The 56,262-nt window shown below is 36.7% G+C and overlaps 1 protein-coding gene and 1 long non-coding RNA gene across 4 annotated transcripts; one reads left to right on the top strand and one right to left on the bottom strand.

The window, feature by feature from the left end:
- Positions 1 to 1,654: 1,654 nt before the first annotated feature.
- LOC140003080 (noelin-3-like) lies at positions 1,655 to 49,245 on the bottom strand. 3 transcript variants are annotated; one of them, XM_072041850.1, is made up of 4 exons: positions 14,126 to 14,271; positions 9,351 to 9,497; positions 6,375 to 6,530; positions 1,733 to 2,517 (listed from the first exon to the last, which is right to left on the bottom strand). In XM_072041850.1, the coding sequence occupies exons 1-4, from the start codon at positions 14,243 to 14,245 to the stop codon at positions 2,269 to 2,271; spliced, it is 672 nt and encodes a 223-aa protein (XP_071897951.1). In that variant the 5' UTR covers positions 14,246 to 14,271; the 3' UTR covers positions 1,733 to 2,268. The 3 variants fall into 3 exon arrangements, with proteins under 3 accessions (XP_071897953.1, XP_071897951.1, XP_071897952.1); XM_072041851.1 differs by lacking the exon at positions 14,126 to 14,271 and adding an exon at positions 49,014 to 49,245 and having other exon boundaries at positions 1,744 to 2,517; XM_072041852.1 differs by lacking the exon at positions 6,375 to 6,530 and having other exon boundaries at positions 1,655 to 2,517; positions 14,126 to 14,286.
- Positions 49,246 to 49,321: 76 nt separating this feature from the next.
- Positions 49,322 to 54,758, top strand: LOC140003081 (uncharacterized). The gene is made up of 3 exons (XR_011811045.1): positions 49,322 to 49,454; positions 50,328 to 50,425; positions 53,696 to 54,758. It is a non-coding gene; the product is annotated as an uncharacterized lncRNA (long non-coding RNA).
- The last annotated feature ends 1,504 nt before the right edge of the window (positions 54,759 to 56,262 follow it).

Genomic DNA, 56,262 nt, shown 5'->3' with positions numbered 1-56,262 from the left:
GTTATATTAAGGTCTGGTTTTAAGTTTCATCTCCAGTGTTCTGCTACTTCCAAAGTATGTATCAAAATATTACCCACCAGATTGGAAAGGGCAACTTGTCATCTTAGCTACAAAGCTGTATAAAAATTAGGAAGTACGAACATAGCCAACACCATATCTATTTCTCAGCTGCCCTCCTACTTTGACACAATCTGAACAACAGAAAGACTTGTTAAAATTCAGAGGTATACCTTTTCTAAAAATGATGTATGTCTCTGTTGTCTATTACAGTGAAAACTTGGCTGACCTGTCAGTGCCTTGTGGTTGTTGTGAAAACTTATTTATTATTAAACATTCAACATGAAAAAGCCAATGTTAACTCATCAGATACTGCTGTTTTTTTGTTTGTTTGTTGTTTGTTTATCTATCTATCTATATGTATGTAGGTATATCCATTGCTTGTTTTAAAAGTTGCAATCTCAGGTACTGATTCTTCTAATTGTTTCTGTAAATATTAAATTTAAAGCACATTTTACACTGCTTGCAGAGGCCATATTTATGAAACCTCAAAGGCAATTAAACATTCAATTGATATTTATGTCTTTGAAAATATTATCAAAAGCCATTCAATGAACACTTAATTGTAACACTGAAAATTTCCTACTGATTTCACTGAATTGCTATTTCATTCATTATTGGACATGGCATTTTGGGAGTCTTTTCAGTTCCTTTTGGCAAGATGTTGTTGAGGTGCTTGCTATTTTTATATTTCAATATTTAAGTAAAATTGCCATAAACTGTGAGGTAACTTAAATATGTTAGTAGAGTTTTTCAGATTTTCTTGATTTTCTACTCCTTTTGTCAGAAATACCCTTCTTTAAAAATACTATAAAATATATTTTGAACAGCAACGAAATTCATAATTAAGGTAATAAATATTCAAAATAACACATTTTCACTTTTATGAACAAAAATACTTTTCCTTAATGACCAATTTAAGTATTATCACTAGAATTTAATTGAAATAAGTGTAATAGAATTACCATGGAATATTATATATAAGAAAGAAAAAATTACTCCTCGATAGTTCATTATTACCATGAGAACTGCATTACTTGATAAAAGAAATTCCTAATTTCTCAGTGATACTTCATACAATTAGCATTTTGGTCCACATACATAAAAGACAATCAGAATCAGAAAAATAATTCCTCTCTTTAAGCTAATTTATTTTTATCAGGTTTCTCAAAGTCAGTGCGTGCATTCTGAGGGCAGACTTTGCATCATGGCTGCAAAGTGGGTGGGTACCAATTACCCTGCTTGCGTAATGGAAGTTAAGGTTGACACTTAACGATACTTCAGACTTTTAGTTTTGGTAGCTAATACTGAGCTAGTGCTGATTTTTGGAGATGCTGAACATCAACTTTTTCTAACAAAAGCCAGCAACATGAGCAATAAAGATGGAGGCTGCCTGATGTAAATCTAGTGCAGTGCTCATGATGGATTTTTGCTGTGTTTTCAAAAAAAAAATCATGCTTCACTCCACTAAATTAGATATAATGCTAATTTTGTTGTGTTCCAGATGGGAAAGTGGCATATCTGTCTTAATGCTGGTATTACAGGTCTAAAGACAGTGCAGTTGGAGTGGGCTCTCAGGTGTCATAGCAAGATTTGTATCATGGACAGTGCCAAACTGATTCCAGTCTACTTCTGACTATTGTTTTTTTCACACTGATTAACCAAAAATGACTTAAATAGAAAAGCCCGTCTGAACTTTTTAGAAAGAACCTTTGTATCTCCCCAATGAGTTGTAAGTCTCTTAGATTTAAAGTTGCTATCTTTTATAATTTTCCATCTCAGTTCCTTTTGTATAAAGTAGGGTAGGTAATTATCTAAAATACGTTGGCGCAAATTTTGAGGGGTATGACTAACCTTAAGAGGAGTTACTCTTGACATTTTTTAGGGTAGCACAGATCAGAGTATGGAATTAGAGAGTCATTGAGATTGGAAAAGCCCTCTAAGATCATCTAGTCTAACCTTTTACCTAGCACTACCAAGTCCACCGTTAAACCATGCCAGTAAGCACCACATCTACACATTTTTTGAATACCTTCAGGGATGGTGACTCAACTACTACCCTGGCCAGCATGTTCCAATGCTTCACAACCCTTTTGGTGAAGAATTTTTTCCTAAATGTTTTCTTAATTTTCCTGAATATAGCTCAGACTTTCATCAAAAAAGAAAACTTCATCCTGCTATAGAGAAAACCAAAAATGTACAGCTGTGGGATCAAATCTGACAAGAAACAGTAAACTTACTGAGCTTTTTCATGCAGTCTCGAAGCCTGGTTTCTAAACTGAGCACCCGCTGGTGTAGTTCCTCATAGTCATAAGCACCAATCTCTTCTTGAATCCCAGTGAGTACAGTAGACAGATTCCTAATTTCTTCCTTGAACTGGGTGATTAGTTTGGCATCAGTTTTGTATTGTTCCAGAACTGGGATCAGTGGCAGGAGCTCATCCATCTTTTCTTTCAACTCCTGTTAAAGGTAATCAAATGCGTATTAGAGCAGTTTAAAGGAATTAAATCCTCTTATTCCCTGTTATGTAATATTTATGCCTGATTATTAAAATGACTCAAAAATGACTATTGATTTTAGTTAGAGCTATTATTTCAGTGTACTGTGAAAGTCTTAGAAATCTCAGAATTAATGGCAGTAAGCAGTAGACAAAATGTGTGAGATGATAGTTTATTTCTACTGAGGTATATGATTACCTTCCAGTGATCTGAACCAGACCTGTTGAGGGTCTGACTTTCCATCCAGAGGATATAAACCCCCATGGACTGTATCTTCCTGAGAAAAGGCGATTAGACCTGAACACCTGGTGACAGTCAAAAACATCACACCTGATCTATAGTGGGTAAGCTGTTCATTTTTATTTCACTCCTTAGAAATACTGAGTTCATTTTTTCCTAAATATCTGTTGGACCCTGTTTAGTTCTGATCTGGACACAGTGATATATACCTCTTTCTTCTGAAGTGAAAAATCCATGGTTCTTAAACTGTTTTGTACTTGTGGTACTTCTACATCACTAGGTGCCTTTGAACTTCCTCAGGCGTTCTTTGTTCTGGACTGTAGCAAATCATTTTATTGCTATGTGCAATTGGTATTTTGTCACCACTCCTGTTCCTAAATATCAATTAAGGAAAGCAAGGCTCCACTTGGGAATTCTTGGTTGCCCCTTTCTCAGACTTTTGTCATGTACATTGAGAATTTCTCTTTGTAACTTATAAAGACTGCTTATATTTTGTTTTTGTAATAATTCTTTTAAATGCAGTAAACTTAATCTTTACTAAATTAGTCTAGATTGAGGTTATTTTTTTCTTTCTTTTTATTTTTATTTTATTATTATTTTTTTTCTGTAGATAACCTCAATAATCCTTGCAATCAAAAGGTTTTGCTTTATGAAAAGCTTGTAGGTTTGCCCTTGATTTGCATATCTGTTTATATTTTGAGAAAACAGCAGGACTTCTGTGAGCAAATGCCAGAGGCATGAGGAGATGCAAGCCTGGACAAAACAAGAAAAAGGGTGGAAATAGAGACTTGTTAGGCACTAATATTAGGTGATAGTAGAGACTGAGAATGGATGAGGACACACAGGGAGAGGCTATTGAAGAGATTAGAAAATGGAGTCCTGAAGGAATAGATGGAATAGTCAGCAGATTAAAAGGGAAAGCAGAAGAGAACTAAATGGATGCCCAAGCACAAAGAAGAGGTGCAGAAGCAAATGTGGTCATTAGTTAGTATAGTCAATGAGATGCACGGAGATACGTACAGTTTGTTACATCACTCGTATAAATGGATGCAATAAGCATGGTAAAACATTTTCAAAATAAATAACATAATGTCAAACAGAATGCTTTTCTACTGAGGAGATGTGAAAGAAGCTGATAGTCAGGGTTGGCATTAGATTTGCTTGAAGATCTGCCTCTGAGTTTTTACCTCTCAAACGTGTTCTAGAACAGCTTGAGAGTTTTACGTCTCTTCAGTGCTCAGCTCATCCATGCAGTTTTAACAATGGTTTTCATATTGGAATTATTATTTGCTCAAAATAAAGGCCTATATGTGGAGTTGGAAAGAATAGTTTGCATGCAGGTTATCTTAATATCTAGGAAGTGGCATTTTAAATTACAAAGAGATATGTTGTTATAAATGGATTAGAAACCATCAGAAGTTTTCTTTGTATCTTTGGCTCTGTTCTCAAAGGGTCTTCCAATTATAGAATATTAGCAGAATTATTGAGGTGGACAGGAAGAAATGAAGAGTTTTTGTCTACAGTTAAAACTATTTTTTATTTGACTATCCTTATTAAAAATTCATCTTGAGCCTAATATATCTGTAAAAAACAAACAGTTGTGTCTTTCTTGATAACGAGACTAGGTTTTGTGATGTGGAATGCACAAAAAGCCAAAAGTTTATATTTGATTTTGAAATGATGAACTTAGGCTTTGGTTCTAGGGGCAGTAAGCAGTCAAAAATCATGGGTAAATCATGGATGGAAAAACAAAACTCAGCAAGATGATGAGTTTAGGAGAATTAGTGGAGGTAACTTATTCCTGACAGAATTTATGTCAGATGAGGTATCATTTGAGCAAACTGCTGTAACTTTTTTGGGGGGGACCAAATATCTTTTGCCTGGCATGAATGCTGATTTGACAGAAATATGACCATATTCTCAAGTGTGACCTGGATCAAATTTGTTCTATTTGGCTCTCAGAAACATGGAACCATAGCATAAAACATCCCGCTTCAGTAAATGATATAAAGATGTTTTTGGCGTTTTCATGAAAAACAAAACAAAACCAAAACCATAGTGTTTGCTGACGTTCCTAACTTGTTGCTGTGATCCGTGGCACAGGAACTAAATTGTACTGCAAAATGAATGGGTGGTAGGCATATTCTGGTGCTTTGCACCTGCTGGTGTGAGGGGTTTTGTTATATCAAGAAGTTCCTGTGTCTCAGGTAAGATAAAGCACTGGAATTTTAGTAGGCTGAATTTCAGAAAGCCAGCAGCATGTTGTGTGATGTTGACCTTCTAAATTCCTCTATCATTTGATTGGCTGGAAATCTGCTTTATGCTCCTGGCAAACTATCAAACTGAGGTTAAATGTCTGACCAATATAAATGCTGAATATTTAAAAGGTTAGAATACTGCAGGAGTCTGCTACCTTTGACATCACATATCAGACAGTCAAATTTTGATATTTTGTTCAAGAAAAACTATTATGAGGATAAAGAATATATAATGGCATTATAGAAATGTGTTGTAGCAATGAGTGATAAAAGGAAAAATTGCAGAGCTTTACTACCTGAAAATTACTAGAAGAATGTGTTCAGCCTCCTATATGAAGAGTGATGACAAAGAATAATGTTTGGTAGTCAGATCATTAAAGTATTTAATTCCTGATGCTATTAAGTCCAGAATATTCAGTGTCTCTGGAAAATAAATTAGCTATGTAATTGTTTAGGTATGTAACTTTAATGCTGATTAGAAAAGTATGTCCATTTTGTGTTTCATGAAGGGTTTAAATATAAATTTTGTTAATGTAAGCTTTGTAATATATTTTTTAGATTCTACCTTGCTGTCTTGCAACCTGAAATACTGTTTATCAGACTTGATATTTGAAGAACTTAACTATGTTTTTGTAAATTTTTCTCCTTAAAAGTACTTCAAATAGGTGTTTTGTTTTTTTTTTTTTTTCCTCTCAGAATACACAAAGCTGTTTTGTAATCTTTGCAACTCTCCTTCCTCACAAAAAGATTGGCTTGTGTTTTTTTCTTGTCATTAAAATTCCTTAGAAGTCTTTTTTTAATCATACAGATGCGACTGGGAATGATTGCCCTCCTCCCCTATCCCAAACTCAGAATAGCAAACCTTCAGACACGAAATTAGATCTTAATTCTACTGGATAAAAATTACAACAACCTGATTTATTATAGGCTTTCTTCCCTTCAACTGCAGTGAATGTCAGGCAGCAGTAAAAGTGCAGAACTCTCTAGTTACTTGCTATTAATTCCATTGGATCTGCCCATTTATCACTGGAGCTTGAATGAATATAAATTTCTCAGTATGACATGCACAATGATACAGGAAAAACAGGAATCTGTTTCTAGTGACATATCTCCAATATCTTAATAATTAATGGTTACTTCCTAGTACAATTAAATTGAACAGAGCAAAAGATTATTATCATAAAGGAAATCTTATTACGCTTTTCATTTTAATGTTGCTCTTGTATGAACATTTCAAGCTGAGATCTTAGCAGTCCATGCATTGCTGCTTAGTACATCGCTTCCAGCAGGCTTTCAAAGTTATTGTTAAAATAAAACCTACTTGAAAATGCTTTGTCATTAATGTCTTCCGATCATCTTCAATTTGCCGAAACTTGGCCTTCAGCCCTTTCATTTGTGTTTCCATTTTTAAAACATACTGGAAATCCCTCTGAGTCCGTAGATTTAAAACTTCAATAGATTGGGACATATTCTGAACCTGTTAAAGAAGAACACTCTCTAAATGCACTTTTTGTTGCTTTACTTTTTTTTTTTTTTTTTTTCCCTGCTCAGATAGTTAAATGTCAGGCAATAAAATGTACTTATGTCAAGGCTTTAGCTGTGAGCCATTTATACCACAGTATAGGTTTTAAATTCCATAACTGCATGACAGTACAAAAATTGGGGAACAGCGCTAACAGAGGGCTAGCGGGACTGAGATCTTTGAGCCACAGAGTATTTGGATAGTTTCTTTGAGGTAGAGAGGGGGATCCTTTCAGCACCATTTTCAATGGGCTGGAAAAATGCTGTTAATTGTTAGAGGCTACTTTGTCTTTTGTAGTAGATGCTGCCTGTTCTTCAGGATGCTCCATGCACCATGTGTTTCCTCCTCCACTTGAGGAACAGGACTAAGATTAGGAGAAAATTTCTGGGCTGTTACGAAGAGTGTGATTTTCATACCTAGTAGGCATTGGTATAATAATTCACTATAAGGAATACATGAGACTGTCCAGAGATAAGCTGGGATGGGGCCATCATTAAATTGGGATTTGCTTGTGGTTTTACAAGTATAAAATTAGAAACTTCAGCCAATTGTTTTAATAGTAGAAAATCATTTTTTATAGATAAGTGACTGTTCAGGAAACTGTAGTACTGCAAGTGACCTCATTTAGCACTTTCACTAAAATGAGGCAAGGACTTTTCATCTGGAGTTAATTATATATCTATATAATATATATGGATATATATATCTATATATAGATAATTATAATTATCTAGCAGTGCCTATTATAAAAGCAATGTTTTTCCCAGTCATAAACATGACACATTTTGCAAATGCAGTTATTATTTGACAGTAAGTGTTCCGTCCACTAAAACGGGAAAAAAGTGGACTATGAAAAAAAAAAAAAAGAATATTAAGTGCTGTATTGAAGTTTTGTCTCAAAAAAAAAAATTGACCTTCCTAATAAACCACAAAAGTAGCAGTACTCCTGTTGTCTGCAAGAGCATGTAAAATTTAAACTAATATTTGTATTTGAAATTAATATGTTGTAACCTACAGACTGCGGGGATTCAGAAAAATATATACTTAAAATAGTACAAATCAGCTTTTGGACGGTTACCATTGGCAGTTCCTAGAAGTATTTTTAAGTGAAAAAGTAACGTTTTTATTTCTTCTTTGCTTTCCAACTGTTGAGCAAGCAAGTAGTTCTTCGGTTTTGTGGTGACACACATGGTCCACAGGTCTGTAGGTATTTTTGTTGACACACAAAGCCACAGGTTTTTCTCTGTGACTTCATTTTGTACCTGTTCTCAAGCTGCATCTGCTGAGTACCATGAAATCTGTAGGAATGGTGAGTAAGAGGGCAGGCTTGTTGTTAAAGATGAAAAACATTAATTAGGCTTAAAAATTACTGGCTGTTTGGCGGTCATAGCTAACACGTTTACTGAATTAGGTCTTATCCTGAATTTTGATCGTTCCTACCTCCTGTCATAGATGGTAAGTGGAAAGCCAACTAATTGAGTTTGGCTGGGATTTTTATCAGTTTTGGAACAATATGAAGGTGGTGTGAACCCCATTCTAGGAGACTCTACCCTCACCAACGTATTTAGCTTGGAAAAATTCTGATGTTTTATTTCCTTGGGACCCTGAGATGGAAAAATAGCTCATTAAAACCTGTTAATATATTCTGTGGAGGAGAGGGCAAGGAGAAATAACTGAAGATGGGTATCAGGAGCAAACATGACTGCCTGTCCTCCCATCTCCTTTACATTTCTACTTTCTACATTTCTACTTTTCTCCTTTACATTTTACATAAGTTGAAAAACTTTCTTCTGAGAAAGGGATTGTTTTTGGGAAGTTTCTAAAACTACTTAGTTACATGTCATGCTATGGACTCTGTCAAAAACTGAAATTAAGTCCCTCCTGAAGTTCATGGAGGTTTATGAAGGGAACATCTGCTGGATTTAGCATTGGAGTGATTTTTCTATAGCTGAAAAAATACTGAAAATTGTATGCTGAAAAATGCATTTTTTTGGGGGGGGTCTACATTTTATGTTGCTTTCTGCTGTTGCTGTTCAAATGCTCTGTCTCAGTCCCTCAGGGTATGAACTACTAGCTGTTACACAGTAACTATAAACTTGGTTACCTACACAGGGAATGCAGAATAATAGTTTGTGTTTTCATGGTTGCAGTGTTTTTTTCGGTTCATACAAAATAACAGTTTACCAATTTTAATATATAAACAAGAGTGGATAATAGTGGGAATAAGAATTGGGTTGTTTAGACAAAATTTGCACCACCGGAGAATGAAATAAATAGTATTAACTGAGGAAATAAGAAATAAAAATAACTTAGAATTGTTTCTCATCTGTACGGTCTGCTTTGATGGTGCTGTCATGTCTGTATCTCATTATTTGCTGATAAGAGACAAGGAATGACCTTCAAGAGACTTACATGTTTGAAGCAGGAGCTGTAGTTTAAATCCCACAACAACGAGGAAGTTTAAGGTGGGATTTGTAACTGTTTTGACACAGGGAAAGTCAGTCCTGTATGTGTGTAAGAAAGGGTTTGGGGAATGAGCAAGAGAAAACGCAACTTCAGTTTGCTAGATAAGTGGCTTGGGTTGACAGAGGTGTGCTATGAGGGAAACAGACAAATTACGATAAGTGGTGAAAACACAGGTAGGGGATATACCCTGAAGGAATGTTTTTATAGATAACGCTTCAGGGCACCATTATATATTAAACTTAGAGAGGCAGGAGTGGATTTCCAGGGAAGTTCAGTGATCAAAAGGAGAAATTCATTGGGAAGACTTACCTTCTCTAGCAGCTGTCTAAGTTGTCTGCTCTTGGCATCTCTTGAACATAGGTTTTGTTCAGGTGCAACAACAGTACAAATGCAACGGCCATCAGGATCCTGGGCTGAACTATAAACTTGCCACCCTTCCTTGGGGCTAATCTGAGTCTGTAACACAACAACAATAATAAAAATAAAGGGAACAGAATAGATTTAATTGCTGTTTGAAAACACCACCTATTTTTCTTTATTGTTTGCATTATATATTTGCAGTGAGGTTCCTCCTAGTCATCACTCATTATCCTCTTAACTAATTAGGCTGGTGATTTTGCACAGTTTTGCCATGTTGCACATCTGCAGCAGAGTCTCTGAGCATTGTTTCCAGTGTGGGTGAGAGCAGTTTCCTGTTAGTGATTCAGCACAAGTGGTTGATGTAATTCTTTGCAGAGGGACGGTAAGGCTTTTCATTAACAGAGAACAAATATGTCCTTTCAGCTTGAATGACTTTTACTTTAGACTAATGGAAACAACAAAGACAGAAAAGAACAAATACAAAATCCCAAAGAGAAAGCACAGTCTGTGTGACTCACGCAATAGGGAATTGGCTGGGAAGCGGTTCTGGAGGTGTGTTAGCAGGTTTGCAGCACAGAAAACTCTTCTTGGTTGACTTCAGCTACACGTACACCAAAGGGAAGACAGGGGCAGTACTGAAAAGTACTAGGTTAGTTTAGATGATCGGGGGTGATGGCAGGCATGGCACAGGGCAGGAAAGGCATCACACTGTCCTTTACTGGCACAGAATTTTAGGAATTCCGAACCTGTTCTTTTTCAGCAACCACCACCACAAACAAGAGCAAAGTAAAAAACTGTATTTCAGAGCAGGCCAACACTACACTGCCTTTAAAACTCATGTGATACCTTGCAAGAGTAGGTAACTGTCTGCTTAATGGGATTTATAGAAATGCACAAGATCAGAACGAGACAAAGCACCATAATCAGATGATCGAACAAATTCAGGTGAGGGAATGAAAACTAATTGGCACCAGAAATATTTTGACTGTTTTCAGGCTGTAATTTCAAGCTAATATTCTGCATTATTCTTTTCTAATAATACTATATTGGCTGCTGAATTTTACAGTGCAGTTGCTAATGGATGACACTGAAATATTTTTGGTCTGGATAAAGTTGGAATAAATTAATTTTATTCTGAAATTCTACTCGGTGTCAGCACAAAGAGTGATTGTTAAAATTGGCAAGCTTTGATATTGATGCTTAGTGAGGAGTAAGTTGCATAGTTCCGTGCCTCAGAAAAGGTGCAGTATCTCTGTAGACTGAGGTCAGACGGGAAGGTAGCAATATTTTTCTGAGTATCAGCGCAATGTTAGAGAAGAGCATAGACTTTTTGTCCCCCACAGTGTCTATTTTGAAGAAGTCATTGAAGACAGCAGTGACCTCTTTTACTGTGGAGTTAACTAAAACAATTCAGAACTGTATTGTTCCCTTGTTTTGGAAGGAAGAATAAGGTATCATAGCGTAGATGACTAAACAGAGGACAGTCAAACCTGGGTTTGACAGAAAGGCATATCCAAAGGTCAGTGCTAAATTGTTGTGCTCTTGCAGCCTTAATTTTTAGGGCACAGGTGATCTAGTTTAACACATGGAGAAGAATAAAATCTAACCAAACTTACAACTGGAGAGATAATTTAAATTAGATTTGAGCAGCTACTAAAATGGCAAGCTAGAACAATTGAAACCTTATAGCTGGTGACCCTTTGAAGTGTAAGCTCTGTTCACAAGTTTCCATGCTGCTCTGTAGAAAGGCTTCCCAGTGTGCCCATACAAGAGCAACCTCTTGTTGAAGTTCAGGAGCCTAAAGCTTGCAATTATAATTCCTACAGAACAGAAATACTCCGTATAGTTTATGAATAAACTGTGATATTTGCGATACCTGCTATTTTTGGTTGATAGCAACAGATTTTACTGCATTCAAGTGAATAGAGTTCTCTGCAGTTGAGAATGGATGCGATAGCAGGATTGTGCATGGTCTGTAGTAAAGCAATTACAGTCCACGCTGTGTTGTCAAAGGTATTTGTATATGCTAACAATATGTATTGGTGTGTTTTGTCTGAGAAAATAATGTTTATTGATTAATTTGGCTGATATTTTCTTATGGCACTTAACGTATATCTTGATTTAAAAAAAAATAAAAAATGCAGTAGCTATTTGGGAAAATATTTTTCACAGTGAAAGACCTTCAGGCATAATATGAATGCGTTGTGATGGGCTGCCCATGCAGAAATGAGTGCTGAGACACCAGCTCCAGTGTGGGCTACATTTTTTTTTCTGGTATTCTTTGTTACCTGTGTGCATGCTATTGGGGTACCTTTGTTAACTAGGATGGGTAATACGAATAATTACAGAGAAAAATAAGCATGTGCAGGTAGGTGCACTTAGCTTTTTTTTTCTCTCTCTCTTTTTTTTTTTTTTTTTAATTTTCTTTGTCATTTAATGCCTATCTCAAGCAGAAACTGCTGTGCCACATGGAAAGAGCTAGAATGCATCAAAACCTTTTGAAAGCTGCTGAATCTAGTCTCCAAACGCAGGCTTACTGCTGACAGGCCTTAGTCAACAAACGAGAAAAGAAATAACGAGTGGTGAACAGCAGCAATGAAGACAAATCATTCTAGTTCTTGGAAATCTGGGGAAAACAGAAGAGTCTCTACAAAGAGCCATATTAATCTGCCTTGGCAGGCTGCTGAGTTACAGTCACTTTACTTACCTTACAAAGATTAATTTTTTTCACTTGCACTCACATTCTGATAAAGCTGCTATAGCTGCCTCCATTGTTACTAGTAATTGGGCAAATGGAAACACGTATACTCAGTATCAGTGCTTAAATAGAACAATACTTGTCAGTCGTAGGATTTTGGTCCTGGGAGTGAAACGTTGCTGAAGAGGGGGGTCTTTCCCCTGACCCTACATTTCTTCCAGCAAGGGGAGGAGAAAATGTTAATAAAGATGGGGAGGTTTTGCTCTTTTTTCCTGGTGCAAGATGTGCAATTTTTGAGCTGTGTATAGGAGAGAACTTCTGGAGAACCGCTTGCGCAGCACTGTTCACTAGAGAAGCTGCCAGGGGATGACACTAACTTGACAGCTAACTTTAATTGACTGCTGCCAATTAAAAAACAGGTAGTGATGACCACAGCATCGCTGAGCACCTGGGCCATAAAGTCTCAGCTAGAAGCTGAAGTTTAGAAAAAGGCAGCAGAGTTGTGGTGCTAGTTCTATAACAACACGCCACCTGATTGAAGATGGTATTTTTTCCACTTGGCAGATGTTGCCAAGCTCAGATAATCGGGTTTTTGTGCTTGTGTCCCCAGCTCTCCAGGCACTCCTGCTAGCCCTCTTGAAACCCAAAATGTGCATATAACTCCAATGTTTGAGTTTGAAGAGCATTACTAAAATAATACTCAGGAGGCATTTGTAACATCAGTGTTCCGATGAAGCCAAGGGAGGCATGGCAGTTTACACTACCTGGAATTTGAAAATGACAATATATATAATCATATATTAGTGTGTAAATATACATATGCCTACATGTTGCAACAACAAGTGTGCACCTCTTTGCCACTCAATTGCAACCTTAAACTTGGATTTAAATTAGATAGGGAACCTTATTTCTTATAATATCACATTGCCACAAGAACTAGCAAACTGTATTGTAGGTCAGTGGGCATAAACTCCATTTATAGAAAACAAACTGGAGCTTTTCCTTGTCTTTTCACCTTGATGCTCTAAAACTTATAAGAATTGTTTCTTACAATATAATTAAATTTAAAGTAGTGGTATTTAAAGTCTAAACGAAGTGACTTTCTGCAGTAATGCTTTTCCTGTGTGCATATATTCAATTAATTAAATGTTGATTAGTTAATGCATTTTTATTTACAACTGAAAAATTAAGTTCTGTATATTGTGCTCTACTGTACAAACAGTTAACTATATCTTTTACATAACACACTATCATACAAACATCTGACTGCAGTTATAATAAAATTGTTTTACTAACCATCTAGAAAAAATGTGTTCTAGTTTAACTTACAGATAACTTATAACTAGGATAGTGTTCCTAGCTAAACTATTACTTTAATTTTTACACTTTTCATTAATAGCTAATCACAGCTTTTCTGTAGGTCTTAATTAACAGAGGCTGTTGGATATGAGCATCAAACATACAAGCTGATATTTGTTATTTGTACAATTACCTTTCTAAAGTTCTGATACCCAGCTTCCTAGTACCAATTTTATTTTATCAGCTATTTATTTGCTTAACCATGCTCCAATAAAGGAAAAAATAAGAAAGGATCAGGCTCCTTGAATATTGTAGTCAATAGCTTATGTATAGCACTAATCAGACAAAAATTAAAAAGAAATCTTCTGATACCTGTTTTCCTTAATAATGCAGTACATTTTTTTTTTTTCTGGAGCAGTAAACAGGCAAAATATCGAAGCAAAAGAAATGGCATTGCTGTGCTATTTTTAGCATTTCACCCTCAAGATGAAGGCATTTGTTCTTAAATATTTAAGGATGCTATTTTAAAATCTTTTCTTTCATAGTAAGACCACAACATGCTCACCAATGTGCAGATTTATGATGCCCAAAAAGAAGCATGCATTAAGTGATGATAGGAAGATTAGTACTCTAAAAAGATTCACAGAGAGGCAACAGAGTAAAGCTTTTGCTGGCACTTATATTTGCTCAGCATTCAGATGGATTGCAACACATCACAGCTACTTACTGAAGTGGGTAGTCTGGTGGTATTTAGTCCTACCAGAGATGGGAGAGTTTGGGACATCCAGTTAGAGATCATTGCCACGGTACTAAGAACAGCACCAAGCTTCAGCAGTGGAGGGCTCATTGCTGTGGAGCTAATGAGTTTTCATAGTGACTGATTATCATCCCAGTGCAGGCTGGCGCTGAGAGGAGCACACGACAGCCTCAGCGGGGAAGGAGAGCAAGGTACCCAGATTGAATCATCTGTTAAGAACACTCTTATCTTTATTTGGTCTCTTTCTTTGCTCTTACTAACAATGCTTATCAGTATTTATTTGCTATTTATGACTGTAACACTTATTATAGGACTTGGCAGTCCTTTACATGCTAATAGCCATTGCAGTTTACAGTGGGAGATGGGATGAGTGAATTACCTCTTTATAGGTGCTGGAAAGTTAATTAGCACTTCATTAGTTTAGTCCTTGCAGAATGGACTAAAACAGTACATTTAGTCATCCTGTCTGAAATTCAAAAGCACAATCACAAAACTGAAACAAAGAAAACAAAACAACAAACAAAAAACTCCCTACTCCCCATCGCTGTTTTGGTAGAAATATGCTCAGGTATACTTCAAAAGATGATACAGGAACTATACTTGTCCCGGGGGACAGGGGAAGGGTGAGAGCTGTAAGCATGCCCATGAAAAGACAAAGGCAGGCATTCCCAGAAACCTCCCCAAATACCCCTTGATTTGTTGATCTCACATAAACTACAAACATCGGCAACTTTATAATTTGCAAGGCATGTTAAGATACATGTTAAGATAGTATTTAGTGTTTTGTTTTTATTTTTTTTTACTGTGCATGTTTTACACTGAAAATTTTTGCATTACAGGGCTGGCAGACTCAGTGTGTATTCACTGTTGTTAGGAATAGAAAATAAGTTGTGGGTTGCTCATATAGCATTTGGAGGCTTCTCTTGGCTCTATCTGCTGTTAAATCTGATGTTCTCTAGTGCTGTAGACTGATCTCCAGGTTCAGTAGCAATTAATCTTTTTCAGAAACTTAGTAACTGTGGGGGAAAAAAGTATATAAATCATTGTGTTGAGGTAGCTTTCCTTTTCTTTCTTTTTTTTTTTTTTTTTAAAGAGTTATTTTAAAAAGAAGAAATGCTGAGCAGGGATTTCTAATGGCAATTATTTTAGAAAGAACTTGCTTAAAAATTTGCAGAGATGGACTACTGTGTGTGCTTCCTGAGGCAATTATGGATTTAGTTTGTTTCTGAAGTTGTGTCCAAAGGAGTATATTTTTCTTAAAGAACTTTTAAAGTTTGTATGAAGGAAACCTGTAATAAAATGGAAAGGGTTGCATTTTAGAGCAGTGTGCCATCACAAATGCAAACTTCCTATACTTACTGTAAGTATAAACTTATAGTTTACGTGTAAACTTAAACTTGTAGTATCAGTCCTGCAAACAATATTTCAGATTCTTAGGTCTTGTACACCGAAGTCAGGCTAAATTTTCTCTTCCAACATTCATTTGGGATGATTTCAATCTCTTGTTTAACAAAGACACACGGAAAACTAGTTTTTAAAAAAGAAACAGAAAACCACGTGGAGGGCTATTATCTAATCTTACAAGGGGTCTTCAGGCACAAGGATTCAGCAATGGAATGAATTCACAGAGAAATTTCTCGCATCCCAACGTTATATATTTTCTGGGAGTCACACAGTAAGGTGAGCTGCAAAATGTTTCAGGTACTCAAAACAAAAACACGCTGAATTCACTGAAGAGGTGCACTTGAAAACTGAAAGAATGAGTTTATTTGTTTATATGCAGATTCTACACAGAAAAATAAGCTCTTTGCTAATTTCCATATACATATATAGACATGAAAGTAAAAGATCTATCTGAAAAGGATAAGTTAAAGTGTTAAACCTGTTGTAGTTTTAATTATCTGATGCATGTTGAATGCACACACTTGTGTGCATTTTGACTTATTTCACATATTTTGGCAAAACTTTTGGGACAAAATAATGTACAAGGGCCATTTTCTCCAAAGAATTCAAATTGCTTTCAGATTATGAGTCAATAGCAAATAATTCTGATGTTTGAATAAGAAAGCGTTGTGATTCTTTTGTTCAGTTTGAAATAAACAAAATCCCAGGGAAAAAAAAAAAAAGAAAAGAGTTGCACTGGATCAGTCTCCTTGATTCATTTAGTTCCTTTTTTTAGCAACAGCCAGCAGCAGATGCTTAATAGAGGAGCGTAAGAGAGCAAACATACTGCAATACTTTTCTTGCTGTAGCCTTCCAGCAAAGTGTGGTGCTTACAAGGCCTGAGGTTGTAACTGTGTTCAGTGGCCTTTCCAGGAAGCTTTCCTCCGTGAATTTCTCATCACTTTTTAACTCATCGGTAACTTGGGGTGGCACATCATCTACTGATATGGAGTTCTGCGGTTTAATTATGTCCTTTGTGAAAAGTATACTTACCAAAAGTTGTGATTAGACTGCAATTTTAAGAAATGCTGTGTTTAATTCCAGTCTGCTATTTTCCAATGAAAAATGCATTTTTGGTAAGCATAACCTTGATCTAATAGCCAGAACATCTTTTGGTTACTTAGTAGAAACGAAAAAAAAATCATCAATGAGACTGAAAGGCTGGTCAGGCGTTACCTCAGCAGAAGGGCAGAGTGAGTGGAGGTGTTTGAGTGTCCAAAATAGAGTTCCTGTACCTATGGAGATACTTTGTGGCTCAAAGTTGGGTTTTGTCCTGTGGAGCAGATGGGCTTGTGTTCAGGCTCCGTTTTTCCCCTCTGAGCATGAGGTTGCTGTGCAAAGTAGTATGGCAGAAGTACAAATAAGATCTTTTTAACATGACTTGAAGGATCAAGCATAACATTTTCTTAGAGCAGCAAGAGACAGAAAATGTAATGGAACATCACTGAATTCAACCTTCAGCATTGACTTTTTTTTTTTCTCTTTCCCATTTTAGGGTGTAGTTACATAAAATGTAAATCACAAATACAGAAAACTAAGGCTATAGAGCAGATATGTGAGTGCCATGTCATCAGAATGTTGAAGACCAGAACAGCAGCGATGTTGGACCTTTAACACCTCTAAAGTTCTACGTAAGATTAGAAGGGAGTGAATTTCAGTCAAGTGCAATTGCCCAGGGCCATGATTTCAGTCAGCCTACAACATAGCATACAATGTAGTATCATGAAGAAATGTAGACAGAAACATAATAATCATTTTTTCTCTAATATGATTATAGGTGCAGAATTCAGATTACAATATCCAGGCCCTAAAAACGGAGAGAAAACATCTGAGACAGTTTTCTTCAACAAGAAAACTTAATGGTCCATGAGAAATCATTAAGACTACTGGATGAAGGAACAAGAAAGATCTGCTCTCAAGAGGCCCCTGCATTGTGTAAAGGTATTTACAAACTTTGCAGTGTTAAAACTGTTAGAGCAGCTTGTCAGAGGCTGGGCATTGAGCAGACGGTAGGACACACATTCTAAATGCCTGATAATCCAAGATATGTGTACCAAGTGCATAAGAGAAAAGTAGAGTAAAGCCCTTATGGTATATTAACATGTGCACACCATAGTTATGTAGACATATTATCATGTCCCTATACTTATACATACAATTTATATTTATTCAATAATTTCAATGGTTACTTTTATCTCTGAAATAATGAATGTCCTATAAATTTCTTCCCCTTTCCTGTATCCCCATTTGTTCTGAATGACATCGAGAGTCAGTCTCTTTGCTGAATTCTTGCAATTACTTGCCAGCCTGACAATTTCACAAGTAATTATTTTATTTTATTATTATTTTTTTAATTCAGAGCTGAATTATCATTTCTCCATGTTGTATAATTTTCTCATATAGGTTCTTCTGAAGCACTTCAGCATTCTCTCTAGATCTGACTAACCGCAAAAGATTCTGCTGTTCACCAGTTTTATCACCTTTTTTGTTCCCGTGTTCTTTAGAGGTTTAATATGCACACGAATACCCCCAGTTCCAACACATTTCCTAGAACAGTCATGCTACATTTATACCACATTGAGCTGCAGCTGTTTATAGTTTTGTTTTTCTTTTAAACATTTTCTGATCCACAAAAGACCATAGTCTGTCCCTTCCTGACTTAAACCTTTGACGAACTACATTGCAAAGACAGTAACTTTTCTGAAGTTCAGATGAGTAATTACTGCTAATTATCCTTAATCCCATGTATTGTCAGCTCCCACAAAGAATGCTGTTTGTTTGGGGGCACATGATTTTTTCTACAGATGATATGCTGCTTGGCTTTTGTGTATATTCATTATATTCATTACATACAGAATATTCATTAACATATTTTAGAATTTTATTTTCTTCCAACTAGTCTGCCTGCTGAAGTGAAAACCTGCTGATGTGTGGTTCACAGTATTGCTGCTAGATATGTCTTTAAAGGTAGCATACCAGGAGATTCTCCTCTAGTATTCTTTCTGGTTCTATAATTGCAAATTACCATGCAGGTGATATCTGGATTCCCCACGGTGCTGAAGTTAGATCTGCTGTAAGTGCATAAGGGCTTTAAAGCACATTTGCACTGCGGTGCAGTGACGTGATTGCAGATTGTAGAGAGATACGAGTCTCCTAAAGCAACCCTAGCCCAGGGATTGATGGTAGTGTAGCTTACACTGGAAAGCTGCAAAAATGCTTTTCTAGGACCTTAAGTATTTAGAAGCTGTGTCCTATGCTGCTGCTAGACTTTTTTTTTTTTTACATAGGCTACACCTTTCCCCTAAACATGGACTTGACTTGTGCAGCATCAGCATAGGCAATATTTCTTATGCCATGCACCCATTTGTCAAATAGCTACTCCAGAGTGGTATGCAAAGGAACCCATCCATGGGAACAATTAAAATATCATTTTTCCTAAACAGTGGAAGTGCTCACTGGAACTACATTTTATTTGTGTTCTTATTAGAACTGGAGGAATGCTTTAAAAAACCTTTCTGTTAAAGAACAGAAACTTTGAAATAATTTTAGCTTTATTTTGCCATAAACGTTTGGGGAAATTAAAAAATGGCAAGCAAATAGAAAATTTTCATGAGAAACATACTTGCAATCATATATACAAAGACCTTTTCAGAAACCATAGAAAAACTGAAGGGTTGTTCTCATCTAGTTAGATCATAAGTTTTTGTTTTATTTCCTATGTTTCACGGAAGCTCTGTTTTAAAGAAAAAAAAGTGCAATTTCACATTTCCAGTTCTTGATATGCTACTAAGAAATAGTCTTATGAACAAGAGCTAGAAAGCAATAATGCTTCTAAAATCTAAGCACTATTCTTTTAAAACAAGTTACTGGGATTTATTATTATTATTTTACTGGCATAGTAATTTTCTCTTTTTGGAGCCAAATTATCTTAGAGTGAAAGCTAAATTATTTATACAGAATGACTGCACGTGCCATATTTTTATCTTATATGGAACTGTCTAAATCTAACAATTTCAGTGTTGTCAGCTGAGATACTTGTATGCCAGCTTGGTACTATTCATTTATAAATTATTTGCAGTGTAAAAGGTATTACTAAGGATAGCATATGAATGCCCCAATTTATTGCTATTAAATAAGAGGTATAAGGCTTTTCTAGTCTATGATATTCAATTTACTTTGAGTTCCTGTTAGATTTTCATATGGTTTAAACAGGGTCTAATATAAATGAGAATACAGCCCTACTTTATGTTGTCACGTTGAAGTATGATAAACTCTGTATAATAAAAGTAATTAACATCAGTATTAGGAATATTAACAAAGTAAATGTTCTGAGAGTCATAAATATGGGAACACACACACAAATGCATAAAAATGTCTAATTATATCCTGGATGGAGGAAGAGGAATAGTGACTGTAAGAAAGAGGAAATAGCTAATTCAGTAGCAGTCACTTAACCCTCATATCATCTTATAAATGTGTGTGAAAAAATATGTTAGCCTCCCAAACAGTTCTTAGAATTGAAAGCTGTATTCATGGGTAAATGCTACAAAAAAAAAGTTTTATTTGGTATGAAAATATATGACTTCTGTATAAAAGCTTTGCCTAAAACTGCATTTTATGTAGACAGAGATCAAAGTGATTGCACAGTCACGTCTCAGATTTCTTAAATAGTTTCCTTTGAAGCAGAGCAAAGTCAGGAAACTTAAGCCACTCTAAGTTAGTACTTTGACAGGTTAGGTTTAGGAATTAAGCTCATGCATGGAAGTCACAGCTTCCCATGGTACCGTGGTGTTGTTCTGTAGCGTGTACTTTCTTTTTCTTCATGTAATGTATTCTGGTGGTGGCTCAGCAATATGTGGATTTAAAAAAAAAAAGTGCATTAGTCATGTTCCTGAGCACTGGTAATTATTCAAGTGAGGCTAATGTGTGTATAAACCCAAATTCTCAAAATTTGAATAGCAATTACAGTTCTTAGTCCACCTTCAGCTCAGTGAAAGCACATCTTTGCCCTTTCAGTTCAATTCTAGTTCTCTGAATTTAGAAACCCGGGGGAATCCCGAGCTGCTTCATCTAACTCCATTTATGTTCAACAAAAACCTCTGGCTCGGCAGTGTGACTTGTAAGTAGTAATGTCCAGGCTCTTTGCAAGAGTGGATCGAGAGGCGTGTGGCCTTTCTGGAGAACATTCTTACACCAGCCTTGTCTTTGCCTACATACATGGTAGTTACTCTGGTCAGGCATCTCCACTGACGGGAGGAGTATGAGGGGAGGGCTTATGAGAAGTCTGTTCTATCCTTATCCTTATACTGGTGCTCGAGGTGACATTCTTTTTAAAGTAAGTGGCCTTTGTTATCTGTTTGTTTATTTTTCAGGATGCTCTTAGTCCCTTTGAATGAAGGGACATTGTTCTTGGAGAGCATTTTCATTTTCTTTCTCACCTATTCCCTTGTGTTGTGCAGTTAGCAACCCCCAAGTGCACAGAGTAACGAAGCAGTGCGTCTGCAGGGGGCTTAGTGGGTGGTGTGAATTGCTAGAAGTGAGGACTAACATCTACCTAGTCGAGAATGATGAAAGATTGTGCAGAGTCCTTTCCCCCCAGCAAAGGCTGAGAATCTGCATGCTTTGGAAAACCTTGAGGTCCCTCCTCTTGTCGTGAGCGACAGGACACAGGACAACTGGGTGCGATGTGATATGCTCCTGGACCTGGCGTTGCTTGGGCTCAACACAGTACTGCAGTTTAATTCTTTTGAAAACCGCTATGGCTGCATATAAGGATTTATGCATAATCCCTCCTGCGGTAATCCTCTTGCTTAAGGCTTTTAACCACTTGTAATTTTTCCCGTTCTCAAAATACGTGTTATTCTGCTGGGGAGTGAACAAAGCCTCAGTGATGTTGGCAGCTGAGGAAGCTGGCTTTCACAGAAGGTAAATTTAAAAAGGAACTTGGCTCTTCTCAGATATTCAAAGGCTGAAATTCGCTGTGCAGGTAGATCATATAATTCTGGAGTAGGGCTTGTGCCATGAAAATGAGTGAATTTGTTATAATTTAGTAAATTCAGTGTTTTAGATGGTTCTGAATTCACCTGCATGTCAGAAAACAGAGGGAAGGTATTTTCTAAGAACAGCAGTCCATCCCTGTGAAAGTGGCTGGTATAACTGAACCTTCTTCAGGTCGATGTGTGCTTGCAGTGTTTGGCAGTCGGTGATTACAGGGAGCTGGCACTGTTTGCTCAAAGGCAGGAGTGTGGTGGCTAGGGGATCAAAATGGCAAATGTTTAAAGCTTCTATAATCCTATGTACTACAGGATTACAAACATTCGGACTATGAAAATAGTTTAACTGCAAAGAAGGATGGATACAAAGAGGGAATAGATATTTATACTCTATTTTAAGGGAACTCAAAAACCCTGTGTACATTGCAATTTGTGGGTAAGGCACTCTTCCAGTAAAGAGGTCTGACTTGCCATTCTGCAGTTTAATAAGCATAATGTAGAAATGATTGCAACTATACCGTTCTTTTCTGTATTTTACAATAGTCTGTCCTGGCCAAGCAAAAATTCTGTTCTGAGCTTTTGTCTTGCGTTACTACATTCCAAGCCAAGGTTTACGTTTTCTGGCATTGAATACATCACCATATACAGAATAATTTTGTAAAGGCACCAAGAGGTTAAACAATAAATGTAAAGACTATTAAAATGAAACTGGAAAAAAAAATGCTATGTCTTAGCCAATTTGTCAAAGTGCTGGTGCTGTTAAAGCAATTAAATAGCAATAAGAAAGCAGTCATGTCCATCATTGTTAGTTCTGGAAATCACTTTTAGATTTATAACTATAATAAAATGATTTAAAATCTCTATAAAAAGAGTTGGTTTGACAGAAATAGGAAGAAGCTGAAGAAAATATTGCAGTGGTCGAGTGGGAAGTGGGAACCTGAAGAAACTACATTTCACAGATGCTTCTTTTCTTACTGACTTTTCACTTTTGATGGACTAGCAAATTATTGTTCATTGGTTTTCTTATGAATATAACCCATAGTCAGTCTGTCACAAATAAGGACAGATGGAGGCCACCTCAGCTAGTGCTTTGGGATGATGATGTTCATCATTTTCACACTAGATGAATGTCATTGGACCATTTGCAAGAAGTAGGGTTTTTTCTTTAATGAAACATAATGTAGGGGGGGAAAAAAGATGAAAGTACTTTCTCCAACTTGAAAACATGTTTGCTCTAGGAAAACTTTTGCTGCCTGTGTACTTCTCATAAGGTTTCTTGCAGTTAGGGGAAGAAAAGAGTAAAAGGAGCAAGGAAAGTAGAAATATTAATACATTACTTAAGTGATCAGTCAGTAATAACAAGAAAAGTTGCATGATGCATAGACAGTACGTAATTTTAAAGAAATTTGCTCTGTGAATAGTAATAAAATAAACAAATACTTAGCTGTTGCAGTTTCTCTATGTTAGATTATTTAGCAAACAAAGTTCTGCAGACTTTAAATTTGCAGTGGGCAATTTTTTTTTCAGGCTGAAGGCTGTTATTAATATTTTAATGAATTATCTCCATCAAGAGCTCTGTTTCTTTTACTACAACATGCATGTTTTACAGATAATAAAAGTCATTTCCTGAAAAGCACTTCAGCAAAACCCAGCTTGAATTTATGCCAGGTTTTCATGGAAGAATTTAAATGGAGTTTTAAAATGTGCTAAATTTTAGCTCTGGAGTAACTTAATTAAATGACAGTCACTTTGCAAATAGCTTTTGCTCATTATAGTCAAATAATCACAGTCAGTTTAAAGGAAAAGCGTGACTTGCATGATTTGCACAAGAGATACATGACAGTTCTTTTGGCTTGGATGAATTACTTAATTACTTTTTTAAGCTGTGCCTCTGGACACTGAGATCTTTGATTTGTTGTTCAGTGTGCTCAGGATGCAGATGACTTATCGCATGAAATGAGTTAAAGGGAAACTCAGTAGATAAAGTTAGCAACATGCACATTTTTTCATTTATAGTATGATGAATTAAAAATATTTTGGATTGGTACAGCCCAAAGCTGTTCATCTCTGTAAGCTGTTGAATGGCTATAATACTATCTGCTGGAGGTGGACAAACATCAGCATCATAAATGTAACATGGAGTTCCTGAGCCTTCCCAAAAGGTAAAAAGAGCTTTGGGTGGCCTGAGCTATATTAGTAATAGCTCAGTAATAGTTTATTAATTAGCAGTAGCTCATTAGTAATGTTGGTGCTGAAATTCTCCTGAATGAAGTAGTAGCTACCTTTGATGATGTATCTGTATTTAAACATATGAAGTGTAATGTTGTTCTTAGTTTCTGAAAATCTCAGGGAAAAAAAAGAAAAAAAGATTGAACAACCTTTTTTTAAAAAAGCTATTATATCTAAACTATTGGATGTTTAAAATGTTTAACTTCTGTTTTTTTGTTTTTTGTTTTTTTTTTTTTTTTTTGCATTTAACCAAATAATTTTTCAGAATATTGAATAACTCAGAATTGCACAAGGTCATTCAAATAACTGTTGTGACTTTCAAGTTGTTTTGGTGAGAATAATTTTGAGGAATCCAAGTAGGTGGTATGCAGAGGCTTAGATTAAGTGCTGGTAACATTCATTAGAAAATTATTATGTTCTTTATTAGACGAGCTGATACAATTAGGAGAAGCAGTCAAGTTTGTTTTTTTTTTTCTTTTTTTGTTTTTTTTTTAGGCGAGTAGCTGAAGCAGTAGCAGAAGTTGTCTCAGAAGCAAGAGCAATCTTCAAACTTCTCAACTGTTTTTAATTTTTGGAGTGGTTCTTGCTACTTTGGACTGGAAACTGAGCTTGTGTTCCCAAGAACTCCTTGAACACTTTTTTTTTTTTTTTTTTTTCTTAGTGAAATAGTTACTTTGCAAAGACTACAGAAACATTAGAGCACATAGAAGGACAAAGCTCAGCCATTTGAAAATGCATTGAAACAGAAGTGCGCTTTATTGGGACTGGGTAAATGATTTCTATTATCAAAGAGTGGGAACACCAGATTTCCTCACAAAGTCTGTCATGCTTATTATGCTGTGATGGCTACAGCAACAGTACTGCTACAACATGGAAGCCAGAGTGGTGCTCGCTGCTGTTCCTTACTCATGACTTTGGTGGGCTTCAAGTACTTTCTCTGAAGTCACAAAATGCAAGTGACTTTAAATAGTGATATTTGGAAAATAGGCTGCTTTGAAATTACAGTACATGTTTACAAAGGAATCATCAGCTTAATATTTTAAGGCAGAATCAGAAGGAAGACTGTTACTTCCATGACCCTGTGATGAATATTGCTTCTTAATAGAAGAGACTGAGAAGTTGAGATCCCCTACTATAGAACATCGAGTAGCTTTGCTCACCAAGTTTAGCACAAGTAAAAATATCGTATTTCTTTATGCTGTCTGAAGGATTAAACAGAATTCTTCAGAGAACTGTCACCCAGTGTAACACCCAGCAGAATTTCATAGTGATTAGAGGTTAAAAAATAAAAATTCTGATCTTAAAAACACATATATGGCAGCCTATAAAGTCCTGGAGCAGTGTGTTTAGTTAACATAAATCAGGTGCTGTTCTCTAAATACCATATGTATCAACCGTACCAACTTGTAAGAGTTGCTTTAGGAAAAGGATAATCGCTACATGGTCACTATGTGCATCTATACTTTATAAAGAATAGCTAAAACTATACCACAATGGTATAGCCACCGTGGTGCCACCTCTGTGCTTTTACTTAAACCATTCCATCATTTCTCTCCAGCAATGCGAAGTTAGAAAAAAAAAAATCTCATCAGGTAATAGTTACTTTGCAAAGACTACAGAAGCATTAGAGCACACAGAAGCACAAAGCTCAGCCATTTGAAAATGCACTGAAACAGAAGTGCACTTTATTGGGACTGGGTAAATGATTTCTATTATGCAAATAGAGATAGTAATTAAATAAGGACTGTATATCAAATTAATAGAGGAGCACAGAAAAAATGGAATTTCAGGAGCAGTATAAATATAATTTGCAAAGATACACAGATCATTTAAAAAATATGTAAAAACAAATCTCTTATGGATCACTAAACAAGAAAAGCTGTGTTATCATGGTGACACAAAAGCAAATCTGTTCTACTTGATTTTTTTCCAGGCAAGGGGAACTGCAAGAATAAAGTGACGTGGGCAAATGCCATATGCATAGATGTGAAAAGGGATGATGAGTTACAGTTATTAGAATACAAAACAAAAAAAACTAGCAACAAGAGGAGAAAAACTAGTGGAGATGGTCAAAAACTAGTAGGGTGAAATACCAGATTGTGTGGCAAATATTCAAGTGATAGCTGGTCACATGGAATGTGGCATGAGGTTTATTCAAAACAATCAGTGAAGATCTTGTTAAACAAGTTTGATATAAAAACAAACATTTTGGAATGCTACCTTTGAATTAATTGCTAATACATTAAAGAAGCCAGTCCCTAGGTTACAAATGGCAATGATCTGGGGAAGGCTTTCAAATCAGGTCATTACACATACATTTAATGGTTTATTAATAATATGAATAGATATTTTGGGCTGAAAAACTTTCTCATTTCAAAGGGATGAGAATAAATATCAGTTTAGACACTTCTGTTCTTTTGACAAATAGGTAGAGACTTGAAAAATTCTTTGGTCATTGTACAACAGGATACTGGATATAGCCACACTATAAACACAAAAGTGAGTCTATGGGAATGGGTTAGTGCCTGGGAAAGCAGACCACAAACACACACTTACTGGTGACACTCAAGCAATCTTGTTTTATCCTGAAATCTAACTGAATGTTTTGCTGCTGGCAGTCTTTCATGTTTGCTTATTTTTAAAATACATGCTTGAGCTGCATAGAAGCTGATTGCAGTATGCGTGCTTCTTGATTCTTCAGAACTTGTGGTTATGGTTTCCTAAGCAATATAAGTTGCCAGATTTTTTTCCCTTAGCAAATTGTTTTATCCAACTCTATCAGTTAGTTTAATGAATTATATGACTTTTTGTTCGTTTTTTGCTTGGCTCATTTACATGCTCCTGTAACATGGATTAATTTTCTGTGCTGCAGTTTGCTTTGTGCTTAGAACAATTGATTTCGGAATCAGATTCCCAGGTCTAGATCTCTTTTCACATGACTCTCCAATTTCAAATCTGTCTCCAGATTTCCCAACTTTCCTAGCAAAATCCAATATGTTAATAAGGTGTTGTAGCTTGAGGATACCCGTATTAAGAAAGCATAGACTTAGATTTCCTAAAGCCCAAGCCTTCCTTATGTGGACTTCCCTAGTAGTTCCTTGAGGGTATGATTAATTACCTAAAAATGATTCTTGGACTGTGCAGTATGTTTAGAATAACAAAACATAAAGCAGAATCCCAAGCAGTGTGCCTTGATGACTTTCATTCCTGCTACAAATTTCCAGATGTTTACAGGAAAATGTCATGGCTCTAAATCCCTTGAGATGATTGTCAGTCCTAGAAGGAAATAAAACATGTAGAATTTGTAAGTATTTATTCTGAAATACAATAAGATATTGTATTTTAATGGAGCTCATGTGTTTGATGCTATCCCTTCTCAATGCGTATAGTTAACTTGAAACTTTTAGGAAATGAAATGTTAGTAAAAGTAAGGCTGAGGTAAACTGCTTTTAGTGGGCTGAAATAACAATGACTTGATTATGAGTATAGAAGAAAGTATGTCTGACTCCTGCAGCCTTAAATGGAGTATTTTCCTGAGCCTGAATTGTGGGATCACAGGCAATTCTATACCTGAAAATATCAGAGCAAGGAGGTAGAGTGGAGGAGGTAGAAAAGGACTGGTTTATACAGAAGATGAGAGGAACTTCAGCACCATTTCTCTCCGTTCTGTTCTACTTTAGGGATAAAGTTGTAAAGCCAGAGTTACAAATATAAATATAAAGGTTACAAATACTGTCTAGCTACAAAAGCCAGTTATTGTTTTTGTTCTTTCTTTTTGTACTTTGTGCCTTTGAGGAATTAGCGTTTAATTCAGAAGACTTTGTTCCTGTGTTGCTGCAAGTTTATGTTGTCCTGGACTTGGTAAGCAGGCCAGAGCCAAACGACACCAATACAGGAGTGAATGCTGGGAATCAGGAGATCAAATAGATTCGTCACAGGAATGGCTGGATCTCTTGATTTGACTTAGAAGTGAGGTATTAGAAGTCAGATGCATTAAGTATGCATTTAAGAGGGAATGAATGGAGTCTCTAGTGCAGCTCGCTTGGCAGTCACAAGAATGTAATTATAATGGCTTTTTAGTAGGGTGGAAATATCCAATTTCCCCAAAGACCAATCTGTCTTAGCAATGCAGACTTTCTGACCTCACAGTCTAATGCTTACTTCACAAGATGCCTCATTTCTCCTTATGTAATGAATTGGAAATAACATTGTTTCAGAGCACAAAATGCAAGTACTGCTTCATTAGACAAAACAATTCTTCAGGAGCTTGCTAAACAGAAGAAGAGAGAAAACTGGCCCTGCAGTCTACCCATGGACTTAAAATTTTAAGTATTAGATAATTGTAGAGAAGATAATTAAACATATTACCCAGCACTGAGATAATCCGGAGAAAATTGGCTAAAATGACCACACAGACCCTTTACAAATGAAATAGAAACTGAAAGGATTGACAGTGGCAAATATCAGTGTTTTGGAAAAGAAAAGCATCCCTGAAGGAGAATATGGCTTATCAGATGTTGAAGGACAGATGATAAACCCCATATTACTTACAGCCAAAGGCATATGAACTGCAATGCAACTGTAACACGGTTTGCTGTTTCATGCATTGTGCATGTAGCTATTAGGATAAAAGCCTTCCAGCATTCTGTATGGACAGTTACATTAATGCACAAAGTCAGTCTTCAGTAATTTTGAAGAAACTAAGAAAATTCACAGGCTGTATTTGTACTTCAGTTTTAGCCTTCTGGGTCTGGGACACAGTCTGCCATCTATTGTAAAAGGGGAAAAAATATACTACGTAGGCAAAGACTTACAAGATTACATGAAAAATAGGGAAGAAGGAAAACAGAGCTATCCCAATAAAATAGCAAATTAAAATGGAAGGAGATGTATGCAGTAATAGAATAACCTGAGATTTAATGGATAATTCCCTCTTTTCAGCTAGAGGCAGTCAGGGTAAAGAAACAAGAGAGGCAGTAGGTGTATGGGCTTAGAGCAATTGGTGGAATGTAATTATGGAAAGCCAAATGAGGTAATATTCTTTATTCGTTATTATAGTGACCCTTTTTAATAAGATTTTTCCTCAGTCTGGCATAATATTCCCACTAGGTAATATATTAACAATCTACGAAAAGAAAACTACTGTAGCTGAAAATTGAACCCTTTCACATTGAGGCAGAATGAAACAGAAGAGTAAGAACTGGGGCTGACATAATTCAAGAAACAGACACCTTCTGGTTTGTTTGGATGCTTTGGGACTCTCAGGCTGTCCTGAGCCGGCTGAGGAAGGATGTCTCTGCATGAAGAGGTCTCTAGGCTATAATAATGTGACTCTTTTGCTCACTGTTTTCCTGGACCTCTAAGATGATCATTTGTTGGTGTTGTGTGCTTCAGTCAGCTCTGATTTATGTTATGACAAGCAGGTTCTCCTGGCAACACCAAGACTTCAGTAGTGCAAGTGATTTATTATTATGTTAGTCCTCCTCCTCTGGTCTTTTATTGGATATGTGTCAATGGTTCGTGAAAAAGCTGTAATCTTTAGGAAACTGCAGCGCAAATGCCAGGTTCTAGTGCTAAAATACAGTTTAGAAGGAAAAGGAACAGTGTTACCATTTCTTCTGAGTTCCTTATCAATAGTAAAGGAGTGTGCATGTGTCACTAAAAAGTCTTGTGTATAGTGTTGTTTTTTGATGTTTTTTATTCCATGCATAAAACAAACAACCCAAGTTAGATTTAGTTTTACTGAAGCATAAATTTAAATGTGAATAACATTTCCTACAACCAGTACCCAGTGAAACCTCTTTCACTCCTACGAAAAACTGGGGAGAGTTTCCTGCTACAAGTTGACTGTATTTCAAGAATCAAATTATGGCAGAAAACCTCTTATTTCACCATACAGAGCCATGACTATTATTGCTTTTTTTTTTTTTTTTCCCTGCTTGTGATACAGTCTTTGATATCTTCTAATTAACAGAATATGCTCCAGAATGTGAAATACAAATTCTGCCTCTGCTCATAAACATAAATTATGGGTTACTCACAGGAACTGAAAAGAATACTTAGAATTGAGGAAACTGTGTATGGAACTTCCCAAAGCGTTTTGTAAAACACAATATGAATTTCTAAAAATATAGGACATTATTATCATCACTCAATATATTGGTATTTCAATGTCACATGATCAAATAACATTGGTTTCAAAGATGTGTACTTGTGTTTAGTGAAACAGAAGCACTGAGGTAGACCTTTCCAGGCACATGTGTTTCCTGTGCTGTGCAGGTGAGAAGAGCACTTCCAGAGGGCAGCAACACCCCAGCTTCTTGCCCTAGACCTTCCACGGTGCCGTAAGAGGGAGGATGCATCTGTGAGAGTGGCTGAGGTTGTTTTAATACAAGTAGCTTCATATCAATTGAAATATAAGTGCTCTAAGAAACTGTTGTGGGAAACAAATGGAGAGTCACTACTGTATTTAAAATAGAGTCATAGGATAAAGTATAACTATAAATATGGTATATCTTCTTTTATAATTCAGGCAACACTAATGAAGAAAATAATGAACTGGAAGTAACTTAAAGCCTAAAGGGAGCACAGGGTGTGCCAGCTGTGTGTTCAGAATAAAGTTTGTGAACTTCAGGCCACACACAATTTACAGCACTGACTGCATGACTGTTTTTCCTCTCTCTTCCATAGCACCAGCTTTTAGATCTGCTCATTCCCAGTGGCACATTCCATCACATACCCCAGTGCATAGTTACAAGTTGCAAGTGACAACTCTGTAACTCGTAGATGATAAATTCCATCAGGTGATTTCAGAGACTTCAGAGCAAAAGGAAAGATCTGCATGGCCTGAAGTCTTTGTTAGTTTGAGGCAGATTTGCTCATTTCCAATTTAAGGAAAAAGGTCTTATGACAGCCTCTGTCAGCATAAAGCACTCAAAGATAATTCAGTTCAGTTGTATTTCTAGGATGATGCAGGGCTCAGAGTTTAAGAGAAAATGTACCTGAAAAAGTCAAATAGAAAGACTGTGTTATCTTAGTATATGTAAGTTAGCCATGCCTCTTAGCTTCTCGTCAAACCAGTTGTTACATTTTTATCCCTTTAAGACTTTCTGGCTTGTGTTCATCTTTTCTTTGTGTTTGCATGTGTGCTCAGGCTATGAGCTGCAGAGATGGCATAATGAAGGTTAATGGAGCTCTCAGATTCATGTAACTCATATGAATTAGAAATAACTACTAAAACAGAGAAGGCTCAACAAAATCAATTCTAAAAATACTTCATGCAGAGCTCATAATGGACTAAATAACACTTCTAAACAGCTGCATTGTGATTTTGCCAAACTGAGATAAAATAAATGCCAAAGAAGTGTCAGAGTGAACAAAGGAAGGATTCCTCCTGTTTCCCTTTACAAATATTTTTTCCACATTACTCCTTTAGTTGTCAGAGATGGAGTAAGAATAGAAACAGGAAGAAACACTCAAATCCAAGCAGCTCTGGATGATTCCCTCCTTCCTCCAGTTGATAAAGGAATATATATTCCTGAAAACTCTCATCTGAAATCAAACAGTATTCTCTTCCTTATTTTGTTAAACACTGCAAGCATTAAAAACTCAGCCTTATATTATGAAATCAGCTATGTGCCTGCTGAAGGAAATAAGGAAGAATGAGTCCTGTTCTTCCCACAGAGAGCTATACAGAATTACAGAGCAGGGAGGGATTCAAGAACAGATATAGCTTTGCCTTTTCTCTCCCCAAGATACCTGCCCTTGCAGATGAGCCAGTGTGACAAGAATAATAAATTTTCTTATCACTAATAGCTATAATTAATGCCATTGAAAGGAAAGGGGGAAACAATTATTTCTTTGTGCTGTTCATGTAATAGTAAAACAACGTAATGCTCATTAAGAACTGCATCCTGACAGTGTAATTTAGATATAGATGACCTATATAGTTTCCAAAGGCTTAATCTTATAATGACAGGAAGAGTGCTCTTAGATCATCCGGAAATGAATTGTGCCCTACACACTAGAAAAGCTTGAAGGGTTTGGAACACAAATTTCATTAAGGATAAGGGATCAATTTGTGCCACTTGGAAAATAATTCTACTGCACTTTCAACTTCTCAGGTTCAGTCAGTAAAGAGCAGACTAATTTTACAGTAGGATTTCATGATAGGCATGCTGTGGGAACTCCAGGGAGGTGGAAGCTGGCCCAGCAGCCCAGTTAATGAGCCAACCTCCCCAGTACCATGGGATTTCCTCAAAGGGACTCCACAGAGCTACCGCATATGGGTTACTTGTAGGTTATCCAATCTCAGGTTCTTTGTTCAGCGAAATTTTAATTCACAGAAAGACATTAAGCATTTAAGACCAGAATAAGTTGGACTGAACTCTTACCATTTCATTGACTTTCACTTACAAATTACTCCTTAATTTCTCTTTGTTAGTAACAATAATTTTAATTTAAATATCAACTTTAACCTAAGGATGTCATAGTATTTCAAAATGGTCAGTCCAGCCACCCCCCCCCCCTCCGCCCTTCCCCCCCAAAAAAAAAGCAGTTCTAAAAGCCTCCAATATGACATGAACATTGTGACAATGTGTTCTTGTCATGGGGATGGAGCTACAGTTAAATTCCTGAAGCATGGGAGTGACTGCAATAGTGATAGAACTATATGTCAAGTTTGTTGGTTGTACTGGAGTACTCCTGTGATGAAATCTAGCCCATAAGCTGTAGGTTTGGGATAGAAGGAGTGCCCTAAACATGATAAAAATGTATGCTCTGTGTGACTCTCAGCATGTCTATACACTACTTCATAGTGTATGAAGAATATATGGGCATGTGTGAGACATCACCTAAATGCGCTTTGTTTCTTAATTATGCAAATACTAGTCACTAATGACACCATTACCTTATTAAATGTGGTAAAGGCAGTCAGATATTAATAATGTGAAACAATTGTTATGGAGAGCTAAATCTCTAAACTCTTATTCAGTTAAGGATTGAGGATTTTGCTCCATATTGTCTCTCACTAAATGTACTTTCTTGACTGCAAGTGTGCCTGGTAGGAGAAATGGTGTTGCCTGTCACTGTGTAGAGAGACAAAAGATCCCATTCCATTTTTCTCATCCTGCTATTGCACTGTTCTCCAAATAGTCTTTGAAAATTGAGATTCAAAACCACCATATTTGTATTTCATGGATTTTCAGTCCTAGTGTTAGCAGATAGGGAAACAGTGCCTGCATGATAACTGACAGGAAAAAAGGAAGAGCAAAATCTTCAGTATCAACGAGCCTAGCATTGTAGGCTTTTCTGTGTATGAAACACAACTCTGAGCTTACCTTAAGGTGATCATCAGTGGTGCCTCTGAGTATTAAATGAATGCAGATTATGCAAGTTCATCTGTCTTTAAAAACAGAGCCCTGCTGTGTCTTTAGGTATTTGGGAGCAAACCTGAGAGCTGTCATCAGAATACTGCCTTGTTTACACACCCGTTTATGGGATGTTAGAATTTTGTTCTCTTGGACATTGCTTTTGCTTGTTGGCTCACCAGATACACAGAATGAAAACACTCTGGGTGATTTATCCCTTCCAAAGCATAACAATTCTGTTTACTGTCTAGGGGAAGAAAATCTTTATACATGTCTGGTCAGCTCAGAGCAACCTGTAATAATGGACAACTGTTTGTCACAAATGGTAGCATTGTTTTCTTTGTTAAAAATCTTTCAAGCAGAAGAGAAAAGATGATCAAGAATTTTGCCGCACATGAAACAGTCAGACTGCTCTTTAGTGCTAGAATGGGTGACAGAAATGCCTCCCAGAACATCGTTTTATTTCAGTGTAGTATTACTTTACTGAGGAGAAGGGAATGTGGGCTGGGAGGTTAAATGGTGGCCTGATTCTGTACCATTCCCTGAGCTTTTTAGTGATGGGTAGGTGTCATTCCACGTATAACCAGTAATTACTGGCTTGGGGATGGCAGGATCACCTTAGGACTTGGTAGCACCACAAAATTATGGCAGAGGTTGGTTAGGGTCAGACCCTCAACTGGTACAATTCTGCCTGCCTGACTGCTAACAGGGCTTTTGGGCTGGAGCACCTTCCAGCTAGAAGCAGAGGCCGGAGAGAAGAGAAGATGATTTTATGTTATTCTCTTGTACCACATACAACCTGAACGGCCAAAGCAAAAGGGCTTATCAGAAGGGTTACAGCTTCTGGCATCCTTAGTAAAATTCTGGTCTGTTCTTGGAAATATCCAAAGTCACAGAATGATTCAAGCAGTATGCTGTCTGCATTGATCTGCTGTGCCTGGCTTCTTCCCTTTGGGCACAGTCACTTCATCTGGTGTTAATGAAGGAATTAATTTCCATTCTCCCTTTCCTGCAGCACTCATATGTTGGCTTTTACAGTTCTCAGTGTAAGAGGGCTTCCCCGTCAGTCCCCCTTTTGAATCTTCAGAAATCCCAGAGCAAAAGTAACTAAGCAATCTGAAGTTTGAGAAACTTTCAAAAAGTTTTATTTTTTCAGGCACTAAAAGAAAAAGAGCTCTGAAATAGGAAAATAAAATCATTCTTTCCCCCAAGGACTTGCTTTGGAGTGCAGTGTGATTGTATTTTTCTGATACAATGTCTTTATAACTTTCCAGCATAAATAAATAAAAGCTGTAAAACAGCTCAGGCCTTTGCCTCCCTTGGGTAAACAGAACTTTTAGAATCAGATGCCTGTCTGATGTTCTGTGGTCATAAGTCAATCCCTGGTCTTTGCCTCTATTTGCCTGCTGCAGTGCAGATACTGTTTGCAACTATCGATCCTCAAGCAGAAACATTGGCCTAGGTGTTCTAATGCTTTTCAACTGTACCTCAGACTAACTTAACTCCAACGCACGCCTTTTGTAGCTACAGCATAAGGAAACTTATGACTTTGAAATTGTGCTATATGCATCCCCCATGGATCCCAAAATAGCAGTCTTCTTTACACTTTCTCATATGGAAGTTATCTGTAGTTTATTCTGCCTACTGTAGGATTTCCTCAGGAGGAAAAAAAAATTGGACAGACACAGAAGAGGATGGGTTAGCATCTCCCAGGAACATGATTAAAGATTTGGTTCAAGTTCTTTTAGCTTAAAGATTGAGTTCAAGACAAATCTACACACCGTATCCATTCATAATTATATATTCACTTACATATCCCATATAATAGTTATATAATAATATTACATATAATAATAATACATAAATATATGTTATATAGTAAGTCCATGGTATGGTATTTGTTTCCTAGATGGATGAGAAAACATAGAAGTTGCCTTCTTGCTTTTCTGCGAGTACTGAAGCTCACAACTTTGAAATTGTATGTATACATATTTTAGTGAAAATCTAATAGAAAAATGGTCTTGAAATAAACAAAATGAGTAAGATATAAAATAAGTAAGAATTTTATATATATATATATATTATATATATATAAATTATATATATTAAATATTAATATTAATATTAAATATTAATATTAAATTATATATATAAATTATATATATATATATTATATATATTTTGTAAATATTGGTGGTATTAAGGTATTACCTTAATGTTTGCTTAAGTCAGTGCAATGTGAGAGAATACTAAGACTTAGAAATGCTATTTCATGTCTTGGTAGCAGCAAAGAAAATGCCATTTCATCTTAAAGTAGTGTTTTCATTTATGACAACACCTAATGAGACTTTTTTCCTTCTGTTCATGAATATCCAGCTATCTATCCGTATAGACACTTCTTTCAAAGATCTATATAATTACAGAAGAAAAAAATAAGCAAATAAAAGTGAAAAAAAAATAAATTTAAGCAGCTAATTATTTCCACTTATCCTTGTAAACATATTTATGTAATTGTGCACATTATTTAAAGGTTTGAATAAATGACTTCAAAGTCTATTGTGGCATGAAAGTAGAAAAGTAGCAGGAAAGAACATTTTTTTCCTTGTTGCAAGGTACTTTAAAGTGATGGCTAAAGAGAATGATAAAAACTTGGGAGCAGCTGTAAATCATACTGTGTAAGATTCTATTTCAAATAGATTGTAGCTTGTTCCTTGCTTTGTTTGTTTTTTGACACACTTCTCAGATATATTTTGAAGAAAAAGCAGTTACCCCTTACTCGTTCACTCTTCCCTGCCACTGAATAGTACTTGATATTTTCCTGCAAGGTTTCAGTGACTGTACCTTTTCTATCCCTTTTTATCCTTGAGTCTACGCAATGAGTCAGAGACCCCTTGCCTATTTTCTCTGCTGTCTTCCATAATGGTATGGAAATACTTTTTAGCAAGAACTTTAGGAGAATACATTTCCCTTCCCAGCAGTGAGTAAAAACAGATATTGCTTTGTAAGTGTTACTTAAGTGATACTTACAGGTTCTGATTTTGAAACATTAGATAGTGGAATGAGAGAGAGGTAATTGTTTCCACATAAACTTTGGGTGGTTCTGCTACAAACAGTAGTAGGGAATATTGAGTATTTATACTCAATACCTGAGTATGAATAACTGGGAAATAAAAATTGCAGTAGTAGAAGTGTTGTTGTATCATAGGCTTCTAAGAAGTGCTGAGAAACACACTGCCAGCAGAGTTAAAAATAGACTGCACTATATACTCAAAATAAATATAAAGATACTGTGATCTAAACAATTTAACAAAATTAGCTTCCTTTTTAACTAGAGTCAGTCTAAACATAGAGTACTATTTTCAGCAACATTTCCATAAATAGTTCCTGATGTGTAGCTTCTATGAATAATTCACAAATCTGAATACTAAAGTTTGAGTTACTCTGGGTTGATAAGCCATAAAATGTATTGATATTTCTTTAATGAGCAGGCAAAACTGTACATATGCAAGTACAAATTATAAACTCGTTGTCAAAAATATTTTACAATATTCACATAACGTTCTCCTCTGTCATTAATTTTGCTTGCTAAAAAAGGAGCACAAATATTTTTAAGCTATGCTTGTTTAAAACTGGAATGAGTATTTGTGGAAGATTTTATTTCTGGTTTTCTTCCTATCTACTGTGGACACTGCATTAGGAAAGGAAAACATTGAATCACTTCATCTTGTTCATCCTCATTTTCTTTTATAGGCATCTTGCACTGATGTGCTCGTCCAGTAGGAGATCATCTTTGATGGGCATGGGCTGGCTGACTAGTAATAGACACAGTAACATATTCTAACTCAGGATTGATTGATCTGGAAGTGAGAAGTGAACCTAGCTTTGCTACTGTGGCTATTTGCTGGCCAAACAGTAACGTATTTTTAAATTAAATAAATCCCAGTTCCAATTTACTTTGGTACTGTATAGACCTATTTTTAATATGCTCTTTTATTAATAGATGAGTACCTTTATGAAAGACAAAACAGTCCTGAAGATACGTTTTTTCAGATACTTAAAATTTCAGTGTTTCCAGCAGAATTATTTACTTTAATCTCACACTATGTCATTTGGCAGGACTATTCTTTCCACTGTTCAGTGTACTTAGTGCCTTTTTCACAGTGTGCCCACTGTTCAGAACAGTGTGCTAACTTATACCTGCCATCCTTCTTCCCATCACCAGCTATCACTGCATCACAGCCTGCTATTTAAGATTGATCTTGTAGTCTGCCCTATAGGATAGTCAGATATCTCATATATTTGGCATTTATAATGCAGGCATTGTTCCAACAACATGCTTCAGAAGAAAAAATTTCTATGTGCCATGTGACAACTGAAGTAGCAAAGAAGTGTTTGAATGCATTTTTCTGCTAAACTGACTTCCTAAGCTTGGGTTTTTGAGAGTGCTTGCAAGCTGTGAGCCTTGGGTATGTGCTATGGCTACAATGCCACATTGGAACAGTTACGGGCATTTCATCAGGCTGCCCTTGGACCTTGGTTTCAGTGGGTGACAAACCTGAGGGGAGCTGCAAAGATGTCTCACTGCTCACAGGCCAGGTCGTCTCTGACTGATCAATGAGCAAGTCAATCCTTTGGTGGAACCCTAAGCACTATTTAAAATAATCAAGGAGATTATTTAAGACATTTGTTAAGCTCGTGTTTAAACGGGTGGTGGTAGGTATGCTGATCATAAGTTCCTCCTCCTACGGTCACTGCTATTTTAAGCAGGCTTGTGTTAAAGCATGGCCTCCTCACAGCAACAAATATATATATTGGGGGCAGCGATACCCCGCCTGTCATGAGACATTTTAGTTTAACTGATATTAATTGGAGTAACAGTTTCAGAGTTTGGATACATGCCCTTGCAAGGATAGCTGAATGTCCTTCCAGTCCAAGGAACAAGTTATCAGATCAGTCTGTTTTGTCCTTTTTAAGTAAAATTAGACAAGTATGGTGCATGAACCAGAATCAACATGAATTCTTGACATCTTGGGATGTCTTTCTTAGCTGCACTTACATGTAGCTCAGAAGATTTGGTTTTAATTTTTATTAAAATAAATTTATTAAATAAATTAAGCACATTAAGTGACTTGGAGACAACTGGAGGAATTTGTCAAAACAAAATGCTTAGGGGTCTCCTAAAACTGAAAAAGATCAAAAAGATTCCTAGAAAATGAGGCCATTCTTTGAAGGCAACTGAATATAGCAGAAGCAAATGCTTAGCAGCTAAAAGGGCTTATAAGGAACACAGCTGGTCAGAAAACATCCCGATTGCAAACAAGGAGTATAACAGCATTCTGAAAGGTGAAGAAAGGAGAAAACTAAGGGCTTTGGTATGAAATTAACTAATAATAGCATATTTTGCACAGAAGAAGAAGAAAAAAAAAAGATAGAAAAGAAGGATATCACTTGTAGTAGTAGTTTATATTCCTAAAAACTATGAATGTTTGGGAAACCAAAGATGAGATGATATGGCAAGTCTTCAGAACCTGAACTGAAATACACGACAGTGGATAAGAAAACAATGATATTTTAACAAGAAAAATATTGCCTAAGAGACTAATTTCTGGAGAGAGCGAAAATAATTAGCAAGTGAAAAGATAACATTAGTGCTTAAGAGTTAGGGTCAATTAAAACAGTCAAATCACACAGTGCAAATGTTTTATGTCCAAGAATACTAATGAGAAGGAGAAAGTAAGCATTAGACAATACTTAATTGCATGTGCTTCAGGAAAATCCCCAAAGAGAAAAAACATGACTGTTTCTATTTAACAGAAGAATTGGGCAGTTAGGTCATATCAGGATTTTATCTTATTTATTATTATTATTATTATTATTATTATTATTATTATTATTATTATTATTATTATTAAATTTTAATTTATTTTTATTTTTTATTATCTACCACTATTGTTACATTCATTTGGAAACCGATTTGTGGAAGCATTTGAGAAAACATTAACTGGTTGTTCATTTCCACTGTATGGAGATGAACTCAGTAACTTAACCTGCTTAACCTTATGTCTTCATTTCTGCAGCATCCAGCCTCTCATAGGAACATGGTCAGCTAGAGCAGGTTGCTCAGGGCTCTGTCCAGTCAGGATGGACATCTTCAAGGATGGTGACTCCACAGCCTTCCTGGACAGCCTGTTCCAGTATTTGATCACCCTCACAAATAAAAAGGAAATATTTTTTTGATGGAGCACCAGATTGAATTTAAAGTGTAGCTGCTGAAAGGCATGTTAAACATCATACCCGTGGGTATTAAAAAGGAACAGGGTTTATCCCTCAGATACTAGCCAGGAGATGGATTCCAAGTCTTAATACTGATTTCCTACTTCTGGTGTGTGTCAGAATTATCTTCTATTGAATGAGTCAGAATGTTCAGTAAGAAATCTAAGATCTTTTTTTTAGCTCAAGATTTTATAGGAATGTTAGTAAAAAAAGGGAGTTTTCAAAGTTGAATGAATCATTCAAAATTGTTTAGAAATAAACATATAGAGATATAGCTTCAACTGCATACTCCTAAATAAATCTCATTTCTAAATGGAAGAGAGCTATAAGCAAGAGCAATTTATTCTATTTTTGACAGTCACCTGTGGATATAATCTGAATACCAGTAGCATCTGGTAATTTTTTTCTTCTGTATACACAACAGAGGTGAACCTTACCATTAGCGTAGCTTTCTGACTTGTCAAATCTAAAGCTTAGCAAATCCGAATACTACAGCTACTGCCAGTATTACATCAAGATCCTTCTTTCATTTCCCCCAAAATTTCAAGGCTCTCACTATTGCCTAGTCGCTTCTTGTACAGTGGTTGTATCAGAGACTTCTGCAGGGGTTTCTTTTTGCCCGGTGCAGAATTCCACGAACTATTTCCCGGTGACACCCACAAAAGCAAAGTTACTGGTCTGAAAGCACGTTGAGTAACTGCTGTTCAATATAAATCAGTTACCAGAATAGCAACGATGCCCAAACTGAATAAAGTGAATATAACGTTGTAACTGACACTTTGAACAAGGTTTTTTGTGTATCTGAATAATAGACACTGATTTAAAAAGTAAATCAATGTGTGTATTAGGAAGGGTAATTCAAAAGAAAAGTATGTCGAATGATGCTGATTCCATAGGACATGTAATTTTACCTAGAAGCCAACAACCACAATTTTGAACATTCTTTGAACAATGAAACTTATATTTTAAAATAATTCCTTGGCTAAGCTGAGGTGTCAGACTCAACTCTATTTTGCAGAAATCTTTTCTCCGAATAAGGTGTTTCCAACAAGCTCTCCATTTGTTGTCAGTTTGAGGACTATTTGTGCAGGGAGTGTTGTAAATAATGCACAAGGTCACAGTTCTCCAGGAATGTCAAAGCTTAGCAGTTCTGATTTTGTTGACTTTTTTTTTTTTTTTTTGCCATTCATTTCTGCAGTAATCTTAATGATAGACTAATGTGATTATTACTTAATAACATTTTTTTCTTTATTAATTTAGTTGAAGCTTTTTGTCATGTCTGAGCTTATGTGACTTTTGTAATAGGATACCAGACTTAATTGGTTGTTGATTTCTCCTGATCTGAATTACCTATTAGATATGAAAAGTTCCCTACTTTATGCTTGGGAAGGATCTTGTTCGTTACTCTGCCTGATATGCATCTCAGGCATAAATACCTGCGATGACAGCAAATAATATTGATCTGAAATCTCATTATAAAGGCAAACCAGTCACCTGAATTTTTCATACCATCATCTATATGATAATTCATATCACACTCAAAAGTTAAGATACTTACCTTCAGGGCACAGAGCTGAAAGGACCTTTACTGTAAAAACTAGAGGACAGCAGGATCTGTGGTCATGTTTAGTACAAGTACTATATATGTACTCTTGCAGTGGCAAGGTTGAAGAATTAGCCAGCTCTTGCTAATATGCAAGAAAAGAAGAAAAGCAAAGAACAAAACAAAAAAAAAAAAAGGAAAAAAACACCCTCCAGCATTACATGGCTTAGTAAATTATGATATGTAAGAGAGATCTTGCCTTTAAGACAATTTCTTTGTAATTTTTCTGCCAAGCTCACATGCCATAGCCTCTGGAAATTTTATGACCATGCAAACAGAATGAATGTCATAAGTACGATCCTGTGTATCTTTAGAATTATTAAAAAGTTGAGAATAGTGCAGAATAGTGAAAAAGAAGACCATATCTCCCTTCTAAAAAGGGCAGTGCTGTGTAGATTTAGTGCCTTAAAATGGACAGTGAAAGGTCTAATGAGTTTGGTGAAGCAGAGGTGGAACAGGGATGGGTCAGGAGGTGATGCTGGGCCTGGGGCAATTTGCAGTGTGGTGTTGCTGGGGAACTTCAGCTCTTAAGAACTTGGATTCAATGATGTTAACAATAGATAATTTGAAAATAATGATCTGCCACTAAGCTACAACTAATGGGCTGTCTTTACCTCTACAAAATAAGAACGATGAAATGCCTATTCAGTTCAGGGGGTTCACTTCAGCTCTGGTTCACTTAGACCCAGAGCAGCCAAAAATGAAAGCAAATTACTGATAGCTCACATTGAAAAGCAGGTAAGTTTCACTACAAAATTACATCTAATCTGAGAAAGCTAATGCAGTTGTTGGAATCGCAGTCTGTACTCCATGTATTGTTTGTTTCTTGGTAAAGTATCTTGGTGTTACAGCTACACTGTTTACTTCATATTTTCTTGGAGAAGTCTCAATACCGTATATTGAAAATGCTCAGAATCTTATTAGAAGGTGGATTTGTTAGAATACTGTGTAAAAGGCTATATGAAAAAATGAATAAGAAAAAAATAATTGCAGTACTGAGGCTAGGACTTGCACAGAACAGTTTAATTTGAGTAAATAATGATGTAGTAATATATTCTAAATACATTGAAGTTTGTATATCTATAAAACCAATTTTAAGACTAATGGCCAAACTCAAATAGCATTTACAATTTCGGATGTGGAAAATGATTTAAATGCTTAGTTATCACCTTGAAAGCAATACACTGAAACACATTTTATAGTATTTTCCTAAAGCAGGAGTTCTAAACAAACAAACAAACAAACAAAGAAGCAATGGGTTCATTAAAATATCTTTAAACTGCATTTTTTAATAACATGCACCAATAGTTTAACATTATTTACAATGTAGTGATAGGCACTTAATTGTAGAGCTCACGAAGATGCAGTCCTCTGAACAGAATCTTTTCCACTTGTTCTACCTGTTCCCCTTCCCTTATGAGTTACTTAACAGCTGCAGGAGGATGTTAACAGTATTTCCCCAAACCACAGGAGTGAAGTGGGTTACTTGCTTCCAGCATTTGCTTAAGCTATTGTTCTGCTGATGAACATACGTTTTTCAGTGAAATAATAAATAGAAGGAATAAAAAGATTAAATCTGCATTCCACAGTTGCAAGGATTTGTTTGTTTAGATGGCAGTGCAGCAGGCAGATGACTTTGTTCTTGAAGGAACTGAAGGATGAAAAAATTACATTTGTGTTATTTGGGGCTGCTTGAAGTGGTTTAATTTAAGTGAGAAAGGCTCAGAAGGGGGTCAGAATATTAAAATTATTTTATTTTTTTTCTTGAGGAAGAAGTTTTAATAAATACTGGATGTTTTGTGAATAATTTCATATTACATTTTTATTTTCTGTGGGGAAAAAAAAAAGTACATAAAGTGCATACAGAAGCAGCTAGGTAAGAGTTTACAAAATTCCTACCTGCAGGCCTGGTATTTCCTATGCAGCCTCCTTTTGGCTATAACTGAAGTTCCAAGTTATGATTGTTTAGTGAGTTATGACAAATATGCCTGGCTGTTTCTTTTGCTTTTGTGATAGGTCAGCTTCTGTCATGAAATTGAAGAGGGTATAGGATGGTATGGAAAAGCATATAGTACGTGTGATACCACAATGAAACTTCAAGGAATCAAATTGCTGGGTATACCCTATATACCTATACCCTATACATCATTAACAGAGTTCTGTCCTTAATGTTAACTGCTTATACCACCAACATTTTGTGTTCACTGTCACCTCCTCTAAGTATGGAAGTTGCGTGGTATGTTGAGTTCATTAATATGAATCACTCGTATTGTGAGAAAAAATATTAGGAAACTATTTCTAGAAGGTGGTCAGTAAAAATGAAGGCCACGGGTCATTTAGTTTTAGTCTACACAGAGCTAGCTAGACAAATGGTAACGATTTCCTTTGTCCGGTACACACAACACACGGTATTTCCCTGTTAATAAAAAATCTTTTAGAACTGCTCCCAACAGGGATAAAATAATCTGTGTTACTGTAAACAAGGTTACATGCCTCTTTTATTTGCATATTAAACAAGTTATCTGCTGGCCAGTAGTCCAGTTTGCCACAAAACAAGTTTAAAAATACTGAGAAGTGAGTAATAAAAGCAGGACACAGTAACAAAGGGCCTTATAATTTAGTATTCTGGTGTCCTTTCAGGCAGAGACATGAATTCTCTAATTTCAGATAAACCAAGGTTAGACCTTAAACACCTTTAATGACAGGAATAAAACAAAGACACTAAAAACAGTAACATTTTGGAAATAGTTTCAAGTGTTCTGATAAATTATGCTGCTGACAGGAGTGCAATTACCTTTAAGATTGGAACCACTTAATGAAAATAACTGAAGCTGCAGTCCATGCTCGGAGTGAAGTGTCTCTGATTTCTCTATGCTCCGACATAACAGGTAACATCTGAGTTCACTCCTTTTTTTCTGAGATACATCTCTCAACACTGTGCTCAACTTTAAGAAACAATCTAAGAATTGTCCTAGGCTTCACCATCACCCAGACATTGTAATGTGAATTTTAAATTCCCAGAGGCAAATGCTCCCTTAACTTGTCATGCTGAATTCCTTCATTTTGAATTAATTTTATCTCAGCCTGTGAAAGGTATAAAGTGGCCATCAGTGGTGGATCAGTGTCCTTCAGATAAATAATGTGTCATAATCAGAATTGTTAAAGTTGCAACTTTTTATCAATTTCTGAATAAGAGTTCTCCGCAAAGTTGTACACCTTTGCACTTTTGTTTTACTAATATTCTTACTTCTTGGGTAAGATGTGCCATTCTTTGCAGTTAATAGGCAGTGTGTCCCAGAGCAAATATGATGAACAGAAGAATCGACTTTCTGAATGGCTGGTAAAGATAATTTAGTACTGAAGTAAGAGGAGTTATGTCCTCTAGAAAACGTATTTCTTTCTAGTATTAGGAAAAATTCCCAGTTGACTGAATAAAGGAATGGCTAAGATATTTATCATCCATTTTTTCTTCTTAGCAAACTCACCAAAAACATCATTAATGCCAAGACTAAGTATATGAAGATTGATGTTGTGCACTTCAAGGGTTCTTAAGAGATCCCCTTGTGAACACATTAAGATCGTTACCTCTTAGAAAAATAAAAAGTCAGTAAAAAAAAGCTGAAGGAGGCAGATTCGGAGCTGTCATATTTTGAAAAAGATTTTTTTGAAAAATGACGGTCAGATCGATCAGGTGAACAGCAAATTGTTCTGTTCTGCAGGTGCACCAAGTGCACATTTATTAGCTGACCATGTGGAAAGTAGTACACATGACCTCATTATGCTAAACAAGTACAACATAAGCTCTTTGATCTTCTTTGGGCATTCTTGAAGTACATAAAAACATCTAACTCTTGAATGTTTTTCTATCTGTAAAGCTATCTGTGTGTTCCTGCATGCTGGCATTCTCCTTTGTGGAAAGAGTTCTGTATTTATACCCAGGCATACAAAGTCCTCACTTCTCTCAATTTCATCTTAGACAAGAAATCTACTGCCCTGTGAAGTGAAGCAGTACAATAGATTGACGTTTTGGTGAAAGATGGTCTTCAAAATACTATTGCTGCAAAGATTTACACAAGGATTTTTAAATTTTACTTGGTTTTCAGTGAAGATCCAGTAAGAACGCTGAAGTGATGCCCTGAAGCATTTGTGTCATACTAAAGTATTGAAAAAGGGTATTTCAGTGCCCAAAGTAAACTGGGGCTTCTCTGAGGATTTCCTGTTCATTTCTTAATAGGTCTCTTACGAATTGCAAGGATTTGAACTGGAAATTTATAATTGCTCAATCTGTAGGCAACTAGAAACACATTTTTAGAGTTATAGCTGGGTGTTGTTTCGACAGCTATTAAACTGCATTTCTGCAAACTGTTACCCATTGACTGAAGTTACTGGACTGAGAGTAACGTATCTGGGAGAAGACACGGGACACAGACAGCTCTGGACTGCTCTTCACTGGGTTTTGAATCACATTGCTCAGAAATGTTAAGGCAAGAGTTGACCATATATATTCAGCAATTCTTTATTTAGAGCATTCTTAAATCCTGTAGGTTAAATAATTCTATACGATTTTCATATTGACTAATGACTAATACTGTGGAAAACAGTGTCAATTAATTTCCAAAAAGATAATGAGATTTCCACACAATTTTGTGCTGTATTATAGTACTATGACTCAGTATTTCCAACAAAAATTGTGTATTACGGTAACCCTTGTTTGTACATAATATCCTTGTTATACACTCTCACAGTAGAGATGAATTAAATTATACTCTGAAGCAGTGTTAAAGTAATGCACTCTTCCTACAAACAAGTTCTGTTGGTCTCTGGGAAAAAGAAGGATTTTAGCAGCTAGTTGCGTAGTCTGCTGATGTGTGAAAATTGTGGATTTTTGAAATCTAGAAACATGGCTGTTCCAAAGATCAAACTGCAGAAGGTACGAATGCACTCAAAAACAGTTAACTTTTCAAATTTGCTTTTTTTTTTTTTTTTTATGTTAATGCTCCCAAAGATCCTATTATCGCAAGCAATGAACATAGACAACAGATGCTTTTTGCAACTGTCCTTAATGATACTACACATAGCTCCTGTTTGGGACTGGACCCACCAGTCTTCCTTTGAAACACTTCTTTTGGCAAAGTTCAAAGAATAGAAACCCACCAGGTGTAGGATATACAACCATTATAAAAATTAAAGACATAAATTTTATTGACTGCATTGAAAAATACCTATTTTCAGATCTGTTTAAATCTTCAAAAATCAAACTTAAAAAACAGCATCTAGACCTGCTGAGCTTGTTCCCTGTCTGGTGCAGCATTACATTACTCTAAAATGCTCACTTGGTTATACTGCTGTGGTTATTTGGATATAGCGATCAAATGATGGCCACCAAAATAACACTTACAAAAGAAATCCACTTTGTATACTATGAAGGTCATTTCAGAAAACTCCAGGCTTGCAGAAAAGCAGCACAGAGATGCCATCTAGCAGTAACTCTTAGAAATTTCCTAGTACTTAATAGATCATTCTTTCAAGATACTGCTTTTGCATGTAGGAGAAAGGAAAGATTTTATATTCCAAGTCTTTTTATATAGTTGGCTTCCTGCTGAATATCTAATCATCCTGCTGGAAATAAAACTTTACTGAAACACATTATAATGAATAGTTTCCTTGTATTTTTCAGTATAAATACAGAGCAAAATTAGAATCAAATTAACAGATGTGACATTTTAATAAGTGTCTTAAAATTGATATTCTACAATTAGCATTAAGAGTATTTAAAATTAATCATTAGTGAGCTGTCTTCCATTTGTTAAAGGCTAATTTCCAGAGCAGGTCAATATTCTACATCAAGCTTAGCAGAAAAAAAGACATAAAAATACAACATGGGCAATAAGTTACTGCAATTGAAATAAAATTTTAATGTGCCAGAAATTTAAGAATAAACTATACATATTTTTAGCATATATTACCATAAGATGGCAATACTTAAATACTTTACAATGAGTAGATAACACAGTAAGTTTAGCATAAAACCCCTGTCATAGTAAGAGTGCCTGTGGACAACAGTCTTTAAAGTCAGTGATAGCTAGTTCTAAATCAAAGCTTTTTTTTTCTTATTTTTTTTCTTGGAAATATTTAAAAGTAATAGATGAGTTACAGAAATTATTTCTTTATTACTTAGATATTATGCAGAACATTAATAGGAATGTACTGTGGCATGCTTTGAAACATCTGTCATGATTTATTTTCATTTGTGTGTGTCAAGGGCATCTAAAAAGTTGTGTCTAGTCATGAGCATGTTGCACAATTATTTGTAAAAGAAGGAAATAATCACCTCATTGTTTCCTAATACTAATTTCACGTAATATATTTGCTTCCAAACCTGCAGGGCAGAACATTGTTATTCCATTTAGCATAAAGTAAGCTAAATACCTGAGGATTGCTTCCATTTTTAAAGTGATTTCAATCATAACTTGTATTTATTTGCTGAAAACAAACAAACAAAACCAAACCCACAGACCTTGTAGTCATTTTGCATACATCATTTTTCACAGAAATACATCAACAAAACTCAACTATCATCTGTCATCTATATGTGGCACCTTTTCATATGCTTAAAGTGGAGCAGTATCTTAATCAAGGATCTGAATAACCATTTGTTCTCCTGTTTTAATTTCTGAAAACCCAATTTATCTCTGATAAAAAGCAGACTTGGATTAAGGGGCTCTTGTTTTTACATATTCTTAAGGACTTTAGAGCTTCTGGCTCATGACCTCTTCACGGAGTTAAAAGGGCCTGCAATGAACATTTTAATATCCCTGAAAATGTCACACACAGCAATGACTAAAAGGCCATTTTTCTGCCCTCTGCACAGTGTGCCACAGCACAAAGGACTAGAAGCAAAGTTTCAGAGATAATTTATGCAGTTCCATTCCAGTGGTGCATCCTGCTTTTCAGTGCTCGATGGTAACAGACACCTATGATGGAACATTTCTTCCCAGTGTTGTTATGGGGCATATCTCTGACACCTAAACTAAGCAAAATTCTGCCAGCTGAAGGTCATCCACTTCATTAGTGGTTTTACTCTTCTGTGGATAGACAGTGATACAAATTGTGTTTATCCTGTCTTCAGGCAGCCTCTTTGCCTGCAACAGATCTAAGTGTACCAGAAGACAGAGCAATGACTGGAAACCTGTGATTGCGATGTGGCCATGTGCTCGGGCTCACACAGCTGAGGAACTCCTGTTCCCCGCCTGATACGAGTCTCTGCAGAACACAGCGATAGCGATGCTGTCAAATAGCTGCTATTTAATATCAGATGGCTATAATTCATTATTAGCTAATGTTATTAATCATATATCATCTCCTTTTATGTTGTCACCGTATCTTATGATTACTGCAGCTGTAAATCTGTTTTTCACCGAATTGCTTATTAAGTTCTGTCTTTATATTTTCGTAGGAGGAATACCCTTTTCACGCTGTTGGAAATTCCGTGCGTATTTTATACGACTATGTCAATTATTTAAAAGGGAAAAGCAAACTGTCAGAAGAGCCAAATCCTGTCTCGCGGGGCTGCCTGGCACCCGAGCGGTGCCGCGGGGGGGACATTCACCCGCACAGCGGAGCGGGCTGCTGGGGGGCTGCCCGCAGTGCCCCGCGATCCTCTCCCTCTCCTCACTTTGCCGGGTAGGAGGCGGCACGGCACCAGGAGGCGGCTGGCAAGGTGTGAGCTCCCGCAGCGCCGCAGGCCCGCCGGGTTCAGCCCACCGCGGCGATTTCAGCGGCGCAGCGCGGTGCTGCTCCTCAGCCACCTCCTCCAGACCCGCACCGCCGCGGCTTCGGCACCTGCCCCGGGGGAGCCCCGGGGGAGCCCGGGGCCGCTCCTGCTGCCGCGATCCCCCCCGCCCCGGCCCGCCGAGCCCCGTCGGCCGCGGCACCCGGCCGGCTCCTACCTGGGCAGGGTGCAGGGCGGCCAGCAGGGACAGCAGCAGGAGCCTGGGGACGCTGCCGGGCGCCCGCATCCTGGCGCCGGGGCCGCCTCGCCTCGCCTCTCGCCTCGCCTCACGCCGCTCCCCCCGCGGGCACCGCGCCTCCCGCCGCAGCCCGAGTGGAAGCGGCGGCGGCAGCGGCAGCCGCCCGGGGGCCGCTCATTCCGCGGGCGAGCGAGGACGGCGCTGCCCGTGGTGCCGGAGCGGCTCCGCTGCCCTGCCCCGGCCCGCCTCCGGCCCGCCCCGGCCCGCCCCTCCGCCAAACTTCGGGCCCGGGAGGCGGTGGCAAGGATGCGACATCATGGCTGCCGCCCGTCCGCTGCCCGCCCGCCCTCAGGCGCCCCCTCGCGGGGCAGCTCCTGCGCGGAGGAGCTTGTGGCGGCTCCGTCCTGTAACAAAGCGCTGGTAAAATGGGTTACGGCTTTAATTAGTTGCCCTTACAGCGCTCGAGTTCACGACCCATAGTCAGCATAACCTTAGGTTTCATGCGTTAGTGGTTCTCAGACGGGCTGGGGCACGCCTGAGGTGCAGCTGGAGAGCAGCCGCCCGAGCCCGCGCTCCGCTTCACCCGGGGGCTGCCTGAGGTGGCTGCCAGAGCCCCAAGGGGCTGCAGAGCCCCGGTACCAAGCGGCCCCAGCGGGGTGCCCAGAGGCCTTGGGGTGTCCCCTTCCGTGCTTTCTCAAGGGCTTCTCTCCTACAACTGTTACTGGTATTCGTTAATTTTAAATACCTGTTTTATATGCATACAATACTGAGTTCCTTTTTTTTTTTTTTTTTTTTTTTTTTTTTAATCTGATAATCTGATTTGGCCAGAGAACTTAAGCCTAGCTGGTCATCAGAAAAAGCGAGTCTTCCTGCTCGCTTCATCCTAGTAGTTGATGACCAGGAAACATTTCTTCATTCTCTCCGCACAGCTCTATCCTATAGCAGCAATTCTAAATGCTGTTGTGAACTTAACAGTATTTGCTGTTCTGTTTGAAAGAGCCCCGGGTCCTGGATGCGGTGTAAGATTTACTAGCTTTTATTAAAACACATACAGCAGTTCCAGTATTCAGTGGTAGCAGACATCCTTCTCTTCACCAAAACCAACCTGAGGGTAATTTAAGTACTCACAGAGAGGAAATAAACTTGGAACTGATGAAAAGATGTCATCTCATGAAAAGATGTCATCTTTTCTGAGGGATTGGCACATTTTTACTACTTGGGGCTGATTGAAAAGGAAAAGTTTCCATATTTTCCTATTACAGTGTGATTGGAGCACCATTCCTCTCTCTTTAGGAACCTGCAGGAGGCTTCCTTTTCATCTTCCCATGAAAGTAGAGGAAGAAACAGCTGCTAACTGGGGACTGAGCTCCTGTGTGCAGGCAGTAGAAACAGTAAGTAGGTAGAGGATTATTTGTCTGCGTCCCCATTGTTTTGGTTTGATTTGGTTTTATGGGTTGGGGTCGTAGGAAGTGAAACGAAAAGAAGCTCCTTTTGTATCAGGCTTGGTATTAGGATTAAAGAGGAGAGAAGGGAATTGATTCAGGGAAACTAATAAGACAGACCAGTCGCTTCTGTTGTGAGATACAAATAAGTTTTCCAGTTTTGCATGGCAAAATGTATCAGCTTTACTGTTGGCATGTGTTTGTTGTTTTTGGTTGGTTGGTTGGTTTGGTTTGGTTTTGGTCTTGATTAGATGTTAACTTTTCTGGGGTCTACATTTTCCCTTTGTACTTTTTCAGCAGCTACCACAGAAAAGCTAATGCTGTCATGGATTTTCAGGTGCTGTGTAATCTTAACAAAGAAAATAGGATCAAAAATATTCTTAAAGAAAGAAGAAAAACATCACAATAAAAAACAAAATAGCAGTGCAAAATATTATTTAAGGATGTTTTTAGGTACAGTATGTTGGTGAGTTCTCAAGCCCAGGAGAGTGTTTTGGTTAAGTGCTCATTAGAATGAGTATGAAAATGGCACTGTTTTCTAACCTGTTTCCAAATCTACAAGATTGGTGTCTTATGTCTTCAGGAGTTCTGCTGAAAGATACATGTAACAGAATCTGTTCTGCCCACATGCTATCTGAAAGGATTGTATATCAGTGGCATAATAATTGGATCAAGGATGCCAGTTTTCCCTACAGTGATTTATTATCTTTCTGCGTTCTGAATTTTTTACAGGATAAAAATAATCAGGTTTGCTTTTGTGAGTGAATCAAAATGTATGTTTTATGGTAAGATGACTTAGAGAAGACTTCTTTCAGTCATAATTGTCTTTTTCAAAGATATGGTCTTAAATTTCTATGTAAGGTAGATCTGCAAAGTGTGGATCAAAATAATAATAAACTGCAGAATTTATGAATGAGTTTCTATTGAAATTCTATGAATTTACAATGGAAAGAGAATACCCTCTGATACATACCCTATTTTAGAGTTTCCATCTATAAAGAAAGTACAAAAAGATACAGAAAGGAGACTGGTTTCAGCCATTTCTATTCTCTATGAAATAAGGATAAGAGCCGATCAAGGGGATAGCTGCGTATATGTGGCTTCAAGCAAAGGTAAAGTAACAGTACCAAAACACCAAAACTCTGACAGTTCTCCAAAGGATGAAGTGAATGGTGTTTTCAAAATAGCCCATTTCTTACAAAAACAAAACAAAACAAAGAAAAAACACACATAGATTCTAAAACCACAAAGGTAGATATAAAGGTATTTAGAATTTTACTAGAATATGTCAGTGACTAGTTCTTTAATTTTCCCTTCTCTTTCTTCCTCTACACTTTATCACTTTACACTCTTCTTTTCCTTCCTTCCTTCCTCCCTTCCTTCTTTTTTTTTTTTTTTTTATTGTAGATGAAATTGGCAAAACGTATGAACTATTAATCATGGCATGCAAACTTTCTGAGGAGCTTCAGAAAAGCTCTATGTTTGCCCACTTCCTCATGCTGCTTGGAACATCTGTCTATGAAATCAGTAAAATATTGAAGAGTACAAGTTAAAAATAAAACAAAAGCTTCCCAAGGCCCCCGAAAAAAAGTGAGACATCAGATCTCCTGAACTCTTCAGATACTTTTCACCTGTTATAGAAACTAATTTGTTTGGTACATGCAAAAGCACCAAAATGTGTTTTAAAAGAATACATAAGGATGACATAAAGAGACCCCATTCTATTCTGTTTGATTTTAATGGTTCATTACAGAGAAAAAGAAACTACCTAATAGACTAACTCGTCCATCCTCCTGCAACCTGACAAGTAATTTCTGAGTCAGAAAAGACTGCAATCAGACTAATGAAAATTACTGACAATTGCTACCTGTAATTGAGTAATAATTGAGTTTGTTAAAACATATCTGAAAAATTAAACAAAATTCAAGCTAATATGAGAAGGTTTTGTTTTTGCTGTGTCTCCTATAGTGGCAAGGGAATACCTCATTCTGAGCATTTCCTTCTAACAAAGCTTTTACTCATATCCTTAAAACCTATCAAATTCTATCTGTATGGCATTTCTTCTTGAATTCTTTGTATGGAGACAGTTGGCAGTCAGGGTAAAATACTCAGTCTTGAGAAAGAAGAAAAAGAGATATCAAAAGCTTTCCTGCAGGCATCAATGACGGCGTATTAGCAAATTGGTGGCAAGCTGAATACAGCTTGTCTAGACAGTGAAGGATATTCTCAGTGTGTGGCTAGAGTTATAACAACTTCTTTTTGACACCGTATTGCAAGAAGCATTGCTAGCACTTGGAATAAAGACAGATACTTGTTCACTTGGGTACACTGGAAACTGAAGTTGATAAATTGGAGGTAGGTACTGAATTATATATAAATATGTTCCAAGTTCTGCAATCTGAATTTGACAGCTCAAAAGTACTGACTGGAACTATGATAAAAGACGGCATATATACACATACCTAGAAAGATACTACTAAAATTATTTATGGCAGGTCATGTCTGAAAGCTGGTTTTAATTGCAGTGCTATCAAAGGTTTTTCTAGAAAAGAAAATATTTTATAAAATCTGTCTATCTTACACTCTCACTGATTATTTTGTGGGTGTTGAATATTCCACCAATTCAGGAAGGTAGTCCAAAATTGGAATTTGAGGCATTCTCTATGTTTATGATAAGGATGAAGAATTTAGGAAATTGGGAAGAGAGGGGTTAAATACTGACCCTGTTGACTTTAATGAAGGTGAAATGTCCTTGGAGAGCATTATTACATCTCACATTAAAGAAAAGATTTTGATTCGAAGAGCTGAAAATGAGATAAAAATGAAAACAAAAACTACTATCGATGCAGAAGCTGAACTTCTGTGATAGGTGACTACATTTGTAATAAACATTAGAGACACAGATTGCTTAAAGTGTTGTAAACTTGGGTGAGTAGAGGATTCAGTAAAGCACTAATTCATTGAGTTTAGTGAAGAGTACATAGATGTTAAATGAAATAGAGAGACATTGTAGGTCTCTGGACAGAATTCTGGACTACTGTAAATCATTAAATTTGCCTGTGTAGATTTTACCATCATATATATATATGTATGTATGTATTATGTATTGACCAGCTCATAATTATTTAAAAGCACACATACTTAGAAGAAATATTCAGTCATAATTATAAATTATAATGCAAACATTCAGATGAATTTTGTGTTCTGATCTGTTTTCAGGTTATGTGTGTTATCTTCATACCTGTTATATTTCCCCCAAAAGAAGAGTCAGTGCATCTAGTGTCCTATGTATCTCTTCAGTGCAGAGATTTCTGCTGGACTGGAGAAAGAATAGTTTGAACAGGACTTGCCACAAAGACAAATGAGCTTAAGATTTTTTTTTTTTTTTTTTTCTGTAAGACAGTAAGCCATTGCTTTGATTTTTAATCAGTTTCTGTTTTAAAAAGAATATAGCAGTACAGAACTCTCTGCGGTACTATTGCAGTATTTGTGGTTCTGTCCCATATAGCCAAGGATGCTTGTTATAGCTGATGACATAAACTCAGGTACTGTAAGGTACTCTAATGATAATTTTTTAGTTGACATGTATTAGATATTTTAATTCCAGCTGAATGCTAGAATGTAACTGATCTAGAAAAAAATCATTGTGTAAGCTGATGCTTAACAGGCATTCCCCTGGTGCTTCTGTAGAGCTTGATTTTGAATACTGATGTAGGAAAGGTATATATTGGTGTTCTTTTTGAGATCAGTTTAAGAAGGAAGACAGCTTTTTAAAGATAAATGTGAGGAAAAGAATTAAGAGAAATATTTAAAAAAAGGTCTTTCAGTTTACTTCGTACAACATTTGTCAGGTTCTAGTGCAAGTCTCTCTGTAAAGTGAGTTGATATGTCTCCTGGCAGTTATCAAATGGTATCTACTATTCTTCATCTGTGAGGTTATCCAGGTGATACACTTTGTTGTGAATGAAGACATCTGCAAACTGGTGCCAGGCAAGTCTCAAGGCAGTGTTTGCTGTGCTCACTGACAGATGTACTGGGTTGTCTGAACAGCTCAGCAAATTCAGCGTCCCACAATGTACGGTGTTATTTGTTTTCTGTTTTCTTATTACAATACAAAATTTAGGAAACCATAACTTTTACTTTTTTGTTTGTTTGTTTGTTTGTTTCATTCATCCAGTGTTACCCCAAATACATCTTTACTGTTGGCTCTAGTTTTGTTTTGATTTTACTCCTACCCAGTTTCACAGCAGGAACAGAGGAACAAATTAAATGATTCTATTCATTTCAATGAATATATTCTGAGTATATTTTTATGGATCAATATAATATGTGCTATATAGCTTTAAACAGTTTTACCTACATACAGTTTTATGTATAAATAGTTTGGGGCCATTTTGAGGTATAATATTATTTACAGGAATAGTAGGGTACAAATCACTCAGTTTTCTAATCTGATGTGGTTTTGTTGAAAATCAAAAAGAAAAAAGATTATGGAAATAAAAAAAAAAATGGTGATAAGAGATATCTAATTTTTTTCTTGAAAAAATGGTAGCCTGTAAAAATGGTAACAAGTTTTCTCATAATTACTTTTTTTTTTAAGTCAAGCCAGAGGACAGCTTTTTAAATCAGGGTGACACTGAAGCTTGACAAGTGAGGTGTATAAACTATGAACCCCTTATGAACATCTGCACTGCATGAGTGTTCCCGTAAATCTCATGAGCTTTTTGAATATACCCTAGCTCTTGCTGTTAAGCTGTGGGCTCAAAACCAAAGTTTTAATGAATACTCTAAGATAGTTTCCTTTTCCATTTTAAACATGTAGGTCAAAAAATCCTAAGATACTACCAGTTCTCTTTCAGAACCAGAAGACTGTCTTTATTTGACTTGTTAAATAAGCTGTGAATGAGGGGTTTGGTAGCATATTTCTTGGAAGGCTCTACACTACTTGTCTTCCAGAGTAGTACAAATCCCTGGCTGTCATATTCAGCAGATGGCAGCATGCATGTTAGTCGGCTGGGTATCTGCTCGTATCTTTAAGCTGCCATGCCATATTGACTAGCAAAGTAATTAATTTGTCAGTGTCTTTGAGGTCAATCGCACTGGAAGCTTCCTGTCTGTTAATGTAAAAATATCATCTTTACCCTGAGGGGGCACTGTCACAGCAGGTAGGAATTAATTGTGGAATTATATCAGTTTATTCCTAGGGTAGAACTGTACTGGGAGAAGGAAAACATATCAAACCACAGGAGTGCAATTCAGGACTGCAGCATTTAAAACATTAAAACAAGGGTTTCATGTTTGCACTTGTGCATATCAGAATCAGGGCCTGAGGATTATGCAAAGCTCATGCAAAGCCATGCAAAATACATATGTCGTGACCAAACAAATGTCTGTGTGGGACTTTTTAAGAGCAATGCCTGTGTGCTTTGAATTCGGCCAGGTTTTTTGTGTCCTGCCAGATCAAGTGTGGTGTAGTTGCCATACTGTCAACCCCTGAATAAGATCAACGAAAGCATATGATAACTGTTTAAGACAAACTGCCAGGTAAAACAAACAAACAAACTTGTCTTTCTGATACAGACAGGGCATTGAGAGGCTTTGCATATTAGTGTTCATAGCCTTGCAGAGACAGGAATAATGAGATACTGAACAGAAAATCTGGAACAACATGTGAATTTTTCAGCTACGGTGAATTTTGGACAGTGGCCAGTGCAATGTGGGCATTTTATCACTTAAATATCCTTTTTGTAAATAGCACCATTTCTAGCCTCAGTATTTGCAATCAT

The sequence above is a fragment of the Anas platyrhynchos genome, chromosome 8, assembly GCF_047663525.1.
Source record: "Anas platyrhynchos isolate ZD024472 breed Pekin duck chromosome 8, IASCAAS_PekinDuck_T2T, whole genome shotgun sequence".
In the NCBI taxonomy this organism is placed as follows: Eukaryota; Metazoa; Chordata; class Aves; order Anseriformes; family Anatidae; genus Anas; species Anas platyrhynchos.
This window is presented reverse-complemented; position numbering and strand designations above follow the sequence as displayed.

Bases quoted from the DNA above. Each gene is read 5' to 3' on its own strand.
- LOC140003080 (XM_072041850.1), bottom strand. From the start codon at position 14,245: ATGAGCCCTCCACTGCTGAAGCTTGGTGCTGTTCTTAGTACCGTGGCA. The intron at 6,531-9,350 runs GTAAGTCTTCCC...CTTCTTTAACAG, and splicing joins TTAGACAGCTGCTAGAGAAG to GTTCAGAATATGTCCCAATC. The intron at 2,518-6,374 runs GTAGGTTTTATT...TACCTTTAACAG, and splicing joins TAATGACAAAGCATTTTCAA to GAGTTGAAAGAAAAGATGGA.